Here is a 70,920-nt window from a genome sequence, read left to right on the forward strand (position 1 = left end):
GCTGTTAGAAGTGGCAACTGTTAACACTTAAAGCTTCCTTACCTTTGGGGACTGTAAAAGCTGGCATCTTCAGAAGGGTTAAAATTTCAAATACTTCACAGGGTTGAAGTTGTTGTGAAATAGCCATTTTTGCTATAGAGATTAAATTTAAATTTTGATAGGACAGAAATTAGGAAAAAAAATCCTGCACATGAGCACTCTAGTTCAGTCTCATCTAATGAATGATATCTGAGTTCAGCTTAACTTACTGGAAAGGTTTAGGTTTTTAACCCCCTTTCTATAAATACTCTCCTAAAATGAGAACATGTATTGATTTTCCACACTGTCACCGTACTCCATTTGCTTTGAAGGCAAATTTACTCGTAAATTTTTTTTAATGACTATGTCATTGTTAGATATATTTTAAAAGACCGGAAGGTTTGTGTTTTTAAATAGTCCAGCTCTGTTGTAAAGGAAATCACTGCACAAGAGAAGGAACAGAAAGTGAGGACTTGTCTGCACTTCATCCAGAGTGCACTATTTTACAAGCCATGCCCCTGTTGCTTTAGCAATGAAGCTGTTATTGCCCTGCAAGTTGTGTGTGTGTGTGTGTGTGTGTGTGTGTGTGTGTAGCTGCAATGAGAGTGAGATTTGGACAGGCAGAAATCTCTGGAGCCGAAGTATCCACTTACTCTTTCCTCCGGTATCCTGGCAGTTTCCTGCTATGCAAGTGACTGCTTCAAAGAAGGCTCAGATCCTGCCTCCCCAGCACCACCCCCTCCCAGGAGGGCAAAGCCAGAGGCTGCCTTGGTGCAGTCTCACCTCTATTAACAACTTTTAAAGCCATTTCAGTCAGTACTAATTCAAAACACTCCTCTATCCTCTGTATCAGGAACCAGAACTTCTTCCCTCCCATTTGATTCCCAGTCTTCGCTCTTAGCCTGAGCAGGAGCTGTTCCTGACACCTCCAGCTGGAGGTAACTGGCTGGGTAAGACACTCTGGCCTTGGCTACATTATTATACTGTTACTCTTTAAGAAGCAACACAGAGAAAGGTCTGAGTATTTCTTAAGGAACACAGCTGCTCTTTAGAGTAGTTAAGGCTTAAGGGTCTCCATTGTTACCTTTCAGTGACATAAAGCTGCACAATGAGAGCAGCAACCAAAAAAAAAAGCAATAAAATGTCCAAAACCCACCCCCAGCTCAAAAAGGCCACTTGAGATGTAGAGTTGTGCACAAGGAAAAGTGCTCCAGCACCCCTCTGTGGCTTACAGGAAAAAGCAGGGATGCCTTCCCTGCAGGAATCCATTGCAGTGGGAGCACTCCAGTGCTGCTGCTGGAATTCCATCAGGCAGGTGAACTTTGGAAACTGCTTCCCCTAACTCCAGGTGCACACCAGAATGAATTGACGCTCCCTGTTTTAAAGCAGTTTTTCCTCACTTCTGTACCTTTCCTCCACACTCTTAAGCAATAGGAAGACCAAAGAAATACACAGAAAGTTTGAAACATGTTGTTTATTCAGTTCTTTTTTTTTGAAGTTCTCAGTTTTAAGTATATTAAATGTAAACATTTTACTCACTTCATAGAAAGCTCTTTATAGTACAATTTGTTTTTACTGTATAATTAAATATTTTCAAAGTTCTGTTTTCCTTTGTAAATGAGTTGGTTTGGTAATTAAAAAAAAACTGGTTATACCAAGTGCTTAGCTTCTGCACCCTCCTTGGCTGTCTGGCATCCCTCACCATAGGAAAAGGGACAAGGTAGGTTGTTGGTTGCTTATCCTGGCTTTTCTGGGGGGGATTTTCTGCTCCCTGTTGCTGGTGACCACTAAAAATACCCTCAGGCATGTGAGGGTTCATCTGCCTCAGCAGATGTGGCAGAGCTGTTGGATTTTTAGGCAGAGAGGACAAGGGTACAGATGCTTTTGGCTGAGCTGTGCTGCTAGTACAGCTTTCTCTGGACCTAGCTGAGCTGATGCAATACCAAAATGGAGCGGGGAACACAAGATGAAATCTGGCTCTCACAAAACACCCAGTTTGAGCACTCACCAAAATACTCCTAAAATCAGTTGAAGGTCCAAGTACAACATTAATATTATTGCTGCAGTATTCATTACATGATGAAACTGGACTGGAAGGTTTAGACCCCCAGATTACATTTTGCAGTTTCATATTTGCACGTGATTGGTGCCCAGGAACTGCCTCAAGAGCTCAGGGATGTTTGCATATCAGCTTCCACCCCCCTCCTCCCCTTTGGATATTTCAAATTTACTGTAAAAACAAACAGCCTGGGATTTTTGGGAGGAGCTCTCTCCTTGCCCAAGGAGCTCAGACTCAGCAAACTGAGGGGTCATGATTATGGCCTTGTTTATCCTGGATTCTGCCTGGGATCCCCACATGCAGCAGGAGCTGCAGAGAGAAGAGCCTTGTGTGTCCTTGGCATTACTGCAACAGCCCTTTCCCTCTTCCCCTTTTGGCTCCATTTCCCCTTGGAACAGCTCTTCCCATGCCTGTTGTATCCAGAGAGCGCAGTCTTGTTTACATTTTTATTCCCCCTTGTAGCTTATGGAATTTATAAATTACGTTTTAGTTCACTTAGAGTTTTAAGAAATCATACAGAGATTAAATCCAGTTTTGTTTTCTGACTTCAGATTCTTTGGTTTTCCATTATTAATGAAATTTCCTTCCTAGCTGCAGATTATTATCTGAGAACTACTCATGGAATCTGTTGCACATAAGATCTTTAATATTAAAACCAGAAATAATATTGCTGTCTGAATCAAATTTTTGTGTTAGAAAAACAGGAATTTCTGAATTACTTGCATTACAGACACAAGTTTTAATAGCCCAGCACAGGCAGAGCCTTAAAAGGAGCTCCTTTAAAAATTATTTATTTATTAACACTTTTAAAGCCTCCATCTCAAGTTCTCATGGAGCTGTTCTAGCATCACTGAATTCAAGAGAAGACATCCCAGACATCCTCCCTGTCCCCAGACAGTGGCTTGTCTTGGCAAATGTTACCCGCTTTATTCCCAAAATGTTAACAAAGAGCTCTGAAATTCCAAACTTTAATTTCTTGTTGATAGTTTAACTCTCTTCTGTACTTCAGGGAAGCACCTCCCTAATGGATTAACATGATACAGGTATAAAAAAATTACTTGCTAAGAATGTAGGTGGTGCTTAGTAAGAAACATTTAAAATAACCAAGGAAAACCTCAGATATTCCCTATTCCAGGCAAGTTCCTAGGCTGTGTTCAACTCTTCCAGGCATCCATCCAAGGTGAGGTACAAGAAAAAAATGTATTACACTGCTGAATCACAGCTTATTATATCTCTCTCTCTACCAAGCATTCTTTGGGACCTTTTGTTTCTGCCTGCACTTTGACATTCTTGGTATTCCTGTTTTTCTTTAGATTCCCATCATGCACCACTGCCAGGAGTTCCCAGTCTTTCTGTACATTGTGACTCACTGGGGAATTCCTAGTCCTCAAGAGGGCTGATGAGGCCTCAACTCTTGTTTCTAAGAAGCATCCCCGATGTTTTTAAATGAGAAAAACTTGGTTTTAAGTGCAAACTTAAAACCTTTGAAAACCTTTTTTCCCCTTTGAAAAGCACTCTGAGAGACAAATTTGCTCATCTCCACTGCCACTGGACCAAAAACAAGTCAGTGTCTCAGGGAAACTTGCTGCAGGCACTCCCAGACTTTTGGGATTTCCTGCATGAACTGCTCAGAAAAAGTTGGGAGTGGGTTTCAGATAACTCAGTGTTACCTGTATCCACACAAGGAAAGCTGTATTATCCAATATAAAAAGAGTTTAAAATAAAATCTGGCTTGATGGAGGGTTATATACACTGGCTCCCTGAAATCTTTTTATGTGCAGAAGAAATAAAAGTAAGGGTAGAGACTGAACCAATACTACCTGGTCCAGAGTGTGTGAAGTAGAGCCTAAGGGTATCCTTTGGCAGATCAACATGATCCAAATGTTCCAGGGACACCCTTGACACCCAGGCTGTAACATTGCACAGTGTCTGGTCACCAGCTGCTGCCAAGGAGCTGCTGCTTCCTCATCCCAGCTCCAGAAGTTAATCAGCCAGGGTTGGAGGCCAGTCAACATCAACAGACTAGAAAAGCAGAGGGAGGAAAAAAAAGGCAGCAATGTTGGTATTTTACAGACACCAAAAGAATCACAACTCCTTTTGCTACTACTTGGCAGCATTACTGTGTTGGGCTGCATTTACAAAGGAGAGTAGCAGCAGGAAATGTATCCTGTGCTTTAGGAATGTTGATCCATTTAGAGCAATTCCATGGAAAGCATCTCACAAGGGCAACTCCCTTAGTAATTTCCAGGAAAGACAAACAGAAACCAACTTACTTCTACATCCAGCTCCAGAATGTCAGCAGTTCTGTTCAGAAGGGACCCAATGTTGGGCTTTGTTCTCCCAAAGTCTCCATGCACAAACTCTTTAATGTAGCTGGAAAACACTGGCTAAGGAGAGGTGGATTCCACACCAAAGAAATCAAAAGGGGGAGGGGAAATAAAAAAGTGGGTTTTTTTTCTACTCCTAAGTAATTTCTTAGTTAATATCCTGTTAGGCCCATACCTATATTTAGGAGAGCACCTAATAATTCCTGGCTTCTGACTCTTGTGCCAAAACCCACATTACTGACCTTTATTTCATTTCACCCCCACACTGAGTAGTGACTTCAGGACAAAACTGTAACTTGTAAGTAGCAGCGATCTCCAGTCTGCACTGAATTCCATTAAATATTGTGGAAAACGTCATTTTTGGAGGTGAAAAGTTTTCAGTTAAATTAGAAAAAACTGAAGTGCATTTAACCAGCACATTTTTATGTCTGTCACACACTTAATGAAAACTCCAATGTGAAACTGGGACCTAAAAGCAAATACTGTGCAGCAACATCATAGCAGGAGGGCAGGGATTTCAAAACACCGCACCTGCCCAAGCAGGGAACTTCCCATTATCCCAACCACTCCCACCAGGCGGCTGCTGGCGACACCTGCCTGGTGCCAGGGCACCCAAGGATACGTTCCTGCCTGAGTCTTGAGGTGCAGGCGGAAGTGGTGCTCATCAATGTACTCGGATTTCATGGTGTGGATGAGCCGGCAGCGCACAGCCAGAGGCCGCCGGTGCAGCACCCGCAGAGGCGTCTTCTGGTCCAGCTTCAACTCCTGCCACAAGAAGTGACCAAAAAACATGAAGAGGGAAATGTGCAAATGATGCGTAGATTGTAGGAACTGCGTGTGTTGTTAACCAGTCCCATCTTTTTTATCTTGTGTTCTGGTAGTTGAGTAATCTCAAGGCAAGAATGGTTTCTTCCAAGTTTATCAAAGAAAAACGTACAGCCCTCTCAGAGGCCAAAGGAGGCCTCACATGAACACAAACTAATGGAATCACAAATACAGAGGAATAACCTTGAAGTCTCCATAGCCCTTTGCTGGAATGACTCCAGGATTTAGCAGCTCACTCAGAGCCTCAGGGCAATTAAAAAAAAATAAAAATAAAACCCACCCACAAAATGCTTTGTCTAAACTACAGCCAACCCCCTAGAAATAAAAGTAAGGGGAAAAAAACCTTAAATGAGATTAGATCTCAGAACAGCCTTTTCAAAAATTCATTCCCAACTCCCTTTTCCCAAGGAGAGGCAGTTTGAAAGGCAACTTCTCAGCAGCAAGGGAAGCTAAAGGAAGAAATTCCTAACACATGTCTCCCTGAGCTGTAATGACTTGGAGAATGAGCTCACGAGCATGTAAGATATGGTGCAACACCAAAAACTGAACCCACTTCTCCATCAGGCGAACATCTGGAGAAAGTTCTCATTCCTGCACATACTGAGCCTTCCTAAGACCTCTTTGCACTCTGACATAGGCATTTCCACCTCCAAACTGTTGCAGCTGTGGGAGAATGGCTTTAGAGCAGAACAAAAGTGCTTTTCTGCTCCTTTCACTTACACAGGACACTATCTAAGGTAAAAAAGGGGTGCAGGTGCCAGACTCCCTCCTCTCCCAGGATTTGGTCTCCTGGAAGGTGAACAATGCACAAGGATTTGTTGTCTCTGCTAACAGCCGACCTCCCTGTCCTGCTGGAGTGACTGGTGAAGGAAGGAAGAGTACTATGGAAGTCCCTATATCAAGTGAAACCCTGATTTATAAAAAAAACCCAAAACCAAGCACAGAGCAAGAGACAGGTCCATGGATGGCCTGTATTTAACTCCTCCCTAGGGCACCAGGACAGGTACTATTTAAATGAGCAACAAGAGCTCCTGCTACCTTGATATCATCCAGAAACGCAATATCTTCTCTCTGTATTGCTTTGTCTGTCCATATCAAGGCACTGTAGGTCTTTGTCTTCTCCTCTTCACCTTCCTTCATACGACCAATTGCCTCTCTAAACAAAAGAAATTGATTACTCACTTAACATAAGCATAATTATAGAAGGCTGTGAGCAAGAACACTTCCCAACTCCCCGAGTGTCGCTCTGAAATCCCTCGCTGGTGACGCCAGTGACGATAAATACTGACCTGGTGACAAGCTGCAAATCTCGAACCTGTATTTTGTCTGAAGAGTCATTAATTGCCTGTGATATTTAAAAAAGCAATCAGTTAGCAAAGCTGCTGGGCTGGAGAGGCAGTGCTTTATGAGTTGTGTGAAGTGCCCGTGATTTACCTGCTGCAGCTTCCTCATCTCCTCGGCGGTGAAATGTATCCTGCGAGGATTCACCAGCTCGATCGCAAAGGGCCTTCCTGGCAACAAGCATGGGCATAAAACATAAAAACATGTTGTTCTAAATTAATGCAGCATTTACACAGGAAGGCTGGAAGGTGTGAAGACTGTCTGCTGTTACACAAACAGGGAGAGGACTGGCAGGCTGAGGGATGGAGCATCAGATGCAAGGGAAGAAACAAGGGACTTTTTTTGGCTACTAAACCCCAGTATCAGCAATAAGTGCAAATTATGACTTCCCAGAAGGCATCTTGTACAACTCTGTGCTAATTAAAAAATAAAATAAGAAAAAAAGCTAATTAGCTTATTTTCTGTCACCTACAGCAATGCCCAGGTGCACGGCAATGTTAAATCCCACTCCCTTAGCTCAACATCTGTTGCCAGAGTTGTAACTCTGTGCTCAGGGCCAGGACAATCCCCAGCACAAGCCATGCCAAGAATCACACTACAAATGAGACAGCTACTGAAACACAGAACTGTTCATTTTTACTTTTTCTTTCCCTCCTCCCTTGGCTACAGCAGCTTCAGCACATTGGAAAGCAGCTGACCTTTATAAGGGACTCAAATTCAAAAAGAAAACAAAGCTCCCTCACTCTGCAGTCACAGGACCCAGCAGAAAACAAGAGAGGAATCAGTCTGACATAAATGGCTTAAAAGTAGGGAGTGAATAAAATAAACTAGTTTTAGCTAAACAAACTATGCCTTTCCATCCAATTAAGGCCACTGAAAAAGGGCTCCTGTTTCAAGCTGGTTTTATGAAGCTGTTTGGTCTTTGGGAATAAATATATAAACTTCACTAAAATACTTCTGAGATAAGATTCCAAAGCATGCCGAGTCACACACTTGGCATTCAGCAGGCTCTGTTAGAGGAGCTCCATGCAACTATTTAATCTTTGTGTTTCACAAGGGGTCTTCCAAGCCTTACCATTGCCTAGTGTCCTTACATCCACATCTTCTCTTCCAGAGGAACTAAAATTAAAGCCTGTAACAGATTTGAACAAGGCAGGTGAGCTTTTATTTTACACTTGTAATACTCTCTACAGCTTTTAAGAGGTAAAATATTTTCTTTCTAAACTTGTTTGCAAAATCTACATCAAATCTGCTTTGTAAACTGGAGGCTGCACTTCACAAACTGTGGGGATTCCCATTTATTCCCAAATTTCTTGAAGAACACTCCTAATTCCCTGGCCTGCTGCAACCAGACTAACATGTCCCCTAGGAGGAGAGGAAGGGGAAGTAGCAGGGTTTTTTTTTTCCAAACTAATATTTAATGCAGTTTTTCCTTGGGCCTTCTATGTCTCTAATTCCACATCTGTTAGATGACAAATGATGGGCAGTGATTATTTCATCTGGATAATCCCTGGATAAGCATTTAGCTTGTGGAACTCTATGCACTGAGGAAAATAAATGAATCAAGGTGAGCAACATGAGGGGGTCAAAAGCCAGGCAGATCCTATGAAATATCTGTGGCAAAAACCTTCCTGGTACAAGTCGTTTTATGAATTAGCAAGTTTGGTTAAGCAAAAACACTACCACATGAAACCAACATATTTGCATTATCAGATCCTCTGAGGAGCTACTTTACCAGGATAAAAGGATCTAATTACTCCCAGATCACAGCTAAATAAAATATAAAAGCCTTAACTTGGAAGGAAACAAGAGAGATAAAGAAACATCTTTTTTTTTCCATTATACTCCCATATTAAGGGTGTAGCTACCAAGAAAAAATCTTCTAGTAGTGATGGAAGGTATGTATGGTAGGAGATCTCCTAAATACTTACTGTCTGCCTTGAATTCTGCCATGAGGTGCTCTGAAATTAATTCTTCCACTGAGGATTCCAGCTTCCTCTCCCCATCAATAATCCAGGGAGTCTGAGGTAAATTCCTGGAATATTTGTTGTATCTTCCTGTAAAAGACAACCACGGTACTTCTAATAATTCTACAACCATGAGTGAAAGCTGCAGTCTTGCACAGCACATTGAACTTCCATGGGAGCTTTGTGAAAATAAATTGACAGGCTCCAGCTTGTTTTATGGCAGGAACATTGCACCAGCACTGTGGACCACACGTGGCTACATCCAGGACAGCGGCAGTAGCCAGGATGGCCACTTTGGCTGGACTTGGAGAGCCTGTGGCTGCAGTCCTGCCTCCAGGAATAACCCTCCTGTGTGAAATAATCCAGGTTCCAAGCCAGTTCTGCCATTGCCTGAAGTCTTAAGGAAAGAAACCCGAACTACAATGCTTTGGCTCACTACAAGGAACACCATGCAAGGAGTAAAAAGTCCCAATAATAAATTAGGAGGAATGGCAGGAATCTTGAGAAGGTGCCATGTAAAGAGACTGGCATCTTTGGATGGTCCCAATGGTGTTTCCATGGCACCTCCATGACAGGCTATAACCAAAGAACATCCATTGGACATGAATGACCAATAGCAGCTTTTTTATGGACAGGTTTGATAATAACTGAAAATATTCCCAAAGCAAGGAAATAATTAATAAAGGCCAAGGAGCAACCCTCTGCTTAAACTGCTTTCAACCTGAAACCTTGCAAATAGAAAATAAAAATAGTTCGGAGTAGCTCTGTGCATTACTTTGAGCCTCTGACATCTGAGGGGTTTGGGGTTTTGTATCATATTTTCCTATCTTGAACAATGTTTCCTTTTTGCAGTTTGAGCAGCAGAAAAAGCTACACAAACAAATGGGGAAACTGAGTAACACAGTCTCACTGGGGCAAATAATGAAAGTAGGATGACTCATCATTTAGATACAGCCTCACACTGCTAAATTCTCTTTCCATAAAATGGAAAAAGAAGAATTAAGTTTGCTTTTTTATTGTTTTTTTTTCCTCTCTGCTCCTCATTCTAATAATTTTAACTTTTGATCTGAACAAGAGCAGGTTTAAAGAAACAGAAGGTGTTTCTGGTTTGGCAGTTCCTGAATCCTTAAAAAAGGCTGAGGTGGGAAGTGATCGCTAAACACCAAAGGTAAGGTCAAGAGGACAATGTTGTGCTTACAAATTAAGATTCCATCTAACTTATTAAAAGTACTCAACAAATTCTATTCTGGATTTAGTTATTAAAAAATTAAACACCTATCTGGATTATTTTTTTTTGTTGGAGCAAGTTATAAACTATAAATGCTAAGACCAGTATTACACGACAGGCAGAAAGCAAACCCTGTTTTGTTATTCATACTATTGAATTCTGATAAAAATATCCAATAAAACATCTTAAAACAAAACTGGGTTTGGAAAAGCCTAAAAGGAAGTGGATATCTTGGATTCACAAAAATGTACATCAAAGTGTCTAATCAGTAATTAAAAATAAGGAATGGTGATATGTAGAACATCGACTACCCTGCCATTCACTTTTGTACTTTTTCATTTTTCATTTCTTTATATTCAGGATTTTTATCATCAGAGTATGTTGGATTTAAATTACAGGTTGTGTTCTTTTTAATAACAATCAGTTTGCATGTATTTAAATAAGTTGTTCATACAAAGGACTAGAAGAATGGCAAATATTCTGGCAAGCAGATGATATAAAAGTGTTGCTGCACTACCTGTGTCACCCAAACCTTTATAAATCCCATTAATATTTGCAGTTTTGGATGCGACAATATGCAGAGAAATCCAGATGGCGAAAACTTCTGAATCCAAATCAAAACCAAAGTAAGTGAACAGGACTGGAGCAGGACAGGACAGTGAACAGGACAACAGGAGCTTGTTGGTGTGGAGGTACCTTTCCCAAACCATTATTCTGAGGGAATTGTTAATTTCTAACTTTTGAGAAAATAATATCTTCAGCAAAGGTCAAATATAATTTCTTCCCCTCTCAAACCACTCTTGGATAGAGCTAGATTTTTTTCTTTGCTCCTTACACATCATTATAGGAATTAACAAACAGCAAGAAGCCTCTGGGTCTCAGGGCAGTGTTACAAAGTTCTCTTGAAGACAACACAGCAGCAAAGAAATGGATCGCTTTACCAGCCACAAAAATTGCACCATTATTGCACTGAATTTCCAGAGCATCACAGAGGTTCTTTGGTGAACTTGGGGGACATGGAAAATGCCTGCATTAAAAGTAAAAACAGAGTAAAAGATATTATCACTACCAGAATATGCTGGAGCATCATCAGAGCAGTAAAAAGTGTCCATTTTTGGTTTCCCCATATTAACAGCACTTGGTGTTTTCTTAAAGCTCAACTCCTATTTCCTTATAAATTCTAAAGTTCAAATTAAGCATTTTCATTAAAAGATCAGGAGTGATTTTCTATTGCCAGAAAGAAAAAGTGTTTTAGCCAGTAAACAACAGAATTTAAACAATCAGAAATTCTTTTAAGGCCATTCTACTACTACCTACCCACTGAATATTTTCCTTTCCTCCCTAATTCTATACAAATGCATAATACTAAGAAATAGTTTCAGTATATACTTACTTGAGAAAATCCACTTCTTTTATCTTCTCCAGGGCTTTTATAACTGCCATTCTGGTGAAAACAGACTGCAGAGTAAAATTAAAATATGAGTCAAGAACAAAGAAAAGCAAAATAAGTATATACCTGAGGAAGAAAGAAGCACTGAAACTTACATTGTACAGTTCTGTCACTGCTCACTTGGGAGCTCAGGTCCAAATTTGCAAAACAGTTTAAAACCAGATTTCCAAATCCATGAACAGAAACATAAACCACCTTCATTTTCAGGAGTTAAATATGCCAAAGCCTAACTTTTATGTCAGTGACAGCAGGCAGTTAGTTCTGCTGAAAATAAGCCTGTTGAATAGGAATCTGAAGTTCAAAAGTTGATTGATTCTGAGAACTAAGGGCTCTGAATGGTGGGGCTGGGCAGTTCTTCCTGTGGGAAGTAGGCAGCTTCCCTCTCCCAAGCTGCAGCTAAAGCAGCAACACCAGCACAGCAGGAGCAAAGGGCCAAGCTCTGTGCACAGCTAGCTGCTGCTGGGGTGACTCCAGTGAGAATTTACGTTGCTGGGACAGGAGGAACAAGTGTTGTAACAGCTGAGGTGAAATCCTGCTCTAGGAAGGCTGAGGACAGGAGAAGGTCTCTAAATAAACCTTGTAAACAAGGTTCAGGTGATCGAAATCCACCTATTATGGAGCCTGAACTGCCTCTCTCCATAGTCTGCTCCACTCCCAGTTTCCTTAAGGTAAAGTGTTTTTTCTTGTGTCTCCTCTGACTTCTCATTTTAACATATCCCTGCTGTGTCTCATCCTTCTACCATGCTCTGTGCAGACCAGCCTGGCTCCCTGCTCTCAATAATTTCTTTGGGCACTTGGAGGAGATTCAGCTGGATCCTCCCCAAAGCCTTCACCAAGAACCTTGAAGAAGTCCAGGTTCCTCAGCCTCTTCTCCCAAGCATATGCTCCAGCCTTGGGACTGCCCTGATGGCTGCGTGCTGAATTTCCAATCTAATGGCGTCTTTTTTGTAAACTGGACTGGGGATTTGAAGGAAAAAAAAACCAAAACAACAAAACAAAACAATTAGGTCACTGTTTGGGACAATTCAAGTCTTGACTCAAAAGAGTTCCTGGGTGTCTTCAGGAAAGCTGCTCTTTCTCCTTCTAAGCTTAAATTAGAGATAATAGCACTTCCCTTCCTCATAGAACAGATGAGCAGGAAAGCCCTGAAAGCAGCAGCAGGTTTAAATAACAATCTACAGAGAGAGCACAGGAATTTTCTCTCAGAAGCCAGTTTTTACACCACTTCTCTGATTAATACAGCCCTTGAAGCCCAGCTTCTTTGTGAGGACAAACCTCTGACAGCCCTTCAGAGCTGGTATTTTTCTTGAGATTCCTCTACATTTTGCTGCCTGTGTAGATTTAACAGCCAGGCCCTGCTGGTTTAGCTCCTTATGTGGGATTTCCCCCCTTTTAAAAGCCAGCAATGCAGCAAGCAGTGAGTTTACAACAATACAACCCTGCTAAAAAAAGTGGCCTTTATTGATTGGTCAGGTGGAGTAGAGTCAGCAGAATTCCTGGGCCAGACTCTGCCTCTGCCAAACGTTGGCAGATTCTTCATCAGAAAGAATAAAAGGCCTTGCAATGGCTCCTGACAGGAGTTACTTGTTCTCCCTCTGATCACATCAACAGTCCCACTTGTATCAGTTTCCCTCCAACTGGTTTTTTGTACTCACGTGTCCCCTTTTCCATCAGTGGTTGTGTGTGCGCTCAGGGTCTGCAACAAGTGGTAGGGTCCCTTTTCTTTCCCCTCTCCTTCAGAGGCAGACAGGACAAAACTATCCTGCATGTATCCTGGCTTTCATTCAGATCAGAGCACATGAAAACTGCAGTGTGATCATTTCCCTTTTGGCTGCCGAGTCTCATCTTCACAATGTGACTTATCTGAACTGCTTCACCCACAGAGAGCTTGAGGATCATCTTTTATGCTACTTCTAATGCATGACAATCAAATTCCTAGATCTTAAGGGAGGTATTTACAGAGAACCTTCCTAAAATTATGGCCTTTAGACAGGCTGGAAAATGAATGACCTAAAGAAAAGCACCAAGCTCTTGGGTTTCCTAAGCTGAGAATTGTGAAGTGAATAAAGGAGACAACTCTATTTTCAGACAATTGAAAACTAGAGAGCTTTTTGAAGAAGGAAAAGCAGACATTAAGCACTGACTGAATACCCAGGTAAGTTGTAGCTACTGCTGTGAAATTCTGAATGTCAGAGCAGAAATACATTGATGAGACCTTACCTGTTTGTTCTTCGCTGGTTTGAAACAGTCTGGGCACGCTGTGGCTCTTAACACAGAAATGAAAATTAGCTGCTTCTCTTACAGAGAAAGAAACAAACAGACTCACAAGCACAGCATGTAAACGGTTTTTGTACCCACACATCCAGTGTCTCACTTCCACAGCTTAGCTCAGAGCAGATTTTCCAATTCCTTTATTCTAAACCATGAATGGTGCAAGATGTGCATTGCTTGATCCAGAGAAATCATGGACGAAGCTCTGCCCTTCTCTGACCAATGCCATGTCTCAGATTTGAGATGGCATAGAAAAGCACAGAAGTTTATCTTTCAGTCCTTTCCAATCTTTCTCAATAAAGCTCATAATTAATATTTTAAGATCTAGGCAAGATTTGCTGACACCTTGAAATCTGTACTTGCCCCTCTTAGACAACGCCCACTACAAACCTGAAATTCAAATTGTCCCTTCTGGAAAGGAAAATTCAATTTCCCACCAAAAATGTAACCCCAGGTGTTCATCATCCCTTGTGCTTTGCCTGTTCAAAAGGAAACTATTGGCTGTTTCACAAAATTGAAAGCCAAGTCAGTGAAACACTTCTTCTGAGTAGTGTAGAGGAAGTTGCTGTTCCAATTAGTGCATTTCTATGTAAGCGGTCAGAGATGATTTCTGGATTTCTGTGTATGCAGTCAGATATATTTCTGACCTCCAACCCAATTTATCATTTCTTGCAGGTGCTTTTCAACACCTCTGTAACTCTTTCAGACTCTGAGGAAGCAGGTTTTGCTGTTTCTATACAAACAACTTCCCTGGCCCGTCTGTGACCCAAAGCAATGCAAACTCCCACTTCCAAAATTTCAGTATCACCTTACCCTTAAATATGAATTGACAAGAGCCAATTCAATCTTCATGTCAAGCCATGGGTCATTTCAGCACACCCACCTCCACACAACTGTGTAAGAACAGGTGAGAATATGCAGATGCCATGCTTGGAAATCCAATCTAAAAGCACACCTGGAGTTCTCCAAGTTGAGACAAAATCCTACTTTGCTTCCACAGAAACCATGACTGTCACTACTACTGTGATAATTCACAAATTTACCATATTTACATGAAAACCAAAGCAGTGCCTTAGAATCTGCCCAGAGCCAGCCACTCACACAAGCCTTGGCACCTTAGGAACTACTGTGTAATTTAAAATTAGGTGATGTGCTGTTACTTCACGAAGTGTCTCAAACCTTAACTGCTGTTTAAGTGTGCTACAAAGAGAAGGCAAATAAAGGGATACTGTCAGGTCACACAGAATAAACCACTGGAATGTGGAATAGAACTGCTTTTCAGCTTTCACCTCTAGAACTGCTCTGCTTGGAGCACTAACACTGGCACCATAACATGTTCAACAGCAATATTCCTGAAATGCCAGAAAAAGGATTGAAGGATGAGAGGAAAATACCAGTGAAGAGGTTCCAGAGGAAGGAAGTAAAATTAAATAAATTAGAACAAAAGGGTGCAGAAGGCAGAAGCACTTCAGTTCTTTACGGGATTGCAGGAAACATTATCTAGAACTGTAGTTTGGCCCTACAATTTTCTCCCTCTTTTGCCCAGTCTTGAAGAAGCTGGAGAGATGTTCAGCCAACACTGGTACTAATTGCTTCTAATATTGGTTCCTTCCCAAGCTTCCATTCCCTCATCCCCCACCTCAAGAGAAACAAAAGATGCACTTGTGTAAAACGAAGAAGGTGGTGGATTGAGCACTCAAAGATCACAAATTGCCAGAAGAGAAATCAGGAAATAAATAAGGACTGCAAGAGAAATCTTCAGTCTCAAGAAGTGAATTCACATCTCAACAGAAACATCACTGCTGAGCCTCCCTCTATGCTAAGATTTAACTTGCAGTAGGTGCAAATTAACTGAGTGAAACTTTAGGTTTTCCAGGAAACATCAACAAACAGGAAGAGTGACCCTAATTTTCCAGAATACAGTACAGTTAGATTTTGAGAAATCAGATTAAATGGCAGTTATTTTACTATTTTACTTCCTTGTGTACAGCAGGTGCCCTACTGGGCCAGGGCAGAGGCTGTGTGTAGTGGCCAGGGAATTTCTGTTTGTTTTTATCAATCAGCTACGTTGGATTAACTCACTTCAAAGCCTTTCCTCCTGTCCATGTGTCCTATAGAAGCAGGAAAACATAGGTATGACATCAAAAGATTCCCTGCAATTACATGTTTCAGACCTTTAAAAATGACACAGGGATTGACTTTGGGGACTGAAATCAAAGAACTTATCTGAATGCTCTCCTTCTAGTTCAAACCAGAATTCTGGATGATTGTTTTATTGGCATTAAAGAGCAGAATTAACCAGAGATGGTATAACTTCAAGCTCTGCAACTTCATGTGGATGTGAGGAAATCTACATGCAGGTCACATTCTAGTTTATAAACACTGCCTATTGTGCTCTGTAACAAATCCAAACCAACGATGTTGCACAACATTTAGATAAAGATATTTTGTTACTTGTAGATAAACTTACAGGAAATGGCACTCCTCATCTGTTTCTGGGTGAGCAAAGACCACGCTAACTTCAAACAGACTCTAAATTAAAAAAAAAAAAAGAGAGAGAAAAGAGCAAGGAGATGGTAATAGTTTTTTTTTTTTAAATAACCAGGGAGGATATTCTCAGTCACCCATATTGTAGTTTTAGGAAAACAGTAGAGCCGTAAGAGAGAATAACCCATTTATTTATGTTTAAAGACATTAAAAGATATGCCAGAGCAGCATTTGCTTTTCTGAAGTCACCAAAGATGATGTGAGAGCACTTCAGAGCCATGAGCGACCTGCACTGGCCCCATCCTGTGAAGGGCTGAGGCAGAGGCAGCCAATGCTCAAAGTCTATTAGGGTCACTAAACCCCAGAGCCCTCCCAGGAGTGCAATAAAGATAAAACCCCTGCAGTAGTCACCACTGCAAGATTTTGTCAGGGGCTTCCTTTGCAATGCCTGCATGGCCTTGGGGCAGAGAAAGGCAACAGTCCTGGTGGATTAGCAGCTAGCCCAGGAACTTCAGTGTAATCTCAATTCTTCCCCCAATTCCCTCTCTGGCCTTGGGCAAACAACGCTCATTACTAATGATACTCAGATACCAGATACCTCAGGAGGGCTATTGAAAAGACTGGCTAATATTCAAGTGCCTTGTAGATAAAGGCCACTAGAAAAACAACTTCTGTGGTACAGGGATGTCTGGAGTGGCACCTGTGCCTAAGTGGTATGGAGCTTTTGCTAACTTAGTGTGTAAGAAGTTTGTTTCTTCCGGGATCATCTTCAGAGTAACTGAGTGGGTTTTTTCTTCACTAAGACAAAAGGGATGCTTTCAATTAGCACTCCTGGGAAAACACAGCCTGTAATTATTATGGAAGCTGACAAATCAACATAAAGACTATGTGAATCTAGTTCTGGGGTCAGTGCTATGGCTGGTGACAAGTAAAACCTACAGACTGCAGAAAATTTACATTTAAGACAATTCAAGGCTTTTCTGAATTTGAATACCTGATTGCCATGTTCAGTCAATGCCTTTCAGAAAGATCTTAAGGATATTAATCAGAATCTGCAAGTTGAAAATAGTTTGAAAAAAACACTTCTATTGCCTACTTAGGGATATTGCAGGTCCAAACAAGCTAATTTCTAGTGTTCATTAAAGTGAACCAGAAAGGACCAGTGTTTTCTCTTTCAGTACATTTCAGAAATTTATCCGCAGAACCTGAACAGCTGATCTCCCAGAGCAGTTGCAAGTGTTGGAAGTGACAGGAGAGCAGAGAAGGAATGTGAGCATTCCTCAGCCTCTGCAAAACAGCGATCCTGGAACAGGAGACAATTGGCAAAGTCTCATTAACAAAAGGAGGATGGCAGCACAAGAGATTTAGCACAAGCCTGTGGTGGTTTCAGAAGATGCAATAATCTGTGTGCACAAAAATGAACCTTGTGCCCCTCAGGACTCTCACTTGGAGATCTCTTGTTAAAAGAACCTCCCCCCTGCTCTTCCCTACAGTGAATTTAGGAGCCACTCAACTTGTTTCTCTCTTAATAAGGAAAAAAGGACCAATTTTTATTTTCCCACCATGTGTATAAGTGTATAAATACACATTTACAAACATGTATGAAAAAAGAATGAAGAAACAAAGAAAAAAAGTTCTGTTATTTATACAAGACCTTTCCATCAGCAGGAACACCCAACTCTTCTGACAACTGGGGATGAATAATCCACTTATAAGCTTCTTTCAGCTGAATGATGTCATCCTTTGCCAAGGGAAGGCCCAGATTTCTGAATCACAAAGAAATAATAACTTGCACAGGGGGTCCATCAAAAATAGATACATGACACACAATATTTTAAGGGGAACTTAAGTAACTACTGCCAAGTAAAACAGATTATTTTTTTTTTTCTGTGCACTGAGGAAACTGATGACAGAGCTTCTTGGGAGATCAAAAGTTGCAAGAGTCTTTCCAGAGCCCGCCCAGAGAAAAGCTGAGGAAGAGAGATGCATTTCAAACCACTTGTTCGGGAACTTAGAGAGCAAAAGGGATACAAAATCCCAAGGAAGGTCAAACCAGGTAAAAAAGAAAAAACAAAACACACAAGACCCAGCTACCACCTTATTCTTTGTAAGCATCAGGTAAACTGGACTATAAAATCAACATTTATATAGAGAAATGGTGTCTGTATGAAGAATTCTTGTCAGACAGACAAACAGACAGCAAAAGCAATGGCTCACCTCATCTGCTGCTTCACCCCCAGCCAAGCAGCACGCTGCAGGTCACCAGCCATGCCCAAGGGAAAGAGGAAAAAACAAAAGCAAGTGAAATTAAGGCTCAGAACTCCCAACAATCTGAGAGACTCTTTGCAAAAGAAGAAGTGTTTTTAAAACTCATGACAAGAAGGCAGTATCAGGAATTTAGCTTTTGCTTCAGAAGTGGAAAGATGGAATTGCTGTGAGTTTTTATTCCTAACACACTTTGCTCTTCGCATCAAATCCTATCTGGTTTAAAATAAAAAAAAGAGACATCATTAAAGACTTTGAAACTTGCTATTAATACTCTAACTGCAAAAATACTCTGTCATCAGTTATCTTCCATGTAGAAATTAAAAAAAAAAAGTGTCTGAATGAATGGTATATGAAAGCTGATTGACATAAAATAATAAAACCTCAAATTCAGTTATCATCCATTATTAAAAATTGAAATTAAAAATATACTTGGTCTTATGGTAATCACAGGATTGCCCCCTTATTTAAACACACCACTGAGTTTAGGTGAATAGGCTAAATACGGAAAAGGCAAGGAACAGAAGGTATAATTCTAGAAATCAGAGGGAGCTTTTAGTACAAATACACGAGTTCACTAACAATTAGTAAAAAGAGAAAAGCTCCCCTCAAAACTTCCTACATTGAAGCACAACAACAGTTTCAGTTGTCCTCTACTAACAACTACAAAATACATCAGGACTGATAGGAAACCACTTAACTAATTCAGCCTGTGTCACCATCCTCACTGAAGATGAATTCCAAAAATCAAGTTTGATTTGAATACACCACAGTGGAACAGTTTTCAGTTTGTAGGCTGAAGACTTTTATTTTTCATACACTTAAAGAAGAACCTCCCCCAAACTCCGCTGAAAGAATCACTGTGCATTGACAAAAAAATAATTCTAAGGAGGAGGTTTGAAAATAGGTCTCAAACTCCAGGAAGCAGGGCCAGGATCACACGGATATCAGAAGGAACCACATTATGGATCCCTTTTCCATGCTGATAAGGAACCAAATCAACAAATTAAGTCTATTATCCTTCATTTGGTACATCTAAATAATGAGAGAACACTAAAAACAGTGCTAGAGATTAAGAGGGAAGAGGGATGGTGGACAGAGGCCACAAACTTTTTTAGGTCCATGATACACAAACCCACACACTGGTGAAGAAAACAAATGCAGTTGTAGTGATGAAATCCTGTTTGCTCAAATCCACTGTGATTCATTATCCTGCATTTGAAGACAGTATGAGTAAGGCTGCTTCACTTGAAGTATATTGTAATCCTGTTTGCATAATAACCCAGATAAAATCACGAATAAAAATAGCTTCAGTTGAAATTCCTTGAGCGTACCTCTGAACTAGAGGATATGACAACCACAGAACTGGGCCTAGGAAGCTGCATTTGACAAATGCCAATTTACAAAGAAACCTCTCTCATGCCTTGATTTAGAGCACATGCAGGTTTGGGATGTTTGGGACTCAGGAGGAGGCTAATCTCACTCTTCTCCCCCATTTTCTTGGAATAAAACTACAAAATAGACAAAACTTCTGCATGGGAGCAGCCATGCTAAAATGAGACCTCAGGTCAAATTTCATCTCCCCTCTCTCTCTTGACTTCCAAGTTAAAAGAGAATTAAAGAAATTACTTTTCCCCTTCAGTTAAGGGGAAACAATAGATGAGGGTACTTCAAGCACAGAAGCCAAAAGATCCCAAATTCCAAATTGTATTCAACCACCAAGCCAGCCAAACCCCTCCACTCTCTCCCAGATGAACGTGGAGCAGGGGATCAGATCCCTCTACTTGGTAATTACTTCATGTTTGTGAAGTGGTTTGAAAATGAAAAATGCTCATTATAGAGCTGAAGCCTGCAGGGCAATGCTCAGCAGCAAACATATCTCTGGAACACACCAGCCCAGGCACTGTATTGATTAGGAGCTGCAGGATATTATTCTGGTGCTATCTGAGGGAGCACAGTGGCAACAGTTGAAATACCATGTGCAATCCCAGCCACAGCATTGCTCCAGTGCATCAGAAAAGAGCTTGGAGATGAGGAATTCCAGGATGAGGCACAGGCAGCCCTACAGGGAGTAATGACTACAGATGTTATTTGCATCAATGTCCTTGCAGCAAGCACTGGGATGATGGATCACGACTGAGACCACAGGCAGAGCTGGCAGTCACCCTTCTGAAGGGCACGACTCACTTCATATTCTAACAGAGCTGTCTGACATAAACTTGGGACTCCTGGATTTAGGATTTATGATTTATTTCAATCAAATCTCCTACTTGTGGAAGGAGGCAATTGCTTCCTTGCATCACAGATACAAATATTATGCAAATGTAGATTTTATGTCCCACTCTTCTCCAGCTCCCCTTGTACATTTTAGACTTGGCAGGATGACAACTGTCATAATTAAATGAGATGAAGGTAATACTGAAAGGCAGTTTCTGATTTTTTTTTTTTTTTGTTAAAAAAGTTGATGGAGAAAATCTGTGTGTCACACCAGAGGGCAGTGGGAGAGAGGCTGCCTTTGGGTGTTCTTTGATGATAGGATTCCACATGTTCTTGTACACAGCAGGTCAAAGAATTAAAAGCAGAATTTAACAAACTACCTCTTTTCAGCACAAAGCATGTTGAGATATTCTGATATCTCATTTTGATATTTGCAGACATTTTTACACACTGTATTGCTGCTTTTCTGTGGCTGTAAAAAAAACGTAGGTGAAGACCTGTTTTAAGTGATAAACGGATAGGAGGTAAATAAAGCCCCGTGATTTTTAAAGTTCTTCCTCCACCATGACCCCTTTTCACCCCTGCAGCTGGAGCAAACAGCTGCTTTAGCATTTCACAAGACTGGAGGGATGGAACAAAAGGGACAGCAGAAACTCCTTAATCCAAATCTTCTCCCAGTCGAACCAAAAGTGCTTCCAAAGGGAAAGAGATCCAGTTTTGGAGCTTCCTACTCACTCATTTCACTCCATCTGTTGATCTGTGGGCCCACAGAACAGCTCTGACTCCCTTGGCTGTCCCCAGTACCGCTGTTTTGCTGGAACACGAGCCCGAGGCAGTGAGGACATCCCTCCCCTGAACTGCAATGCAACACCACCCTCTACCGAGGCTTCCTGCAAACATCAGCTGCTCTGGGAACACCTCAGCTTATACCAGGCTTAAAGCTGGAGTAAAACTCGGTAAAGTCTAACTTACATTTGGGGCTTGCCAGGACATCACAGGCATCCCAATACCCACGTAGCCTGAAAGTGCTTTTTGACAGACCTCATTTTTTGGAGGCATCAAAACCCAAAATGGGAATCAGGGCCGTTCACCCAGCCAGAAAGGACAAAGCAAACACACCAACTATGATCAATTTAAGATGGGAAGTAGAGAATCTTAAGTTCCAGAAGACTTAGGAGTAGAATATTTGTCAGCTATCGCAGTGGCACTTGCCCAGGCTGCCACAACTAAGAGCACAAATCACCACTACAGGTGCAGTAGATTATTTACCAAACTGTGTGGCAGCAGAAGAGACCTCACCACAGCTTTACATACAAATCCAACACCATCTACACTTCTTTCTGACATGTTCACTGAAGCCACCACCACATCTTAACCACAGCAGCCATCTCTTGTACAGATTTACATGTTGCTCTTTAAAACAACGCTTTTGCACCACTTTTACAACAGTACTTTTGCATCACCTTATATCAGAATGCAGAGGAAGATTGCGAAATGCCTCACAACTAAGTGTACCTTCCCATCATTTAAAATGCTGAACAATTCAAGAGTTCATCCTCAAATTCCTTCATTTGCATCCTGCACTACCAATTATCATTTGTCCCTGGAAAGGCACGAGCTGTGTTGTTCTGTCTCTGAGAAGATCCAAAAAAGCAGGGCTGGCATCTGCACCAAAGGGAACAATTCACTGAGGGTTTCAATAAACTCCTCTTAGGTCTTCAGATGGCAAATAACTCTTGGGCTAACAGAAAACTGAAGTGACTCAGGCCCTGTATTAATTACAATAATACTGACTTACAAGGAAGGGGAGAGCAGACTTCACTTCCAGCATGGGCTTTTCGGCTTTTTTAAACAATAACAATTAAAAATTAAACCACCTCCAGTTCATACTTTTCATAGTTACTTTCTTAAATATGCATTTAATTATGTAAGTTATTATTTAAGTTACTTACCTCCCTGACAGATAGCTGTGGGGGTAGTGACACAGAAAATACAAAACTGGTGAACTGGTAGTCAGCAGAATTAACTTTTTGGCACACCTGTAAGAGAGGGAGCTTACTATGAAACCACAGTAATAGGACTGAGCTGGTAATTTTTGTTCTAGAATGATCACTATGAATTCATGTTAACACACACTCAGAGACATGCCCGGCATACAAACCGGAGTGATCGCTAACAATTTCTTGAAATATAAGCTTTTCTGTCCTGTTATAAAAGTTACTAATCAACAGTATCCTTGGTGGTATGAAACAACCAAACTCACTATTTTAAGGCCAAGAACAACTGTATATTGAAATTTTAGGTGAAATCAGCATCTCAGATAAGGAGTTTTTTGTATCAAATAATTAGGTTTTGTCAACAGGTGCTGTCAGATTTTTCATTGCTGCTGAAGAGAGAAACTCTGCAACAAATCTTAGCAGTGGATTCTTTAAAAATATATATATTCTGCCTATGAAACCAAAAAGAAACAATTATGTTCTGCAACAACAGAAACTACATACTATACTTTCTGTCTAGTCCCATTTTTGATACAGTTGTGCTATTAGATCAAATCCTTTTCTATTAAAACTCTGTTAAATATCTCAAATGCCAGTATAAGTTTTCCAGCTGGTATTTCAGTTTGTCACATGAGCAATACAACTGCCCAGAGATGGTATTTGTAACACTGTGTGCCCACATTCTCTCCTAACTCCCATTTTTTCTATTATCCATAATCTGTTGCATCACCAAAACATTTTCCTCCCTTGTGGTACTTCATAAAGACAGGTTCATGCTGTGTTAGAAACATGTAGTTCAGAGAACATCACTCATTTTCCTGTCACATAAAAAACACGAAGAGAGGTCACCAGCTCCACTGAGGTTTTCCTTGAAAGCAGCTGAACCTCAGGTCAACTCCTAAATTCATGCAACCACATATCTTTTAGTCCTTTCCTTAGGAAAGTGTGCTCCCTGCAGTCATTCCATTGCACCTGCACTGCTATTTTTTTAAAAAAGTGCCACTGTGACAAAGCCTGGGCAAAATTTGGTCCAACCACAGATGCAACAAAAAAACTGCACAATGTTTTCAGTCACCAGCTCTATCCTATAGGCCCCAACATACACAAGCTCCAAAAAAGTACCCTGAAAGGCTAAAAATGTACCTTTTTAACAAAGTCAGCCTCGCAGAACTCCTGCAGAATTCCCAAACACACATTGCAAACCTTCAAAGCTGGGCTCTCTGTTGCAGAATTCCCATCACCAGCTGAGGGAAGCTGTGGGATAGCTCCGTTGTAGTTCAGTTCATCAGCTCCTTCTTCCCCATGTTCAAGTCTGATTCTCTTACAAGGTGGGTCAGCCACATCCAAACAGACTGTGTCTTCCTTTTCCTGACTGCTCTTCAGAAATTCCTGCAAATCCTTCATCAAATCCTAACACAAACAGAGTAATCACACCCTGGTTGTTTGTTCCTCTTTAACAAACACAATTCCATAAGGCAGTACTATTCCAGTTGAGGTTTAGTAATTAACTACATGGAATTTATGCCCAAAGACCTCTTTAAGACACTATTGAACAGCTCCAAGCTTCATTTTTCTCAAAATAGAAATTCCCAGAGAAAATATTGCTAAGTAGACTTGTTTATCATCCAAGAAGGGAAACATTTTCCAGACCTGGCTTGAAGAAACACATTTATCTTTGCCTCATCACTATTCCATGAAAAGAGACATTTAGTGCTTTCTTGTCATTTAGATTATGTTAGAATTTAATTCCTTCAACTCCCCTAGCCCAGGAAGAGAGTTGGCCACTATAAAAAAAGAGAGCAGACACAGGTGGGTGGTGAAATTAAACACACAGAGTAAGAACTTTGTTCAGGAGAGAAGCCTTCAAAAATTAAGAATTACTTGCATGTCTCTAATTCCTGGAAGGATGAGAGACAAGACATAATTCAGGAAGAAGGATTCACTACAAGGTTTTCAGTAAAGAAGACAGCAGTTACTGTGTTGCAGCTCAGAGGAAAATCAGGTAGAGATGCAAAAGGATAAAAAACGGCACAGTGAATGAACACTCTTCAAATAATTGATAAAAAATTGAAAAGGATAGGGAAGAAAAATGTTCAAAATTATTTGAGGAGAGTCTAAACTTGCGCAAAGGTAAAACAATCAAGACCAGCAGACTCAAGCACAAAGACAGGGGATTAGAGCAAGCTAAGTAGGATGTCTAATAACATTGTGCTTCTCTGCTTTATCCTTAACCTTTGCTCTGCAATTCTTCAGTTGCATCCCTCTACCAATTCTGCAATTTCATATAAATTTCCTTTACATTAAAGGAAAAAGCAAAGCTTTACATAACTCCTTTTCCTTTCAGGCTAAGAGCCCAAGAACACCGCAAAGAACAAACCTCGTGTGGATGTCTGTAAAGCATCTGTGATCCCACGCGGCAGAACCTCAAAATGCATCGTGGGCAAGTGCCAGTGCTGAGCAAGAGCTGAACAATTGGTCTGTCCTTCTCTGTCAGTGAAGACATGCTGGGCAAATCTGAAATTCAACACAGAGAAGTAAAAAGAAAAGCTGAGAACAAACACAGTTCAGCAATTCAATAATAAAAATGCTCAGCTGAGACTTAACTGCACTGTATTGAAATTAACTGGGATTTTTTTTTGTGCTCTAGAGGAAACTTGGAGTACACATTTGTTTTAAATCACAAGAGAAGCAGCACAAGAGAAGTGGAAGACCAAGCCAAAAAGACTACTGACTGGAGGAAAAGCTTTTGTATTTCTTAGGTTTTGTTGCAGAAAACCTGAACTCGAGTTCTGGCAAGGGAATGCTGATTTTTTGCCCAGTTTTCTCGTGGATAAAGTACATGACATGCTAATTTTTACTGAATGAAGGAGGGTGGAGTTAAGACATATTAAGGCATATTTAAAATGGGAATTCCTCCTAAAATTGCAGTGACTAAAGAATCAATGTGTTAAAATCACAGGGAAAAAAATAAGAGCCTCCAGCCATCCCCTTTTGTCACACAAAGCTCCTCCAATTTCTTTTTAAGATTTATTTCCCTTCTCAATACAGGACTCATGTTTTTGTGAGAAATCTCACAACGCTTTTTTTCACCCCTAAAATATCATGGCTAATTTGCTTTCCTGTTGTTCTGTTTGCCCGGAACTTTAGAAAAGACTGGTTGGGATTTGTTGTTGTTGTTGTTTTTCCCAAAATTTTGTGATGGGATAGAACTCAGCACTTTTTTTTTGAAGAATAGAGATTCCCAGTGAGCTGCTCACCCTTACTGGACACCTAGGAAATAGGAGGCACATAAGGATAACCACAATTATTCAGACCAAAGGTTTAATGAATCCATTGTCACCCAAAGTAGGAATAAATTCAGCAAGGAATTCCACAGATTCTGAGTATGCTTTGGCCTTAGCTCCTGCAAGCAACATTTGATACTCTCCTAGTTCTGGTGTCCCAAGGAATGGAATATATCCACGTTCTCCATGGCAATCACAGACTCTTACACCTGCAATATCCAATCCTGTTCAGAAGCACCTTGCACAGAAATATTGCAGCCATGGAAAATCTCGTAATTAATTCAATGAATTTCGTTAGCCCTGGGTTTGGATGCTTTACGGTAAGCTCTAAAAAAACAAGGGCTACTTGGAAAACTTCAAAGCCGCTGTTGAAGAGAAAAAGCAAACACGAATGAACACGCTCAATTCACCTCCATGAGACTTAAATACTGGGATTGTGTGACACATAAGGGCAAACGTGGCAATATTCCTGACATTTGATGGCAATGTGGGGGAGGAATCGGGGCTCCCGCTCCGGCCCAGCACCTCAGGGCGGAGCTCAGAGCCTCTCATATGCGAGGGGAGGAGGGGCACAGGACCCCCGTTCGGCACCGTTCCCGCTCTCACGCCCTCTCGCATTCCCATTCACGTACCCATTCACGCTCCCATTCCCGATCCCGCTCACCTCTCGCTCGGCGGCCCGCGGAGCCGGCACAGGCCCGCTCAGCAGAGCGGCAGAGCGCATCGCTCGGCCGGGCCGGCGGGGCGCCGCGCCCGCAGGGCGGCCGGGGGAAGAGCTCGGCGCTCCCGCGTGGTGCCTGCCAGCGGGCGGGGCCGAGCGAGGCCGAGCCCGAACCGAGCGAGGCCGAAGCGGAGCCGAGTGAGGCTGAAGCGAGGCCGAGGGGGCGCGATGGCGGCGACGCCGCCGCCCAAGCCCTGGGAGTCCCGGCGGCTGCCGGGCACCGCGCCCGCCTTCCAGTGAGTGCGGACGTCCCTTCCCGGGTGTCCCCGCCGTGGCGGCCGTGGGTGTTCGCTCCCTCGGGCCGGCGGGGCCCGCTCTCCTGGGGCGGGCTGAAAGGTCGGGCCCGCCCGGGGCTGCGCGCGGCTCCGGGGGTCGGGCGGGGTGGGCGGCCGGGGCTGCGCCGCGCCGTGAGGGGCTTGTACCGGGCGAGGATGGGGGAGCTCGGCGTGCGGGGCTTCGAGCTCAAACCCCGCCGGAGTCAGAGGGCGGCTGCGTGTGCAGTGCGGGGAAGGGAAAGCTGTGTTGTCGTCGATGGGTAGAGTGAGTTCACGGTCCATTCCTGGGAATATTAAAAGTCCGTCCCTGGGGGCATTCACAGTCCTTGCCTGGGGGCTATGCAGCTCTGGGAGTCCCCGAGCCTCCGCAGGGCTGGTGGAGCTGCCTGTCTTGGAAAAGATTGGGACTTCGAAGAGATTTCTGTGCGTTGTCAGCCTCGTGTTGTGTTCCCGTCTGCTGGGACCTCTCCCAGAAAACCCAGCCTGCTAGTGAAGGATGCACAAAGAGTGTTCGTAAACTCCTTCTTTTTTATGGGAAGTCAAGGAAGGTTCGCTCGGTGGCTGGATACTCATCTTGTTTTTCACTTGGTGCTGATGATTGCGCTTGGAGGGAGCTGAAACTGGGCAAAAGGTTGGCCCAACACTAAACACTGAGCAGAAACTTCGCTCAGCGTTCTCTGTAGCGTGCTGAGCCAGCACTTTGGTGTTGGTTTTTCATTCTGGCTTATTTACCCCATTTTAAATGGCTTCGGGTAGCTTGGAAGTAGGGTGTCCCAAGTTGGTCACTGGAGAGAGGACTGTAGTGTGACTTACTGAATTACAGTAGCTCCGTTTGCTGGGGTAATAACTAATTTTTCCTCCTGTTTTCAACTGCTGAGAGAGTTACAGTCTGTGATGAAAGAAGCAGCAGTGTAAAGATACAAGTACTATTCTTTGCTGTGGAAACCTGTGAGTTTTGCTGAGGACAAGTTGTTCCTTACCTTTTATAGAAATAGTACAGCAAGCAGCTGCTCCATAGCAATTCCAGTTTGACTTCCTTCTTTTTTTTTCTGGACTGCAGAAGTGGGAAGTCATGGGATGAGGCAGAAAGCATGGGAAATAAAAGTTTGACTTTAGGGTGATAATGGGTGAATGAAACATATATATTTTTATTGAACTGGCAGAAGTTAGACAAAAAGCCGCTTGACAGGATTCAAATGCCAGTCAAATACTTTCAGAGTTTTATTACGAAGGGCAGTAATAAAATAATTTAAACTGATGGACATGCAAAGGAAAAGAAAAATTACTAAATTAAGACCTCTCTCTGCCAACACTTCTCAGCAGTAGATTCAACCCCTTGACAATCTCCACACAGGTAATCAGGTAGTTTGGGTAGAGGGGGAAACCAGGGACCCCAAAGCCCTTGCACATATTGTTGCATAATTACTTAGATTCTCAATTAGGTCGTGCCACCCATTAAGAGTAGATTCACAGGAGCTCTCAAGCTTTCTTCCTGCTGTATTATTGGCTCATTGTGTAGAAGAGCTGGGAACAAGGGTTGGAAGTAAAGCTTTTAGATTGGAAGGTTCAGAAAAAATTGTGTTAGGGCCTATGAGAGGCTTTCATGTGCAGAAGAATGACCTGGGTGTTGGAGCAGCTGGTTTGAGGGCCCTGGGTTGTGTATTTTGTGTGTTGATACATTACATACACAAAAAATTACAGAATTAATAGAGAAAGCTTTCCCGTGTTTTCATTCCAGCTCCATGTTTACATAGAATATCTGATTAAGGGGGTTCTGTTCCCCTGAAGGATCTGTGTTTTTCCTGTCCAGATTTTTTTGCTTCTAGCAAATGCTGTGCAACATACTGAGCGTTGGGTTTCCAGTTTCCCTATCCCTGCCCTGCTGGAACTCTCTGTGGTATTTATGTAGCTAGCCAAGGACTCTGTGCAAAGCAAAACTTAAGCTTTGGGAGCTGATCTTGATTATCTGAATTCGTTTAGGTCTGCTGACTTGGGTGACAACCTGCTGACCAGGCCCGGCCAACCCACGGTGGCACGAATCCCTCCACCCATTTTGCCAAGACCATCCCAGCAGACAGCAAGCAGCAGCCTGAGTGCTTTCAGGCCAGCCTATAGCAGTTCTTTCTCTCCAGGCTATGGCTCATATGGCACCTCTTTCTATGGAAGCTACAGTCCCTACAGCTATGGCTACGGAGGGCTGGGCTATAACCGCTTCTGTGCCGATGGCATTCCCCCCAGCAGGTTTGTGCAGCAGGCTGAGGAGAGCAGCAGAGGTGCCTTCCAGTCCATCGAGAGCATTGTGCACGCCTTCGCCTCCGTCAGCATGATGATGGATGCCACCTTCTCAGCTGTCTACAACAGTTTCAGAGCAGTGCTGGATGTGGCCAACCACTTCTCCCGCCTCAAAATCCACTTCACCAAGGTGTTTTCAGCTTTTGCTGTAGTGAGAACTATAAAGTACCTCTACCAACGCCTGCAGCGCCTGCTGGGTCTGCGGCAGAGCTGTGAGAACGAGGATTTGTGGGCTGAGAGTGAAGGCAAAGTAGCTCGTGCTGGCCTTGAAGGCAAGGTGGCTAACTCTGCAAAATCCTGGCCCATTTTCTTGTTCTTTGCTGTTATACTGGGAGGCCCCTACCTGATTTGGAAGCTGCTTTCTACATACAGTGACGAAGAAACAGGTAAAGATGACCTGCAGCACCAGAGAAGTGCAGCATGTATTGTTCCTTTTGTTGTTGCCTGTATAGAGATTAATCTCACACTACAGCCATAGTAATTAATAGATAATGGGGCACAGTACTGAATTTTAGGCATGTGATGCAAGTGACAGCCTGCTTAAATAACCTGTTACCAAGATGTGGTTTCCTGCTGAAGCTTTCTATGATTCCAGAATCATGGTTCTTCTCAACTTCTGGTTCCTTCCTATTAGATGTGGCAGTTTGGGTTGGGTGGGACAAGTGTTGGCTTGGTTTACACAGCAAATCTTGCTTTTCATGTTACTTCTGTCACTTCCATATTGCAAAAGTGTTGGCAGGAAAGTTTGTTTTTTTTTCATTTTCCCATGAAAAACACACCAAACTTTGTAACTCAAAGCAGATAAACTTGTGATTTATGTTTGAAAACAGTGTCTAGTAACTGGGCAAGTGGAGAAGATGACCATGTAGTTGGAAGAGCAGAATATGATTTCAATGCTCTCTCAGAAGAAGAAATTTCTTTCCATGCTGGTGACATGCTGAGATTAGCACCCAAAGGTAAACTTTTGATTTTCTCTTTATTTTCCCATCACATGTGAAGTAAGTTACACTGTAAGAGTCTGAAAATTGAAACAAAAAAAGCCCCCAAATCACCTAATTTGACCAAATTCCTCATCCACACTGATTTTTACTCCCCATTAAGTGATTACTTGCATTCTAATAAAACTTACAGAGTAGTTTTGTTCAGTTTTGTTGAATTGTCTTGTTACTTGACACGTTTGCATTCTCTTTTTCAGAACAACAACCCAAGATCCGTGGTTGGCTTCTGGCTAGTTATGATGGCCAAACAACAGGACTTGTGCCAGCTAATTACATCAAAATCCTGGGCAAAAGAAGAGGTAGGAGAACAGTGGACCTGGAAAGGATTCCAGAGCAGCAGCCAGCCTTTCCCAGTACAGCTGTCAGAGGGGCCCCTGCTGCTGTGACTACAGAGGAGCAGGAGGCTGCTTTTGAAACTGTTTTTGCTGGAAGCAGCAAAGTTCCCGTTGCATCGGACTCCGCTGTGGCTGGTGGAGGGAAGCAGGAACTCTGATCAACAAAGCAGCTGAACTGAACTTTATTGATACTGCTTAGGGTTTGTTGAAAGTCTGGTTTGGAATGGAGCACTGGTGGGTCTGTACCAGTTATTGCTGCTACTGGCTGGTGACAGGATGGAGAAGTGATTGCTCAGATTTGTGGTATTTATTTTTGACTCACCTAAGGCTGTATGTCAGTGATTCTGTCCACCCACTTGGCAGCAACTCTGAGATCTTGAGACAGGAGAAGTGAGGCATTTATAAAAAAGCAAAGGAAAAAAATAGGGACTGCCATTCTTGTTTAGGAGACAAATTAACACCCAGTCTTTGTAGGAGTATCAAGTCTTTTCAAAAGATGTGCAAAGGGAAGATTTATTTCTGTAAGATGTCCTCCAAAACTTCATGCCCACAATCATAAAGCAGTAATAGCACATTGTCTCCCTCTGAAAGGACGGAGAGTTGCAGGAGATACACACAACTGAACACTTAGAAGGTTTGAGTTGCTTCTCATAAGAAGTAGGGTTCTGTCATAAGGAACTTAGCTCTTAAAACAAAAGGGACTTGGGAGGAGAAATAGAATTTATAAAGGGAGAGCAGTGAGGCATCAGCAGTAGTTCAAAGCAGTTCTGTTTTGTTTATTAAAAGGACATTAGAATAAAGGGTATTCTGCTGTCAGGCACTCATCAGTTGTTACTCCCTTAACTAACTTTGCATCACTCTTTGCCATTTCGTGTTGTAGCCTGTTAGCTGCCTCTCTGTCAGCTACTACTTGCATCCCAACTTATTTCTGTCCTTTGTTGATTTTATATGAGTGTCAAAATATCTATCCTGTGTTTTTGAGCAGTAGGAAAGCCTTGAGTTGCGGGAATCTGAAAGTAATTGGAGCATCAAAAAGTAACATTTCTTGCTTAATCGTCTCAGAGAATGTCTTGGGAGTTGGACAGACTTTTTATGCTGCCTTTCAGGTGATAAATTGTGCATCTGCCCATAAAATTTGAGGGCTCCAGTTTATCAAAAGCCATAAAAATATTAAGACTGTTCAGAGTATTTTCTTCATATGGGTGTTTGAGAATTCTGTCTTGAAATACTGTTTTGGTTTTTTGTTAAAGGAAGCAAAGATAATTAAAACTTTTTTTTTTCTTGTAGTACATATGCATAACATGTTGAACTTCTGAAGGTTACATCAGTGAAGATTAACTAAGTTTGTCTTAATCATTAAAATAACTTTTATTTTAAAGTTTCTTGAAAATATAAGTAGGGAACAGGCCTTTGCTTAATTGATAGAGTAATTTCAGTTTGACCATTCCTACAGGGATCTTCAACACCTATTATGTGTTAACAAAGCTTTCAGTATTTATATTTTAATTGCATTTGCTGGCCTTGGGTTCTTAGAAGTCTGTTCAACACAACAAAACCCTAAAAAAACCTGAAATGAGCACAATTTTATTGAGGTAGAGTGGCTGAAAAGACAAATATTATCCTGGAACCTTGATTTGAAAGTAATCTCTGAATGCCTGTTGTTAATAAATAGAACGTGAATTTAAGTGGTTATGCTTAGATATTGGGAGATGGTGATTAAAATAATTTATAGTAAATTGTTAGATTTTCAAGTGCAGATGTAAAGGAAAAAGTAGTTAAAGGGCAAATGAAAACCTTGAGGTTTAAAACAAGACATGTTCCTGAGATACTGCCCTGTGTACAAGGGCATAGAAGAAAATTATCTGTATTTGAAAATTGTATCTGTTGTTGATATGAAAATAGCAAAAAAAATCTGAAATCTAAAATACAGAGAGGCAAAAGGGGGGAGGAGTGTATCAAGTGTACAGTTCCATGTGCAGAGTGTGTCCCTGGAGGGAATTAATTTACTGTTCTGAGATGTAATTAATGGACTCTCAGCCTCTCTTGTCAGTGAAAGATTTCAATCAGAGGAAGGGTCCTTAAATGAGTGAATAAATAAACCCCAAACTTTTTTTTTTTTTTAAATAAATATCCATTCAGGTAGATTTTTTGTTTTTCTGTCTGGTTCGGGTTTTTTTTTTTCTGTTTTCTCTTCTGTCTTCTGGCTCAGAACAAGTTGAGAAGACAATGCCATGATGCTTGTTGGAATGTTTTAAGTCTTCTTTTTAGAAAGACGAGTTTAATTTCACTTCTGGGTCATACTATTTTGACAATTCTTTTAGTAGGAAGATATGTGAATCTTACCCGAGTTGTCTTTATATTTGTTTGACTTAGCCTACAAACTGTCATCATTGTGTATATTAAATCTCAACAAAAACTTTTGATCCTTTGAATCTTGCAATTACCTTAATTGGAAAAGAAGGCTCTGAGGAAATGAAGTCAGTTATTTAACCCACAGTTAATTGTACTGATTGCAGAAGGGTATTAAAGTTCATTGAAGTAAAATATACACTACAATTTACTGTTTGTTTCTGTCCACGTGTCAGGCTACAGAAAAAAGACCTAAATGAACACTGGGTAGAAAGGAAGGCTGGTGGACAGGCTGCTCAAGACTTGCACAACTTTAGGAAGGGGAGACCAAAAGGAGGAGGTGTGGCTGCACCAGGAGAGTGTAGAAGAGGAGATTAGAAGAGAGGTTGAAATATTGCTTGACCTAAGCATTAGGCAAGCAGCTATTTTGAGGTCTGTAAATACTAAGTTACCTTTATGTTATTCTTTGGGAATATTTATATACCTGTAGCAGAGCTAGAAGTCTGTAACAGAAATTTGACATCTGTTTATATAAGATCTTAGTGATACTGTTTAATACATCAACTATTTTTTGCTTGAATATGTGAGCTACTGACAAATGCCATTGCTGAGTGATTCTTGGGGTACAGACAGAACATGAACATGCACAGGGTCAAGGCTTTGTTCAGCTTTCTGAATAATAAATTTAAAATCCTCTTTCTAGTAGAAATAAATTGGCCACTTTGCACTGGTTGAAAAACTCTTCCTTGTGTAGAATTAGACTCCATCTGGGATATTAAGGTTGTTCTCACTCACTCGGTGGTCTCAGTGAAATTTGTTACTGAGGTAAATACAAGAGTTTCTTACAAATCTCATCTGTTGGCAATGAAAACCTTCCGAGGTGCAAACTTGGAAACCAACCCAGGGGTTTCTTGATAAGCCAGTGTAGAAATACTCTTGTGTGCAATCATAGCAGAGCTGTACTTGTTTTACAAAACGTAACACAAGAAGTTAGGTTCTTATGTAACTCCTTCAGATTTTTATCCGTGCAGGCATGGCCCAAGTGTTGAGATGGGTGAACAATTCTGGGCTGTAAAGGCAAATAGTCATTGTGTATGTCCACAGGTGGTGAGACACATCCTTTTCTCTTCTCCTACTGTCTTGGACTGGTTCCTTTGCAGAGCAGTTTGAAGCAACTTCGGGCTGATAAATCTGTCCCCTGGGTTCTGTGGCCTCATGGAGCTCAGCCTTTAAGCAGCTGGATAGTCCCTTCTTGGAGCAATGTACTGGTTTAGCTGGTTTGACTGGTAACAGAGGCATGATGTCAGTCCATGGCACCCCTGGATCTTTCTTACCTGCTTTGAGCAATTCCCTGAGTTTCACAATAGTCACAAAACTATCAGACTGGAGCAAATGACAGGAATTATTTATGCTGTCAGAGTATAAATACAGTCTTGTGGTTTTAGAAATGAAAAACACAAAGAGACAGTTCTACTACCTTTGAATTATTGTAACTGTAACTACAGCACAGTCTCTGGAACTGCAATTGAGTAAAATTTAAGGTACTAATTTTTTTGTTTGTTCTCAAATACCGATAATTTTTTTTCTTATTTAAAAAAATAAACGTGGGACTGAACTTCTGCCTAACAGCAGAGATTAATTAAGAAACCATGTTCCAGTTCTCTGACATACCATCAAGTTTCCATTCATGGTGAAATAACTGGATGTCATCATAAATGCACCAACATTCCAGCATTAGCTTGCTTTGTGAGTGGCTGTGGGGTCGTATGAAATCAGTTGGTGTTGCTTTCACTGAGACCTAAGGGAAGCTTTCAGACTCACTTAGAGAATTTAGACTTGAGATACTTCTCTAGACAAGTGGAATATTTTTTTTTCTGAATTTCTGTGGTGTTTTTGTTTTGTTTTGTGTGTGGTTTTCTTGTTGTTGTTTTGTTTTGTTTGTTTGTTTTTTTCATTCTATGTCCTCATTGTACTAATCCAGAGTTTACAAGTGGGGTTTTTTGGAAAGAAAATTACTAACATGCCTGATTTTTGCTGAATTACCACAAAAGAGCAGAAGTTTCGTGGCAGGATTGGGAAGGATTGTTAGGTGGGAAATGGGGACAGGTGGCTTCCCTCAGGAAGTAATTTCAAAATGTTTGGGAATACTTGATATTGTAGTAAACATGCAGAAGGAATCAAACTGTGCGAGTGAAATAACAGGATTGGAACTGTCTGAGCCTTTGCAGAGTGAACCACTCCCAGTGCTTGGGCTGTTCTGTGTAATTAGCTGTAATTTCGATGTTCTGCTACTGGTTTTTATGGTTAACAGTGTATCAAGTGTTTACGTCAGCTGAAATTCTGGGAAAAGTTTACTGGGGCTCCTCGTTGGTAGGAGCATGGATTGCATTAACAGATTGCTGCTTAATTAATTCCCTGTGCTAACGTCACGAGCCTAATTCTAGTCTCTGATGCGTTATTTTGGCGGGGGGTAAGAACTTCTGGTGGTCGGGCTCTTCCGTCCCTGCCGCGTTCTGGCAGGCGGGAGTGCCGCGGTGCATTTTGCCAGTGGAAAGCGGAGCCACTGCCGTGGGGTGTGCTCGGAAAGCAGAGCTGGGCGCCGTGGGGATGCGGCAGCGGAGGGAGAGGGGCGGCGTGACGTCACGCGTGCACTGGGCAGCGCGTCCCGAGCCGGGCCGCGTCACTTGTGCTAGGCGCGCCGTGACGTCACCGTGACGCGGCGCGTTGCCGGGGCGACCGGACGCCGCGCGCGGAGCGGGAGGGGGCTCCGCCGCTGCCGCTGCACTGCGGCAAGGCGGGGCCGCCGCGTGCCCGGGGCGGGAGCGGTCCGCGCCGCCCCATTGGCTGTGCCCGGCGCGAGGGGAGGGGCCTCGTCACCCGCCTGGCGCCCATTGGCGGGGGCCGCCCCTCCCCTCACGGCGTTCCCGCCCCTCCCCTGAGGGCGGGCCCAGGCGGTGCCGGCAGATGCGGGCGCGGCGGGTGCGGCCGGGGTGGCCGCCGGTCTCGCCCGTCCCTCGGTGGAACCGAGCCCCCGTTCCACTGCTGCCCCCGCGCGTCCCGAGGAGGAGCCCCTGCCCGTCCCGTCCCGTCCCGCTGTTCCATCGCCTGGGAACCGCCAGGTAAACCCGGGAGAGCGCCCGGGAGGAGTCCCGCTGGAGACCGCCCCGGGGGGGCCGTCGGGATCCCGCTTTGAGGCTGCTGCACTTGTAGGGCGTCTGAGACCGGATTGTTTTTTTTTTTAAATTTAAGCGCTTTATAATTTTTAATGTTTGCCGGTACGTGGGCAAGGTACAAAGTCGCTGATGTTCGTCTCCCCCGCCTTGTTCTGCACCATCACTTCCTTGCGTTTCGGGGCTGTGGACGGGAATCTCGTGCCCATCCCACCATCTTCACCTTCCCTCAGGTTGTGCGCGTGCAGGGGGCAGTAATTCTTCACTTCTACATTAACGGCTCGCTTTAAATAATAAAAAGAGTCAAATCAGATTGTGTTTTTCCGTAGTGAATTAACTCTTAGGAATCCTTTGCACCACTTGATTTGGAATTTTGAGTATTAATAGGAATTTTTGTGCTCACGTGTCTTTCTATGTTGTGCATCTCAAATGAGTTGGTTGCAGCTAAATAATTTTGGAAACTTTTTTTTTTCTCCAGTTTTCATGGTTGCGGAAGGGGTTAACCTGACCTTTCTTTGCAGTAACCGAGTGGAGAGAATTTGTAGAAGTTGCTTATTCTCTTAAGAATGATTTATTGCAGGATTTATATTGTTGCTTTTAGAGAGTTCTCGCATGTGTCTATACTTCCAGCAGGGTTTCCTAAAGCACAAAAAGGCAAATATTGAATGTCGTATATAAAGCTGCAAAGAGGAGTCCCATGTTCTTTCTAGAATATAAATAAAAATACTTCCGTATGCCTATAATTAAATCTCTTCCTTCATTTGTCTTTGCGGAGGTAAGCATATGGAGAACTGTTATTTTAACGTGCAGAATAAGCAACTAAAGAAACCTGTATGAGAGACAAAGACTTGATTCTTTCTCAATGTGTCATCACGTTTTAGAGCACCTGTCATCCCTTCATGCTCGGGCTGCTTCATGATGGTCCACAGGGTTGCTGTGTAGTAAACTTGTTACCACTGAAGCACTCAGAATTTTTCCCTGTCAATAACAGACGCCTGGTTTTGTTTGTTTGTTTGTTTGTTTGGTTGTTTCTTTTTTTGCAAAAAAACCCCAAGTTTTCCTCTCCCTTTCTTTCTCTAACTGCCCAGTGTACTTATCCCACAGCACTAACCCTCAAAACGGTGATTTATGGAATATTGATATTGCTGGTGATTTTACTTGCATTAAGCCTATTTGATGGTGGGAAAACAGGGGATTATAAGACTCTATAATTTGCTTATCTCATCCAAACATATTTTTAAACCAGCTGCTCCATGTGTATGAGCTAGCCTAGCACAACTGTGTTTCATAATCCCTGGGGTTTGCCACTGGTGCTGACCTGTCCCGGCCCGGTTATTTTTCCTTCTAAGAGCAGAAACAGGAGATGTTCAGGGGCTGAAATGTAATTGCTACTGACATCTGTCTGCACACTGGCAGGGAGAAGTCTCCACCACAGAATCACCACTGTGACACTGCTTCAAAGTGCTCTCAGGGTGAGGGATAAGGACACACTGACTTTAGGGAGTGATCCACTTTTACCTTTTAGTGGCATCTATTTCACTCAGAATTTTGGGCTCCTATAACCTGTGGGGACACTTCTCTTTTAAAACTGGTTATTTGGCATATTTTACAGCAGATATCATTTAGATAGAATTGCTAAAATGTTATGAAATTTTCTAGAGGATTTGTCTTCTGTTTTGTTGCTTTTTTCCCCTGCTTTTTAAGTCTCATGACTGTGGGAAACCAAAGAATTCTCTCAGTGGGTTCTGTTTTTTTTTTTCCCTTCTGATTTAATTCAGTTGCTTTTTTGAGAGGATGAAAGCTTACAGTTACTTGCTGCTGTGATTTCTGTTTCTATCAACAAAACAAGCAGGAAAAAAGGGCTGGAACAGCTGCTAGAGGAAGAAGAAAATCAGGGCTATTTTGTGTATTTTAAGCATATTTTCTTCTACAAAGAGGCTGGTGCAAAAGAAACATCTATGTGTAGTATGCTTTTAGGAACAAGTTAACAGGTGTTATCTCAAGTGTATTTTCTCTCAATTTCCCTATAATTCTTGCTTTGTAAGTCAAAAACTTGTGTGTGGCTTTTAAGTTTTGTTATTAGGTACTTCTATCCCTCCTGAGCTCTTTGGGTGTGAGGTACTTGAACATGAAACTCTTAATTAATGCTTGCAGTTCTTTCCCAGCAAAAACTAAATCAGTACTTTGAAATTTTACTCTGTTCCCTGGCGTTATACATAAAATCCATTTGGAAAAAGAAAAACTATATATAATCCTGTTTTATGAAGTGTTTTCTGCTGTCCTTATATGCTTTGTTCTGGTGCTCAGCTTGAAGCTGAGGAGTAAGAGGTTTTTGTTAGTGCTCATCCTCAATAATGAGTTGGGAATGTCAGGTGTTTGGGCTAAGTTGAACAAGATTCAGGTGTTGTCTCCTGGCTCGGAGGTGTTAATGGCCCTTAAATTGGCATCCTGGCTTGGTTTCTAAATAATGGCACCCAGGTGTGCTGAGCACACATGGGCAGAGCAAGAGGAGAGCAAAGCTGAGAGTAGGAAGTTTGTGGGAACAGGCAACTGTACTTGAATGTAAATTTACTTTAAAATGCCCTTTTGTAACTTAGGCTGTTTTTTTCTGATATTTCTGGAAGGCTTTCTCTTGTATTGGTGTCCTCAGAGGTGTGATTTCCCCTCTGGAAAGAGACAGCTCAGATGAATGGTGGCTAATACCTGCTGCTCTTGGGTTAGGTTTGATGTGCTTTGTGCATCTGCTTCTCCCTCAGGGTTTTGAGAACATGTAAATTTTGTCAAAAACCCCTCAGTCCTTGACTTTAATGCTGTGGTAAACACTCCCTCTAGCAATTTATGGAGAGCTGAAGGTAAAGCTTTAGCAAACCATGCAGTGAGACTTGCTAAAAACTGTTTCTCTTCTAGGCTTAAGTAGCCAAAGATGAGTCGTGGATTCTCAGAAAACAATAACTTCCCCTATGACAACAACCAAATGGTTTTGGATATGATCCTGTGTTCCCTAGTTGGTGTTCCTCAGCCTATCAACTGGGACAGTGTGGCAAGGCTGGTTCCAGGATATACATCCAAAGAAGTGAGTGCACTAATAAAATATTTTGTATTCTCTAAGCAATACTTTATGGAGAAAGGAACATTTCTGGGGGGAGGGAGAGGGAGGAAAATTGAAGGTAAGGGTTTTGTTTTGATTTTTTTTTTTCCAAAGTAATTTGCACCTAATTGAAAACGTTGAATGTGCAGTAGATTGGGGGGGGGTGCTTATTTTATTTTGTTTCTGTAGAACCTGAGCACTGAAATTGCATTCTGCATTGTATTTCCTTAGAACTCATACAGAGTAAGAATAAAAATTACTGGAAAGGAAAAATTAAAATGTGGAATTAACAAAAGGTAGCTGTGCTACTGCATTCCAAACTCCATAGCTAAGACTTGGATGAAAAGGATGCCAGTACCCACTAACCCTGTGCAGGTTGTAGTATCCTTACTAGGAAACATAATAACTCTCTATGTTTGTTGTTAACAACTCTAAATGAGAAGGGGTTACAGATCTGTATTAGGTAAAGGGTGCAGTTGCTTCTTTTTTTGATCCTACAAGATGTGGATTTTCTTTTTCTTTGGTGGGAGTAGAGATGGAACAACCTCTGTATACTTCTCTTTCTGGATTGCTGAATTTCTAGGTGAAATAGTCTTCTTTTTATTATAATAATAATTCTGACTTTTTAATTTCTGAGAGGTTATAAGCTAAGAAAAGAAAATGTCTTTTGCCCTTGTGATTCAGCAAAGCTGAGAGAAAAGAAGCCAGTGGTCTTTACTTTCTTGCAAACCTAATCCAGTGTGTCAGCTCACATTTATAGCAGTGCTATTGAGCATTGCTGTAACCTTGTATTTCGAACATAAAAGTGAAGGATTGGGTGTAGAAGCTTCTGTGGAATGTTACTGCCTTTCAAGTGCTTGGCAGCATGCTTGGGGACATCTCTGCTGTTCAGCTTTCAATGTGTGGACAGCATTGCACATTAAGCAAATACAATAACAATATCCATGAGCCTTCTCATATTAATTCATATGTTTGATTAGTACATGTCTGATTACTCTGTTTGTAAAGAACTAAATATGTGGAGTCCCTGTTTAAGGCAGTTACATGAAAGCACAGATATTCCTTTATTTATCTCTTGTATGTATGTCATTAACATCACAAATTTGAGACACCATGACTATCAGAAGGGCATCCCTGTATGCCCCTGGCCCAAAGGGCCACTGGCATAAAGTAATGTCTGTTAACCCAAAATAAATAAATAAAACCAGCTGCTAATGGAGCCCAACACCTATGTCACAGGAGGAGCATCTGTAGAATTAAGTTGATTTATTTGTATGTGCAAGTTACCTCTGTGCAGGACTTTGCTGAACCAAACCTATAATTGTGATTGTGTTGGTACAAATTAACAGAATGGAAATACTTTCTAGTTAATTAAAAACAGGGTATGGGAAGCTTATAGAATTGCAGTGGAAATCAGCAGTCCCTTTTGTCCCCATTGGAATGGAGGTCATGAAGTAAAAGAATAATAGTTGTGACTCAGTTTCTATAGCCACTCTTAACAACATTTGACCATGTTTATGGTAAAAGAACTACTTAAAAAATGTGAATTCAAACTCCCTGTAATTTTCTCTTTGAAAACTGGACTTAAAAAATAACAGGGTTGAAGGAAATGGAAGTTGAAACAGGTTCTACTTATTTTTTTTCTGTTATAGGATTCAATTACAGTAGCTATTATTTTACTGTGCTTTTATATACTGATGCCACTAACTACATGAAAGCATTTATGAGTTTGATATCAGTAACTGTTCACATACAAAACTGTGCAATACAGCATCCATCTCAAATCATAGTTACTAAATATGTGCTGAAAGCTACTGCTTCATTGTCCTATCATTTAATCTTGTGACAGTGTGCAAAAAGGTTTGATGAACTAAAAGGCAGTGGAAGTTCACCTGTTGACAACCAATATAATCCCCTGATGGCTGCTGGTGGGAGTCCTGTGGAAACTTTAGCTACGTACATCAAATCCTCCTTGCTCGATACACAGACAGAGTTTGAGGAGCCTGCTATTGGGCAGGATTCCATTACTATAACTGGTATGTTTTTAGTCATTCTGAACTATATTGGCTTTGATAATCAGTATGTGCATGCTTCTGTCCTGAGTGGTTATGTCCACACAAGAATAATAGTCATTCATCTTTGGGGAGTTAAGTATGAATAGAATGCATACAACAAAGCATTCGCCATTAGTTTAGTTTACGAATCAATGTTTGCTGGGGTATTTTTGGTAACTTGTCCTTCCAAGAGGCATAAATTCTGCTGAATTCTGTTTAGGATTTTTTGTGGTATGCTTTTAACCCTACAGCCATTTTAACTCATGTTAAGCAGCATTATTGAAATAACTGGAGAATATTGTGAAGAAAAGCTGCAGGAAGCTGAGGAGTTGATCCCTTTAGGGCTTCCTCTCCCAGCTACAAGCCCTGTGTTTGCCATGGATACATGGGTACTGAGGAGGTGAGCAAAATGTAGCTAATTTTTGCTTCAAGACAATCTTGAGATGACATAAAATGTGTCTTAGTCAATTATGTGTCCAGTAATTATTGAGCAGAAGAGGACCAAACCCAATCGTTGTAAATTCAATCATAGCACAATTAAATATTGCTAACAATTCCTTTAGTACCACTTTCTGTCAGAAATTGTAATTAATTGTGTGAGTGTTATTCTCTGATTTTCAGTACAGAGATGTTCCAGTGACTTTAGAACTTGGTAAACATATTTGCATGAGAAATTTTCTTCAGTGATGAATAAATAATTCCTGTGTTAAAAATTAAGACAACAGTGAAGCGTTTAAACTACGTGTTCTCTGTTAAAATCCTTCACTGCAGCTTTCACTGTCTTCTTTGCAGCAGAAAAACAGCTGTTTGAACTTTGAATAAAGTGTTTTTAATAACTCTAATCAAGGGATAACAATACTGGAAAACTGTATATGGAGTGTCAAGACTGAAAGTGCTTCCCATCAGCTTTCAATTTTGTGGTTCCATGCCTGATGTGGGATAAATGTTGCTGGCACCCACAGATCCTTGTTTACAGGATTAGCTGCATCCCAGTAGGCAGTTAACAAGCTAACTTTGCTTTGGAACTTCTTAGACAATTAATGCATGTTTTCTTTTTAACAGTGGAATACATGTAATGAGTATTAATGTAGCTAAGTCCACTACTGTAGTGTTTCCTTCAAGAAGATGCTAGCCTGAGATTATTCTGTTTTCTTTGTGACTTTGGGTAAATCTTTTTCCATGTTTGGTTGTAATTTTTTGATATGAAATTATGGTAATTAATCTTTTTTCTGTCGCAGGCTCAGGTGAATTCACCTTCTTAGTATTTATGAGGTACTTCTACATTTCAGAATTGGGGATTTGAGACAATCCTATTTGTAAATTATTTTTTTAATTAATTGCTTCCTAGTAGATTTATTCACATTAGCTTATTGCTAGAATCAAGAATTTTGGGTCTGATTGCATTTGTTTGTAGTCATGAGTAACAGCAAGAAAAACCAAATCAGACCATACTCGTTCTGAGCTGGTTTCTGGGTTTGGCTGAGTTTTAAAAGCTCACTTAATACTTGCTAGTTATAAGGCAAACTGCTGGTTAAGTCCCTCTGACTGCATGTCATAACAGTAAACAAGCACGGAGGATAGCCTTTTACCAAGTATTTGTTGCAAAGTTTCGAAAGTTAATCTGTAAGCTTTGGAGGGGAGGAAAAAGAGATAGGAAGAAATGCACGGTGAAAGTTCAGGCGTCGCCATTAATTTGGCTGTGCTGCATATTCTTGTCAGCCTTATTGCCTTCAATAAATCACTTCACCGTGTTCACAGTGAACTTGTTAATATATGTGTAGACCGAACTCTCATACCATGTATTTCCACAGTCCCTTCTTTTAAAACTCACACCTTTCATTCCAACTCAGCAATCACCTTTGATTCTCACCTGCAGTGAGGATGGCTGCCCAGAAAGCTGTGGCTGGAGCAAACCTTTCCAAGGTTTCACTGGGAGTGAATCTGTTGAGTGAATCTTCCCCTTCTGCTAATTATGCTCCCTCTACTAAAGCCCTGTTAAGACTTAGCTTTAGCTGCACGTTTGGAGAAAGTTGTTTCTTCTGCCTCTGGTGCAGTAATTTTGCTTTCCTGAAAGGCACAAGTGCTGTGTTCTGAGCCATGTAACTTTTGCTGTCAGTCTGCTATAGTTATTCTGCCATTAGGTGAAGAGGTCTGGCTCTGTAAACTTCTTCAGCCTCTTGCATTACTCAAGAAGGAGATGATGTTTCTGGAACTCTCAGAAATAAGAGAGAACGGCATAATCATGGAAAGTCACCACCTTAAGGGTTTTCAGTGGAAGACGGATATATGCCCTTCCATCATTAAAAAAAGATAATGATCTTTCTGACTTTAAGCGGATCATTGAAGTTTCACATTGCAGTAATCCATTCAGAGCTGGAAAACACATTCATTGTTTTAACCCTTGATCCAGAACTCAGTGGATTTGGTGACTGAACTCCTGAACTTCACTAGGCTGTTGTGTGCACTTCCACTGTTTGTAGCACCTTTGTGAAGATGAGCTGTTTGAAGTGCATCTGTCCTTTGTTCCTGGAACAACCTCAGTGATGAAGCTCTGGGACCGGGCAGATTTCCTGGTCTGTTCTCTTTGAGCATTGTTTGATATGATCAGCTGGTTTAAGCCACATGTGGGAGAACTTTAGCAAAAACAAACACATCCTAAGAGTCTTCTGTGCTTCTGTTTGGAAGCTGCTTATTTCCAAAGCAGGCACACATGATGAGTAAGGAGTGGGACTGGTCTCCCAAGTTATGTCCTGGCAGAAGCTTTGATGCACCAGGGACTTAGGAGCCAAAGCAGACCAGAAGAGCTAAATGAATGGGTCACATTCCCAGAAGGAAGTGCCGAAGGCTGTTCAGTGTTGAGCCAGGAGTGATCTGGATTTGTAGCCAAGTGTCTGGGCAACTCAGCAATGGTGCTGCTGTGAGTTCCCATGCATGGCACTCAGAGCAGGAGTCTGGATTGTTTAGCAGCCCTTGTGGAAGCAGATTTGTTGCTAGCTGTGCCATTGCTCCACCATGACAGTCGTACTTCAGCCGCATTTCCAAGATGCTGAAGAGCAAAAGATGAGGAGGTTTTGTTCTAATGCAGCCTTTTTCCCTTACATTGAAGGAAGGCCCAGTGCAGCCTCCACCAGGAGTTGTTCTTCAGAATCTGAGAAAGGTCCTGTACATAACAATGGAGAAAGTACTGATGAAACCCAGGGGTAAGAAGAGTTTCGTGTGTTTGTTATCTCGGGGGTTTGTTGAATTGAAACAAGAACAGAACAGAAAGATGTGTAAATTGCTGAAATTTATCTACTACCAGAAGGAAAACAGCTGGAAACGGCCTAATAAATGCTGTAAGAAATTTGGAAACCATCCATTGCTACAGAAATTCAAAGAGTTGGTTTGGGAATGTGTTGTGTGCAGTAAGATGTTTATAAATCTTTGCATGCTGTTCCTCTGGGTGGTTGATCACTGCTGGCAGTGGCAGGAATGAGAAGCATACGTGGTTTTATAAAGGAATGAAACAAGACTGATACTCAATTACACTTGAAAAAATAGTCTTGAACATAGATTCGTCCTATGCAAAAGCAGGAAAAGAAAGCTGTAAATGAAAAATTTTCCTGTGAATTCCAATAGCCATCCAGGTCACTTTATTCCCTCACATATCACTGTTTTCCACACTGTATAGTTTCACATAGAATAATGGTTTTTTGAAACCTAAGCATCTCTTTATAGAGACAGCATTTATTAATTCTAGCTTGGAGCATTTCTTAAGAAATAGAGATTTTTTTAATATGCAATAAACCAAATCTTAATTTCCACTGATGAAGATTGCTGTTATTGTCTTTGGTGTCTTAGTGATTTAGGCATCTATATATAGTTATTCTTTGAAGAAAACTAAGAAGGGAGAACAAATATCTTTCAGGTAGTATCCTATAACAAACAGGTGACAAAACTGGGGAATGGAGCTAGAAATTTTCTGTTTCTGCTCCCTTAATTAAATCACTCTGATTATGTCTAGAGGATATGCATCTGTCTTCTTCACCTATCCAAAAATAGTTTCTGTTAATGGTTAATAACTGCCATTTGTTTTCCCTCTGTTAATAAAACCCTGTTGGTGACATCAGTGTTGCGATGCATGACTCAGAGTTGGAGATGGGATTGTTGGGATTTGATGTCCTAATTGGCATAGGCTGCTAATTTGCTTTGTGGATTTTTTCCTGTGGAGGCCAAATATGGTGATCCATGTGTGTGATGAAGCCAAAAACCTCAAAGAAGATTTTGTGTGTCCTCGAGACCTTTTGATTTCAGAGATGAAATACTTTGCTGAGTATCTGTCAGTGGATGCCCAACGCTGGGAGGAGGTGGACATTTCCGTGCACTGCGATGTTCACATCTTTGACTGGCTGATAAGATATGTCAAAAGGAACTCCAAAGAGTCTGAGGCTAATGAAATGCCCACTTTAGGTAAAAGCAGATAATTTCCTTTAAGTTCATTATGTTCTATACTAATTGAAGATTAATGGTTTTGATGCAGTTCAGCCCCAGTCTGTTTCTAACTGTTGTTAGAAGAGTGTCACAACAGAGATCCTCTGGTCATTTCAGCAGATGACTCTGCTTTGCCAGCACTGACAGCTTTGAGGAGACAAAGGAGCTGAAAGTTGAAGCAATAAAAAAGCCCTAATATATTTTGAGATCTGATGTTTTTTCTTAAGACTCTTCAGACCTCTTCTGATCAAGGACATTTTTAAATGCTGGTGATTGATTTATTTTTCCTCTGCTCCCTATTGGTACAACTGCAATGTTTTCTACAATTTCAATGTAATCCAATACAATGGTAGAAGAGTCTTTGTGGATTTTGAGGCAAGTTTTTAATTTTTTAATGAGCCTTTTCTACCACACTTTAAAATATAACTCTATTCTCTTGGTTTTAATTTATAACTTCCATTGTGAAGATTATGTTGAAGAAATCTCAGATGGGTGTGATGGCTACAGGAGGAAGTTAATCTTGTGTAATTGTTTAGTCACTGTATCCATGTGAAGCCTCCTTTTCTAATTTTAATAAGGTTTCCAATTTCAATAATTTTTCCAGGTTATAGTTGTACTCTGGCCACTCGAATGGTCAACCAAAAGTTTGTTTCTTAAGATGGTTAAAAGATTCTCTATACTAGAAGATGGAATGGCAAGCTGATTGCTAAAATAATAGGTAACTTGGGTGCTAAATATGAAGAGGGAAGGATGTGATATAAAATTACAAAAAAAAAAAATCCATGTGAAGAACCCTGCCTTTGTTCTGTTGCCTTCTAGAACCATCAAATGTCATCTCAATCCTTATTTCTTCTGAGTTTTTGAAGATGGATTCATTAGTAAGTATTAACAAAGACCGATTTTTCTGGCATGAGGGCACAGTTAATTACCGGGTGTCTTAACAGCTTGTTTGTTGTGCTTTGGCTGTTACATAAACAGGTGCTGCTATGAGAACATTTTGAGGTTTTTTAACACTTTTTCAGTCCAGTAATCCAATATTTGCAGAATCTCAATGCAGTAAACCTTAGAGTAAGTTATTTCTAAATGTGATAGTGTGATCTAGAGTGCTTGTTTTCTTTCTTTTTTTACATCAATGATTTGTCTGCAATTTAGAGTCTTATTTTCCAGCTTTGTAATAAGGAATAGCTGCTAACTTTGTTGAAATGTTTGTCAGAAGTTCTGTCATTGGGGCAACCCAGAGTAAAGCACAGCTAGTAAAGCTGAGATCTGTGTGTTTTGTGTTTCTATTTTAACAAGCAATTGGCAGATTACTGAAATTTTTGGAGGAGAACATAAACTAAGTCCTGTTAATTCAGCATCTCCTTTAGGCAAATCTGAGGCTTGTTTTTTATTTTTAGGTAAAACTGAAATAGTTTTCCAAAACGCCATGCTTAAAGTCTTGAAGCAATTAGTATGGAGGTTTTTTGTCTAGAATTCCTTAACATTCATATTTCTATTTTTCCTAGGTAGAGAAATGTATTCATTATTGCCACAAAAATATGAATGCTATTGTAGCCACGCCATGTAACATGAACTGTATCAATGCTAATCTTGTTACACACATTGCTGATCTCTTCAGGCACAATGAGGTGGAAGAGCTAAAGGACAAAAGAGACAAATTTAAGAGGTAACTTTTTTGCCCTGTAATACACTTCTGGAGTCCTGTTGAGCTTTGTGATCTTATTTCATAACAGCTAAGACTGTGCATTTAGGAGTTATATAATATATGTATTTTCATGGAATGTATTTTTAATGCAGAGTATCATGGTGTGATTTCAGAATTTTATATTAAAATTATGAGCAAAAGGAAAGCTTTTATAGGAAATGAGCAAAAGGAAAAGCTACACGAGTAGCATATCTTGGGGGAATTATTCATGAATTCTCATATGGGAGCAAGGATTAGGGGGAGAAACCTTTTGTGGGATGACATGCTCTTAATTGGTAGAGAATGGCTTGGCTTCAGCATCCTGTGAACTTGGATGTTTGGACTTAGAATTCAGGATGGCTGGGAGGCTGAATAGTTGTGATGGAATGTTTTTTCATACATCAGGACCCAGTTTACTATCCAGATAAAGGCAAATTATTGGAGTGCAGACCGACACACAAGCAAGGTGAAAGTAAGGGAGAATTTTAGTCTGTAGGAATGAAGCCTTTATTTTAGAATGAAGTGCAATTTTACAGCAATATTCACTAATGTAAGGTCTTTTAGTCAAGGCAGAAGCTCGTAGTTAGTACTAGCAAGCATTTTAATAAAGGGAAAAAAAAAATCAAAGTATCACTTCTGTCACACTTGTGTAAAAATTAGATGAACAAGGTAATTGAAAGGAAAATTATATTAGAAGCTAGATTCTGTGGGTGACTTTGCTTATCAGAATATGATTGTTAATCTCAGTATACATAAAGTAATTTTCAGTATTTTTTCTAATGGGTGACTTGTGTTGCTGTCATTAATAGTAAACTTTTCTGCAAGAAGATTGAGAGACTGTTTGATCCCGAGTATGAAAATCCAGATTCTAGAGGAAATGCAGCAACTTTATACAGGTATGGTCCTTTTATATGGCTGCTTCAATAACAAGAACAGACCCCAGAAGTCCTGCTCTTATTCCAGTGCTTTCTTTTCCCCTCTCTCTCTCTCTCTTTTTTTTTTTTTTTTTTTTTTTTTAAATCTAGGTGTTGTTTATGTAAAAAGCTGCTAACCAAAGAAACTGAAAGGAGAATTCCTTGTGTACCAGGAAAAATCAACATAGACCAACACGGGAATATTGTCTATGTTCATATAAGGTAGTGGATATGTACATATCTGTTTCTTCAACTCTGATTTTGGGTGATTTTTAGAAGTACTGCATACTCAGATACATTACAAAATTAAGTCACAGATATGTAAAGAGTGTATGAAGCATCTCAACTTCTTGTATTACCTAGCAATACATGAAACAGTGTGATTATGATGATGTACTACTGAAATTCATTCAGCAGTGCTGCTGCTGAAAGGAAATGGGAAAACTGCAGCCATGATTACTGGGAGGGCTATTTTTGGGTTGCACTGCTTTAAATAGAAAATGCTTAGCTAATTCTTTCATCAGATGGCTTTAAGATGTGTGCAGTTGATGACAGATTGAATTAAATGCTGCATTTCTGCAAGGCTTTTTAGTGAAGAATAGACCCCACCATGCCAGCAAAGAAAGGCTAAAGAGTGTTTCCTAGTCTGACTTTATACAGTCAAATCAAATGCCCAACCTGCTTGAAGATTGCTGTAAATAAACTTTTCCAGTTGTTTTTCTGTTCCTGAAGTCTGTCAGAGGAGCTTGAAGGACCTGTTCAGTGTGTAAATCTGATTCATTTGGGACAGATGTTTAACTGAATTCTGTCTGTCTGATCCATGGCTGTGAACAGCTGGGTTCTCCTATTAATGAAGACCAGTCCATGTTCAGCTGCAGTTCCCTCCCTCCCCACATGCCCCTTTTAAGGAGGATGGTGGGAGATTAATGACAGGACACCTTTCTCATGAGATCTATTTTGTTCAGAACAACCAAAACAGTTCCATGTCAGGTCCCACCAGTTATTCCAAGGCGTGGAACTAATTTCTGCCTAATGTCTACATAGAAATGAATCTTGTGCCCCTGTGCTGACCTATTTAAGATAATTGGTGATTAGTCACATAAAATTCATTAATTGTATTACTTCACTTAAGGTGAGTGTATGTGGCTGCTCTGCAATTCCCAGCAGATAAATGTGCAGGGCTTTAAAGTTACTCAGAGGATTACCTAGATTCTAATTATTTGCCTTGTGCTACTTGTGGTGCTTTCCTACACAGAATGTTTCCTGAGAAGTGCTGGCCACTAATGAATTCAGGCTCTGAAGCAAATACAGTTCTATCTTTAATGATTTTAAAATAGATTTCTATTTATTGGTCCTCTAGCGGTGCCTAGAACTAACTTCCAACTGGAAGGACTGTTTGCTTAAGCCTAGGTTAGGCAAACATTTAACAAATTGTTCAGACCAGGACTTAAAATCGGGAGAAAACTTTATCTGCTCTTTCTGAAGAGAACATGCCCCACTGCAAGTTGCATATTCTGTTTAGAATTCTGAAGAGGTGTGTCTCACTTGATCACAAGGAAGGAACAAAGTCCTGTATTTTTAACACTAGAACTGCCAGGTATGTACTTTCATCAAAAGGGGATGAGTTTGTGTCTTCAAACTGTATTTCCTAGCTAAGTAATTACTGTTGTGTTGCAGATAGATAGAAGATGTTTATCTTAGCTTGTAAATTTGCAGTATATGGATCTTGAGATGAATCAAGCTCTAATTCTTGGTTAGGCATGAGTTAAGGATGTTCTGAAAAAAACAAAGACTCTTCAATCATGCTATCGATTTAGTAATCATTGTCTTACATTTTATCCCTCCTGTTGTAACTACCGGAGGCTTTTTACCAGTGTTTTCTGCCCTTTCTCCACCTTGTGGGTCTGGTGGCAGAATCAAAACAGAATCAAGACTCTGATATTTTGCTTTTTCAGAGACAAAACATGGGAAGTGCATGAGTATTTAATTGGCCTTCACGAGGAATTGAAATCCTGGCGGGATGTTTATTGGCGTCTTTGGGGGACTGTTAACTGGTTGACCTGCTCAAGATGTAACCAGGTTAGGTAATTTCACCTTGACTTGTGGTGGGTGACTTTTGGGGAGTGAAGCAGGTATTAAAGCACTTTGGAAAATACGTGGTAATCAAGTTCTGTACACATTCTTTACAGTGCACAGTTTTTACCTTCATAGGTCATCTCACCTCTCACTCTCTTTTTGCTAATGTAGACTTTCCTGTGCACTGAATTCTCCCACTGCCAGTACCATTCGCAGCCAGTTCTTTATCCAGGTGTAGCAAGTGCTCTGGGCTCAACTGGCACAGGAGTGTATCCCTGCTGTAACCAAAAAGTTCTTCGGTTTGACCCTACAATCCTCCCAAAGGTACTCCAGCTCTCCTTTGAAAGAGCAAAACACATGTTGGGGTGGGCAGCTGTATGTTAGGAAAATGGATCTTTTTCCAAAATAAGGATTGTAATTCAGAAGTTGAACTTTTGTTGTTATACTGACTAGAATCAGCTCTTCCCATTAAGTCCAGTATTTGCTATTCTCTGTATTGCAGGGCTGCAAAGTGAGGGATCATATGGTGGAGTTACCTCCAGCAAGTGAAGATGGGGATGCTTTGCCATCTCAGAGTGAAGAGGGGGATGCTTTGCCATCTCAAACTGCTCAGATTTTGAATGATCTGCTACATCATAGAGATGTCATTGTTGTTCCTTTCACTAAGGATGAGAACAGGTAAGAATAGTGCATTGTGTTACTGAAATAACTTAGCCTTCAACAGTGAGCACATGTGCTTGTTGTATTTGAGTTCTCTCCCATTTCAAAATGAGTCATAGGACTTTCTAAGGGTAACTTATTTTTAATTGTTTATGTGGAAATTGGGAAGTGAAGTACTTTTGACTTTTCAAGCAGGCTTTTAGTCACTGAACCTCCATAAGCATTCACTGCTATCTTTATATTTTAATGTATTACAATCAAAATGTTATGTGGATGACTTGGAGGTCTGTCTGCTGTCTTGATATGTGTTGAGTAAATTGAGACTGATTCTGAAGTAGTGGAACAGAAATATTTATTTTTGGTTTATGTATTTCTCTCACAGTGATTCTGGTATTGGGCTTGGTGATGACAAAGGCCTTGAATGTGATGTGCTTGTAGAACCAAATACACCATGGGGCCCCAAAACTGGAGAAATCAATGCTGTGAGTATTGATGCTTTCTCTTCCTTTTTTTCTAATAATGAGGATACTTTGAAGAAGTTCTTGAAAAACTTTTAATAAAAAATAAACACTGGCTGAGCGCTGTAGGATAGGAGAGGTACAAATAGCTGGTTGGTGATAAGGCAAAACTTTTCCCATATGTGCTGGGTATTTTTCAGTACATAACCTTCCCTCTTGTCTGGACTAATGCTTCATCAAAAAATTGGTTGTAAATATTTTTATTGCTACGCTTACTTTCACTAAAACATGAATTGACTGCATTCAATTGGTCAGTGGTTTTCAATCTACTTGGGTTTAGTCATTCCACCAAAATTTAGGATTCAAGATTGGAGGAGGCCTGGGAGTTACCAGTGCAGAGTACTGTACTGTAACATACCACTCCAATTTTTTAGAATTCCTCTCACTTTTTAATTTTAATTATTATGAGTTCTTTAACTTAAATGCCTTTTTCTGTCTTTGTGGTTACAGTTTTTGTCTCTGAAGAACTGGACTTTGCAGCTGGTTAGTGAAATATTTCATTAATTTTAAATATTTGATCTTCTGTACTAGCAGAGAACTAGCTTTGTTTTGTCTTATTTTCTAATAAATGAGACAAAAAAATGTATTTTTTGCTTTAATTTGGAGGTTGCAATAGTTTTATATATATGTAGCAATAGGGTTTTTATATAGCAATAGTTTTTACAAGAAAGTATGGTACGTGCGAAGTACTCCTTTAGAAATGAGAAATTCCTTTGAATGTTTTTATAAATGACAACAAGCCATGCTAGCACTGCATGCATCACTTATTCATAGTTTTTAGACAGAAACTTAAGTCAAAATCCAATGTTTTGAGTGTCTGTCTCTCTTGGCTGGTCTGAGATGCTTCATGTCTTCATTGTTGAGCTTCATCATTTCTCATTACTAGCCATCATTATCACTTAATTTAGATATATGTGTATATTCAAACAGTGTAAACATCAAATTACTGAACATTTCCATAATTCTGTACTGATCTGTTAGGAATTATTCACTCCTGCATCACTGAGATAGGGAACTATGCTGGATGTCAGCTCCTGCAAGACAGATTTAATGTATCATTTAATAGAAACCCAGCCTGACTTTTAATCTCTGGCTTCTCCTGGTGTTGGTTAGAAACAGCAATCACTGTTATCTGAAGAAGAGGAGTATACCACGGGCTCAGAGGTCACTGAGGATGAAGTGGGGGATGAAGAAGAAGTGTGCAAGAAACCAGGTACATCAAGTCTCTACAGTCCTCCTCTACGGAGTTATCAAATAGGGGTTTGAGGCCGCAGAAGTCTTCTGTAAGCCAATTTGGAATATTAGGTGATTCAAAAACAAAAGCCAAAGTTACTTGAACTTAATCCCTAGTTTTCCTTTGGTTAGAAAGAAATTACCCCAGTGCTCAGTGCCATCAGAAATCACTGGCAAACAAGAAAGGCTGCAACTATTAATGTCTGAGAAGTTCCTGGAATTATCAAGCACTTATTTTGCAGGAAACCCTCAAATTAATGAAATTTCTTGTAATAAATGTTGGAAGAAAATGCAGTGATTACATAACTGCTTTTCCATGCAAAAGAAAATTTGCAGATTAGTCTTTTGATTACAATTAGGAATGAATGGTTAATGTAGCTAAAATTGTCTGCATTGAAGACAAGCTTTATATGATCTAAAAAGACTTTTATTCATTTTTAATGTGATCATAAGTTTAGGAACATGGAAAGCCAAAAAAGCAACTTCTCCTTTTTCTCCCACTAATGATTCATAGGAAGAGATGCAGTTCTTTGTTCTTTTTGCCTTTACCCGAAGGGCGATTGGAATTGTATCAGTTTTTAAAAACATATAAATTTTGAAAGAAAATTTTTGTGATTTAAATTGAAAGCTGTTTGGTCTGATATTGCTCAGAATTTAGTCATTGAATTAATGTGTTAAAAAATATGGTTGGATGTGCACTTATTTTCAAATGTAAAACAATTCCGCTTTTATGTGTAATCACTCTGCATTTTAAATGCATACTTGAGTTTCTGTACATTTCTCATAGAAAAGCATTTGAATAATGTGTGTTAGCATGCCTGCAACATTAATAGAAGGAAAACAGCCTGTTAATTTCCACTATTTGTAAAGAAATAGAGGGGGAAAAATACTTTAGTAGCTCTGTAGTTGAAAAATTCCAACTACCTGAGGGTATGAATAGCCATTTCTTCCATTAGCAGGGAGAAAGGAGAAGTTAAAGAAATCCTACAGGCACCCAAAGAAAGTGGTTTCTTCACCTAGTGTTCAGAAAAGGGAGAAGCCATCTGATAAGGTAAAATCATAGCTGTGACTCCAGGCTCTCTGGCTGGCTTAAATAATGAGGACTTTTCTGTAAGTTTTGGACTCGACCTTAGAAAACAACATTAAATGTGGTTTTTTTTCTTCCAACAGTCAAGTTCCCGAGATGCTTCTCCGTTCGTGTAAGTCATTTCCAAAGCCCTTGAGAACACATTTTAGTATCTTTTAAGCCGTTCCTGATAACAGGGTTTGTACACCTTTCTCTTGCAGTGTGAGCGTGCAGCAAAACAAATGGGATGCCTCCAGGTCCCTGAGATTCAACCAAGATGCTCAAAGAGAAGATGGTCTGCTCCTGCATGAGTCTAGCTTGCATAAAGTTATTATGCAAAGAAAATGATCCAGCTAATTTTCTTAAAATTTAGTTTAGTTACACCCCTGTAGGGTGAATTGAATCTCAGATACAGCAGTGGGATTTGGGGTGTTTGTGTGATTTATGTGCTTTATTTGGAATGTCAGAGATTATAGTTGTCATCTCATGATTATAAAAGTATGCAGATATTTTTTCCTGCATCACTGTGGCATTTGTTGTCTGTGCAGATAAATAGAGAAACATCCACTTCCATCTCTTTCCCAGTCTCTCTGACTAAAAATATTCAGCATTAGACTAATTTGTTCTGCCTTTTTAATCTCTCCTGAGACTCTTGTGTGATTTTGCTGTTTTAAAAACCTCTGCCTCAAAACCATTTCGTGAGATTTTGATCTCAGTGTAAGTGCCTCAGGCTATTTCTGGTATCTGCCAAGGCTGCTGAGGCTACACCAGGATTTAGGATCTTGGTTGTACAAGGTATTTTTATGAACTAAAAAAATTACAAATTCAGTATCACTTAAGTCTGTGTTTGTATCTAATCCTCCTCAGTAGCAATGAAAACCTTTGTTCGAAATATCCCTTCTTATTTCTTACAGATCAGAGAAGAATGTCTGAGATCACAGGGCACTTAATAAAAATGAGACTAGGAGACCTTGATCGAGTCAAGTCCAAAGACAGCAAAGAAGTAAGATTTGTCCTGGCAAAATGTAGTGTTTGCAGAGTTGAAACGAGCCTTTCTTAACAAAAATATTAAACACAAATAAAATAACATCTGTTCAATACTTAAGCTAAAGAATTAATTTTATCAATTTTCATTTTGTTCCAAGCGTGATTTTTTGAGGATTAGAGCTTAAAATAATATTTAAAGTTCACTGCTTTTAAAAACTGCTCATAGAAAATAGAATGGGTTTAAAAAAATCAGTACTGGGTTATGATAATGGACAAAAGTATGCCATAGGTTGTGATGAATATTAGTGATTTTTATGGTGAGTCACTAATTACATTGAAATCATGTCAAAACTTGATTTTTTTTTTTTCCCTGGATTCCAGTATGCCGGAGGCATTTATTCTAGACTTGAAGCTCAGATAAAAGCCTCAGCACAGGTCAGTGCACGACAAACCAATGCTGAGAAGAATCCCAGGTAAGATTTTAAAATAGAAGCAAGAAAATATCATGGATTTTGGGAGTGTGGGGTGGTGGGTTTTAAAGAACTACTTGAAAGAAAAACACGCCTCATTTCACACACTTCTTATGGATCAGCTTCCACCAGGTAAAGCCATATGAGTTGTGAAAGCTTCCATTGTCCCCCAATAGAGCTGGGACAATGAAACTCTTGGAGCTGTGCTGGGGGAAGGTTCACTGCAGTTCCAACATAATTTTCTTTTTGTGAAATTACAGAAAACCAGAAAAGTTAGCCAATAGTTTTAGCCTGTTCTTTGTCTACCTTGTAGAGCAAAGCAAAAAAAAAAAAAAAAACAAACCATCAAAAACCTGCATTAATAATGTAAAAAACCCTATGCTAATAACATAAATGTATTTCCCATGTGTTTTTAACCCAGGTCAAAAGCCCGTTTTGGTCAAGGCCGTCCAACATAAGGAGTGATGGACACGCTTTAGCCAGAGTTCATTACTGCTTCTTGAAACTGCACTGCACTCTGACATATGGAGTATGCACATCTCTGAAAGCTTTCCAGTGACTTATTTATTACTTTAAGCCTTGTAAATTATTTTGTGCTATAAATGAATGCAAACCCAATAAGGTCTGTACTTATTTTAATTGTAAATATGCTGTTTCTTAAAGTTAAATTTAATTGCTTTTTTTAGGCTATTGCGTTAAGTTGCATAGAAAAAAATTTATAAATCTACAAAATTAAATTATCAGAACAACTTTATTTATTGGGGAAGACACAAACATGCCTTTTAGTATGCTAGAAATACTGAAAAGGAAAAAAGCAAGACTACTGAATTCTGAATGCAGTCAGCAGCATTAACCCAAGTCTCCTCGTGTATTTATATTTCGTTGTATTTGATGGTACATTTTTGGTCAGTTTTCTGGGGATTTGCATTTGAAGTCCGTGATAATACCTGTGACTTAGACTAGTTTAAGCAAAATTTTCATGCCTCTCTGAGGCTTCTTTATGTACATCACTCAACTCCCACTCCTCTGAAGGTGGGTAGCAGGTAGGGACTAGACCTCCAAAGATGCTCTCAGTGCCATGATGGTGCAGCATTGCATCTTGCATGTGAACCACTTGCTTTTCTTGTAGATGAAATCTATACCCATCCCTGTTCCTGACCTCTTCTGCACAGGACAGTGCTTTGTTGCCTTCTAAAACCCAAACCTTGTGATGCAAAGTAGTTCTATCTCTAACTGATGCTATGCCACTAAATATCTGAGCAGATCTGTTTTTAATTCTGCATCTTTCAACAGAGATGTATCATTACAAAGGCTTGTGCATGTAGATCTTTTGGGTCTAGTTACTTCCTGAAACCTGCCTGATTAATACTGTTTAGAAGTCAGATGCACTTTCAAGTTCTGTATTTGGAGCAATAGAATACAAATCCAGGGCTACCAAAATGAAATAATTTGCCTAGAAAATATGTTGCATATTAGCTAAGAAAATGGCAATAATAATAATAATAATAATGATGGCTGAATTCAAGGAAACATGTTCTGACTTTTAGAAACAGGTAGGAAGAGAGCTCAGGGAAAGCTTATTCCAACTCCTGGCTGTACAATAAATTGTGAGTATGGAATTAAGTCAGCAAGTTCCTGGGTGGGAGGGTGGGGTGGGGTAAGGAGATGGAGATTGATTTAAATGCTCTGTTCTCCATTTGGGCTTTTTTTGTTTATGTTGTTTCTTGATGATTTTCAGTAGGTGTTAGAAGACTAGGATAGCAATACTTGAAAATACTGCTGTCAAGGTGCAAGATTTTTACGGAAATGATTAAAAATCAGTGTTACTTGTGTGTTTTGTCCAATGCTGTTGCAAACTGGGAGCCCAGTGAAACCAACAAGCAAAGTTGGATTTCAGTGGCTTTGATTTCAGGCAGGAGTGCTGTAGCTTTGCAAGGAGTGCTTTAATCTGTATCATAAAAGATTTTGTGAATGCCTCAGGCCTGTTTACAAGTACTAATACAGTTTGAAGCACTTGTAGTCAATGTTGGAAAACTGATTGTTGTTTGTTGAAAGTATTATAAAGCCTATCAGGTATGAAAAATGCAGTAGAAAACGTGTTTTGCTACAATTTTGTGATTTCTGATAGAGGGTTGTTCCAAATTCCCATGATAAAACTGGCTATGAAAGTTGCAGGCTGCATGTGCGTGTGTTTAGTTTTCATAGAACTACTGACTAGAAGAGAAAGGAAAATTCTGCTGGTTTTGTTCTGTAGGGAAGTGCCAGTTCTACATGCCAGTATTGTTCTACCCAAAATTATTTTTGAGCGTATACAAATAATATACATGATGTGCAGTCTTATCTATTTTCCCCCAATCGCTTTGAATTTTTATCTTGTATTAATTTTGAAAATTTGTCTTGGTTTAATGGAAATAAACACTATTAATTTAAGAAGCCTGTGAGTTTTTTTATAGATGCTTTTAAGAGGTAAGTTGTGCATAAATGTTGTTTGATGGTCCCAATCGTGCATGTGTATTTGTGATTAAATTGCAGCATCCTCACACAGGCTTTTTATCTGCCAAGAGCAGGATATCATTAAATGCAAAGATACTCTAAATCTACAAGAACTTAAAACTTGATCCAGATAAAAATTCTTTTGAAGCTGGATTTAAAATTCCTCAGTGAGCTGCACTACAACTGACCCAAGTATGCAAAATGTCAGACTAAGATATGTTTTAAAAAACATTTCATGTTGCTTTGCACTACCACAGTGCAGATTGTGCCATTTAAACAATCTGTTAAATCTCTAAATACAATTGGTTTCCAAGATTCTGTTTCTAGGAGTAGCTATATGAATGTCTTGGATGTCCTGTATTTATGCAGTTGGGATATTGGGAAGGCTACAGGGTACATCCTGCTGTCACACATGGGTATAAATGAACTTACTGCACTCTGGAGCTGTGCCTGTTTCCTGGATGCCTAGAAATCTTAGAGAAAGGAACAGAATTTTAAATTCAGTCATGGCTCCAAGGAAAAAGATGTTTGTTAGGAGAAGTGTGGACATATGGTTGCCCCAGTCTATGAATAGTGTGGGCATGTTTGATGTGACTGAATAACACCTTTCTCTTGGCCAGAAGGGAATAATATTTAAAAAATCATTATTTCCTGTTGTTGAGTGCTCAGACATATGGGATTTTGTTGGGAAACTGCTCCTGTGCATCCGATGCTTACTTGAGCCACTATATAAAATTTCTGCTTCCATTTAGGCACCTCCCTCACCATTCCAGGCCAGTGTAACACCTTGAGTTATTCCTGATGTCCAAGGGAGCAGCACACACAGACCCTGCAGCCATTCCTCCTGCAGCTCAGTGAAAACTAACCTTCATGAACTGTGTTCTGAGCTTTTTTTTCCTATTTCTTAATAATTAGAGAATCACAGAATCATTTAGGTTGGAAAAGATCTGCACAATTAAGTCCCATTTGTGAGGCAGTAAAGAAGACTTGACTCCTGCTAAATTTATCTTATCATAGGAATAGATTCACTGCTGCTTCCCCTCCTGGCTGTGTCTATAAATAAAATATAAACAAAAGCCACAGGCTTTTCTAGGCTTGAGGTCAAGTGACAGCACAGAGTGGCCATGTCCCTGAGGTCAGGGTCTCACCCTGTTTTTGAGTAGTGCTATGGTGGAGGCTGAAGGATCCAGCGGAAAGGTTCAGCAGCTGGCAAAGTTTAACAGGACTATGAGCTCCTCTACTTTGGGAGTCATAGGGGCATTGAATGCTAAGTTTTGGGAGGTGCTGCTGGTGTTTTGGACCAAGAGACTCATAGCAACACCACTATTCCAGCTTCCAAAGAGCGAATTAACAGAGTTGTGCTGCATCTCAGCAGCAGTTTTCATCCTACACCTGCCTGTAGGGGTTTGTGTATACTAGGAGCCTTCTTCCTTCAGCTTTTGGGCTGCTTCCCCATGCATAATGTGGGATGTCTTGCTGGAGTTTGATCTTCTATGGTCTCATGCCGCCTCTCATGGCTGAGCTCCCAGAGAACACTGAGGCTGCATTGCCTTCCCTCTGGTTTGGGATAAGAAAAAGTAGGTCTTCAGTAGTGGATTAAGGCATCCAGCACATGAATATTTCCACTGCTCAAGAGGATTTGTAGCTAGGACTTTTTGGTACAAATACCAGGCTCTGGCCTGGTTGTGATAGCCTGAAGGTGTTTGGTGAATTAGGTACGAGAACTTATTTTCCTTTTTCTTCTTCACAGAAGGTATTTTGTGCACAGCCCTGCTTTCCTGCTTTGCCTATGAACTTGCTTAGGCTTGGCCATCATAGACATGGGGAAAAAATCAGCCCAAGGAGGAAAATTACCTAGCTGATATTGGCACCAGCAATAAATAACACTACTGAAGGCACAATCACTGTTGCCTGTGTTCAAAAAACACGGTGCCTGTGGTTGAACTTCTTTTAATATTTAATTGCTTCTTCTTGAGTTTCTCCCATGTTTAATTTATTCAAGGTTAGGATAGCATAATGACAATTTTATTTTTAGTAGTTTTATGCATTCTTAGTGTATTTTGTGTTCTCATTCTGCCTACAGTAATTACTTTAGTGTCCACGGTGACTAAACATGCTGGCACAATCACAAAAAGACCTTGGGTTGGCAACAGTTTCCTTGCTGTGTGATCTGCACACAACTAATGGTGTATTTACCTATAACTCATACGTTCAATCATGTAGTTTGTTTCCATCATTTGTAGTCTTTGAAGTTCTCTACAAGCTTAAAATATTGGTGGTTTGGGTTGGGTTTTTTTTTTTTAGGCAACTTCATTGAAGTGCCTGCTGAATTTATTTTCAGTGTGTAGTATCTGTAAAATACTAGACATGCTTCAGAAGCGTCTGCTTTCATCATATCAAGCACCAACTAGTTTTCAAATAGGAATTGTGGATTTATTCCTTGGGGAACAGAGTTATGTGAAGATACTCCACAATCACTATAAGAGCAAAAGGGGCAGTGCTGATCTCTTTGTCTTTTGACACGCCCCATTAATTTTCTTTCCTAGGGAACACGTACGTTTCTCTCACATTGGCCAGGACATCTTGCCAATTTATTCTCAGTTGGAATGCTGAAATAAAAATGCACTTGTCAGATTTTGTGTTACAGCACAAATGTGGATTTCCTTGTTGGTTTACCTTTTATTGCCCAAAGGGACTTTGATCTCACAAGCTGAAAATGATAAGCACGTTACATAATTAGTGGGTTGCTCTCAAGGCTTATTCCAGTCTTTTGCCTTGTTCTTGGTGAAGCATTTGTCAGGATAGTAGCTAACCTATGATATGGCAAATCAAATGATTCTTTGCAAGTAGTCTATATGCGAAACGACCATCTGGTTTTTCCTTGAGGTGGATATTTTTCCTGCAGTGCTCATGGCTCTCTCCAGAGCTCTGGTTTTCACTTTGGTCGGCTGGGTGACGTTCCTCCGTGTCGATGCACAAAGTGAGTATTGTGTTTATAAATGCCCGAGTATTTTACTGCTTTTATTGAATCAGAACAAAATTCAATTTATTAAATTCAAATGAATCACACATCTAGAAGTTTCAAATGCTTTGATTTATTGGTAAAATAATGTCTAAACAAGCAATCTTGGTGCCCTTGAAAGTGTTGTGCAGGCTTTTAGGACTGAGTGATGGATAGGTGAAAACCATGCTCTTGTATTATATAAGGGTTTTTGCAAGTTTTCTTTAGATTTGGGGTTTGAATATTTTATATCTGCAGCAGTCTATAAATTAAATACCTAGGCTGAAGCTGAGTCTGAGGATGGATAATTTTCAAGTTGGAATCAGCTGAATTCCTTGCTGCTGCTGCTCAGCTAAATTAGATTGGAGCAGTTACCATTGTTACTTCTGCTATTCACTAAAAGTTCTGTTTGATATATTGAGGGTCCCAGAAAGTGAAAACTGCCAATTTTTTATCTTTTTCACTGGTCCAGAGCCTAGGCTTTAGCATACTCAGAGATGGAAGTGGTGAATTAAATCTGTAACCAGCAGCCACTAACTAGAAATAATCATTAGGATTTTATTCAGTGACTTGTGTAGAAATCTGCCCACCGCTCACTTATAAGCGAGATCATATAAAGTGATGCAGACATGAAGGCATCTACCTAGCAAGGGAAAAGTAGCCCACTACTTATTTATACCAAGTGTTCCTTTGAATATCCATAGGGATGGCAAGGATAGGGAGTGGGGACATTCTTAGCATTGGTGCAAACCCATGGAAGACCACAAGTGTTGCACAGGTAGCCATAAGAGCATGGATTGCGCTCTGGAAGCTTTGCTGCTGAATTCTAGTCAGGGAAAGTGGAAAAGTTTTGATGGACTTCTGGATTTTTGTGTGCATAGTTTGCAGATTTTAATGGTTAAAAAAAAAGTTTGTCACTTTTGTTACATACAGAAAATGTGGAGAGGTGACTGAGGTACAAGAAACCACTGAGGAAAGCCACTTCTCATAAAAAAAAATGTTCTCCAAAGGGGTGTTTTTCTAAAAGTTTAAGGAGAGTGAATTTTAGGTAAATGTGCCAATTTTCCTTCACCTTAAGCTCTGGGATTCTTGCTAACGTTTCTGTGGGGAATAGCTTTGTGTTCATGGTTGTCTTGGGAACAGAAAGCAATCTCAGGGCCAGGGTACAAGAGTAGTTTTGGTTATGATAACTACTAATGGTTCATCAGGACACTGCTGAGCAGTGACTCACTCTTATCAGGCAGTAAAGCCCTAGATTGGCTCCAGGACACCAACATTTGCCTACTCCCTGTCATGTATTGCTTTAAGCCCTTCGAGGTGCCACCATGATAAATGTCTTGGAGCTTAATTTGAGCCCCTGTGTGCACCTAGGTTTACATAGAGTCATCTTATGTGCCTTTTACTGTTTCTGGACACAGACCTTTTGTGTTCTTTGTACATGACGTTTCTGTTTCTTTTTAGAAATCACAACTATCAGCTGTGATGTACCTCCCAGGCCACTGGTGATCTCAAGCTTTTTGGATGGATATACAGGTAAAATCAGGATTCTAACCTAGAATTGTCTGATCTCCCAAATATACCTTATTGCCTCACATAATCAGTGTATTTTATGATGAGTCTGTATTATTAATTGATTTGCAATAGTCTTCATGCCTGGATGCAGCAGCTGCTTCCATGAAATACTACTTAGTGGAATAAATAAATATAACCGCCCCTAGTTCCCTGATCCAAGGATCTCATTGTCTGATTAGACACATCAGGCAATGGGAAAGAAAGCAAGTACAGAAACTGTTCTTGTTTCACCTTGTCCAGCCAGTATTTTATGTCCCTAATGGATATCCAGCAGTTTAAATGGCAAAGTGTAAAGTTGTGGCCAAAACCTTCCCTTTGGGATATGTCATAATCCTTAGGATCTCATGCTGACTGTCTAGAGGCAAGCATCACTGCTTCTGGTGTTCAACAACATACAAAAAACAAATATGATCCAGAGCAGTGATTTATTTTTTTTTACAAGCACTGTTGAACCACTTCTTTTTGAGTTGTGGAAGCTTAACTGCTGTGTCTGACTCTTGCATGGAGTTGGAAAATAACAGCATTTCACTCTGATTCCATTTGATTTTTAATCAGCTAGCCAGGACTCTGGCCTTCTGTGTGCATTATATGTGTGAATGAACCTGCTGACATATCTGATGAATAAGTAAGAGGGACAACCAGCTTAATTTTTTCCTCATTACTTCTTTCTATTGGGCTTTCTCCTCTGGAAGGTATGCTGTTTCCTAGGCAGCTGCTTGATACTTCTTGGCTGAATTTGTCCAGTTCTGCACAGAGGACTGGACAGCCTATGGCAGCAGGAAAAGCTGGATTTTTTTTTTTCCTGGAGGGTTTTCAGCACTGCACACAGCAGCATGGTACCACACAAAGTTGTGCCCCTTAGACCCAGCCCTGAGGTTTTGTGCAGGCTGTCAGCTCACTGGACTTTGTCCTCATGCACAAATAAACCCAGTGTCTTTGGGCTGGTAGCTGGCAGCATTCCAGACACTCCCTGCTGCGGGAAGAAGATGAGGTTATATTCCTGAAACTCTTGGACGACAATAAAACACAAGAGCACAAGGCTGTGCATGGAGCTTAGAGATGGGGCTGTTACAGAAAGCATTTACTAACCTAAACTAGTTAGTGACAGAGTACAAAACTAGTGGGTAGGGAAGAAATACAGTTTGGAAGTTTCCTGAAGATCACAGAAAATGTTTGGGCTGTTCAGGAAAGACCTTGGAAAAGAGAGAAATTATGGGTTTGCAATCCAGATAATGTGTTCAATGAGAAGATAATCATTACATAAGTACAAGTGTCTTGATGATGTGAGTAAGGGAACTTTCTTTAATAAAATTGCCAGTAACATCATGGTGAGGGGTTTAAAAAGATAAATTTCCAATGCAATTTCAAACAGATTTGGTTTTTAACCAAGCAAGTAGTACAGAGTAAGTCTAACAGGAGTCCTGATCATTACAAGCAACAAGTCATTGTATTTTTAGAATAGTTTCTAAATGCATGGTGGTAGAAAACTGCATAAGAATTGATCTGAAGGTTGCAGCGTTTTCTGTTTGTGTCCTCTAGAAACAGGAGCACATTAAGGGAAAGGCCACACATTTTCCATCTGAATCCAGACTGGATTCTACTGCCTGAGAGATACAGCTAAAACATATAAAAGTCCCATGTGTTTGGAAAACACTGTAACTACCCCCATGTAGCCTTTCGATGATTTTAGTTACATTGGCTGACTTTGATTACATTTTCATAGTAAAAGTGGGGGAAAAAAGTTTTGCACCATAAGCCTATTTTCAAAAATAAGGTGAATATTTAGGAAATTTATACAAAGCTTTTTCATTCTGGTTATATTGTGTGAATATATTGGAAATATTTGGTTTGTGTGGTTGTAAAAATGCATCAATACACTTGTTCAGGGTACTTAAGGGGACTTTAAGAGATCTTACAGTTTAGCTTGAAATTGCCAAAATGATACAAAATGTAACCAAAAGTCACCAGCAATCAAGTTGTCTATATATATGAAATGAACCTATGGATTTCTTTTCCATAAAGCAGTCTAATTTTGTTCCATTTTCTCTTACAGGTGTTATTGAATGGATTACAGATATCCCACCCAATGTGCATCTGGAATTACGAGCGCCTGTATTCCCTGAGCACAAGGATTATGTAAATCTGACACATTATTCTGGATCTAGAAATGCAACTGTGATGACTAATATGCCACTGGATGTTGATGCTCTTGAGGTATTATTTTTACTGCATATAAAGCCTAGAGAGAGGTTTTCTTGACAAGTCAAAAAGAAATAGAATTAAGATAATGCATTTTAATTGTTCATTCTCTTACAATGCAGGCTGGCATTTCAAAAAAGTGATTATTCTGAATAGAATTCAGTATCTACCTCTCACTAATGTCAGTTAAATATCTTCAGTTTCCTATAACTAAACTTTCCTGTCATCTGACAGCCAGTCAGGTTCTTTCCTAGTTGTGTACTGTACTTAGAGCTGTAAACATGCATGATGACAGGTGCCAGTTGCCTTACAACTCACCCCTCAGGAGCATGAATTATTTCATCAAAGTGAGATTGAGCAGGTATAACTTGGTAGAAGGTCGTCCTTAATCATAAGCACTTCACACACTAATGGATTAATGGGCCTCTGTTGCTTGATGCACAGAAGGATTGATCCCTCTTTCTGGGTGGTTCTTGCTCTGGAGGACTATCAGGAATTTTGAAAGCAATATCAGTGTTTTTCCTGGCTGAAATTGGCTCTTAATATGGAAATGGTATAATACTGCAGAGTAAATAAACACAATTTATTGTACAATAATTGTGTGATATAGTATGAACAGTGCTATTTCAGAGTAACACTGGGTTTGTGTTTTGGACACTACCACTTCAGACAACCACTGTACCTGACAGACCTGGACCAAGGATATTGTATAAAGCACTGTTATAATCAGTGTTTGTAATGGACGAAAATGTACTTGTAATTTGTTTGTGTGGGGGTTTTTTGTTTGTTTTGTTTTGTACTTTTGCATTTATCATTTGGATACTTCCCAAATGAATTAAAACACTGTTTATGCTTCTTGCACATGTTCTCGTTCTTCTCTATTCTCTGTCAACTTTTTTTGGGGGAGAGCAGTCAGGTATAGGGGGATGGTGGGATCTGGGTAGGTGGGTATCAGTAGTAGAGGAATGGCAGTCAAATAAACTTTGCAATATAGAGCAAAGTAATTACAATGTTCATTTAATGAACATTTACTGTTCATTTTAAGCAGAGTGTTTTGGTACAGCACACCTGAGGATTCAAGTACTAGAAGTAATTTTGCATAACTTTTTTGGCAAAAAATATCTTTGCTAATCATATTATTAGTTCATTGATTCTATTATTTATTGGCTTGTTTGTTCAATTTTAGAGTGATATGATCTGGTATACTATTGTTTGCCAAAGGATTGGAACAGTGAGTACAAACCATGCTTTATCAACTGTATTTATTGTCTAATTTAATGCAAATTATTATTTTCTATTTAATACTATTTAATTGAAAGCTATGATGCAGGGAGTTCAGAGTACTTTGTAGAAGATAATCTGTTGAAATCTGCTAATTGAAAGGAGTGTTTTTGTTCATAGAAAATAGGTAAATTATAAAAAGATAATTTTAGGAATGGTAGTCTAATTCCCTCTGTTCTCTAATTCTAAATTGCAGTTTAATGAAAGGGTGTCTCTTTGAGTATCTCACTTTAGATGAAATTAAATGTTATCAGAATTCTGCCATCTCACTATTGTCATTTTTTCCTCTACAAAGACTGATGAGGTAGAGAACGAACGGAACATAGAATTGATAGATGTAAATGACAATGCTCCAGAATTTCAACAGGCCAGTTATAACGCTTCAGTATCAGAGGTGGGTTATGGCAAATGCTGCTATTTTTTTCCTGGGATACTTTTAAATTACTCTTTGGGGAGGTTCTAATGTGACCACACTGAGATTAGTTCATTATGTGCACCCTTATGGGATTTATCTGCTGCTTCCTGTGGGTGTGGAAAAGAAAGGCTGGGCTGCACATACAGTTGGGGGAGTTGGGTGATGGAAAAACATTCCCAGCCAAAAATGGCAATGGAAAGTGACTTGCTAAGCAGGTGTCACCACTTTCCTGCCCAAGTTAGGGAGGGCTTCTCCCAAGGGGCTTTTGGCAGAGTATTTGATGATCTTTGTTTCCTCTTAGGTAGCTGAAATGGATTCTGTGGTTGTAAAAGTGGAAGCTGAGGATAAGGACTTTACACCACAATTCAGTGTCCTTACTTACAGTCTTTGGGTGAGTGGCCTGTTTTAGTTGGGAGCTGTGAACACCAGTTTGAATTTCATAGATCCATAGACTGGGACCTGATCCCAGCATGCCGCCTTGCACTGTGAAGATATAAAAATGCACAAAACATCCAAAAGACCTTTCAAATTATACCGCAGGATCAGCCTGGCATGCAGTGAGGCCTGAATCTTGTTTCTTAACATTTATGGAATGATTTATGGCACTCTTCAGCTGCAGCTAAGGAACTCAGTGGTCCTTTGCAGTAGCAGGAGAGCTGTTTCCCCTCATTTTAAAGTTTGTGTTTGATTTGCTGTCGGTCTCCAGTCCTCAAACCAACTGAAGTAAGATCATATCAACTAAATTTAGATATCTGCAGTGGAAATCTTCACATCTGACCTTGTCTCTGCTCCTTTTATAGCTGGTGAAGGGAAGCTGATGCATTTCCCTGTGTGCCATAGGGTATGAAAAGTCAGATAGAAATTCTCTTGGCACTGACAGGGGAGGCAATAGAATGTGTGGAGGAGAATCAGCCTTTTTATTTCCATTCGTGGTGGTTGAGACATTCCTGCACCTTTATGAAAATAGTCCAATAATAAAGGTGGAAAAAAAGAGAAAAGATAATGTATTTTATCATACATCATATAAAATATTTGATTTATTCATTTAATAGGGCCCAAACTCTGATTACTTTTCTATAAGGGAAGGAGATGGAACTGTCATGGTGAAAAAAACACTGGATTACAACGAGGTCAACTTATTCAATTTAACGGTTCAAGCAAAGGTATGATGCAAATTAAAAGAAGAATGAGACCTACAATAGTCCTACAATGATAGTTCCTTTGTTTTATAGCACCCCAGTTTCTACAAACTTACAGCTTTGGGAGTTCCCAACCCAAAAGTTGCATACTGGAGACAAAGTAGCACATTGATAATATTTCAGTCATCGTTTGCTTCCTCTCAAATATCAGCCCAAGTTTCTTTCTTTATTTCTCTAAGTATACATATTGAACATATTCATTCTCTGCTATTGTAACACATATTCACCTATTAATTCTGGCAGATCTCTTATATTTTTGCTGCATTTTACCAGTTTATTTGTTTGTCCTTTTTGAGATTTGTGTATGTATTTGCCTTCATTTCCTCTTAGAAATAAAAAGAAACAGTTTTGCTAGATTTATTGTGGTATCTAGCAAATAGTGCAGCTGTAACAAATATTCTATTACTATGTTCTACATGCCTCATAGAAAATGAGCAACTAAAGAAAGATTACCTGTTGATAGTTTTGTTCCTAGAACTAGATTCCAGAAATGAAAAATCTGACAGGATGAGAGTTCTCAGGTTAAAAATGCAACAAAATAGATGTAAAAATATTCTGCTGTATTTTTTCCACTGAGGTGCAGGTTTTTTCACTGCAGTGGTACTTACTTTCTTCTTTCCCTTGGAATACAGGAAAAATTTGGAAACCAGAATGCCACTGCATCATTAATAATTTATGTGCAAGATTATGATACATTGAACCCCTATTTCAGTCAATCCATGTACAATGGGAATATAAGTGAAAACCAGGTAAAAGCTCTTCCCTCAATGCTGCTGTAAATAGCTTATCCTTATCAATACAGCTTTTCTTCCAAGGATTCTTCCTCCCTGAGTATCTTAAGATAGATGGAGCTGCTTTCCTCTGTGGTGACCAGTGATAAAGGTATCAGCTCTAGACCTCCAACTAGCAGATAAACAGGCCATGTATTATATGAAGCATATAATTTTCTGCAAGAGAAACACATCATTTTGTATTTTGGGGGGAAAAAATTAAAAGAAGAAAGAAAAGGATAAAATCCCCAAATTCTTGTTTTAACAGGACTTTTAATGTAAAATTCAGAGGGCAATTGGCTATCCATCAGACCTGAAATTAGTTTTAATTAGTGCAATTCCTTTATACAGTATTACAAGCAGGTAAGCAAAAATAAGGATCTGAATGTAAATCCATGGTCTATATTACTTTTGATCATTTCTTTTTCTATATAGAGTGGGGATTTCTTGGTGGAATGTATTTGTTTCACTCAGGATTCTGTATGTAGTAAGAAAAAAAATAACAGTATAGAATTATCAGAGTAAGCCACTAAAATTAAAAAGGTTCATTATTATCTCTAGTTCTGTCATTATCTTCATGTTAATGTATTTTAAATCACATTTACTTTTAGAGTTACATCTCCAGTGTCCCTTTTGTTGTTAGAAGTTCATCTGTAATTCTCTGAAAGGAATAATTTTAGCCCTTCTTGTCCTGGTTTGAAAGACAGGTGTTTGCTAAGGAAAGCAGAAGCTTCCCTTTGGACTGAAAAATGTGATCATTCCGATTATTATGATTTTGAAATTAAGGGAGCTCTCAGGCAAAGATATGGGGGTAGGAATAACAGTTCTTTACTAGTATATCTAACAAGACAAACAAGAACAACAACAGCTATGAAATTATCCACAAACAGAACAGTAACTCAGTCCCAGTGTTTTTTGGCTGCAGGCACCTTTTCCCTGAGCTGCAGTTCCCGGTGCTGGGGGCGGGCAGGTCCCGCAGAGCCGCAGGAGGGCTGGGGGTGATGGCAGCGCTGTCCCAGGGGTAGAGAGAGATGGAGAGAGCTCTCCGCTCACGGTGTCGGTCCCGGTGCTCAGCAGAGTGCTGGATGGTGGCAGGTTACAGCGAGAAGACAGCAGGGCAGGGTCCGATAGCAGTGAGGATGGATCCCGACACTGGGATGGCAGGGATGGGACACAGACGGCGATCGTCCTTCTCGTCTGAACTCCGTGGGGGAAATGGACCGAGGCCCAGCCTTCTGCTTCCTCTTCTGGCTGTTTGAATCTCGAGGGGTTTCCCTCTTCCCTCCCCTCCCCTCCCCCTTGTCACCAGGGCCCAGTCAACAGGTATCTTAGCATGACAATGGGGAAAATTCCACAGAGGGAAAAGGGAAAGAACAAACCCCCAACACTTCTAAAATAGTTTTTATCTTTCCAATTACTGTTTTAATATGGGCTGCAGTATAGACTTGTGTGTTGTTTTCCAGGAGAGGAAAGGAACTGAAATAGCCAATGTTCTTAATATAAATTTCATCTGTGACTGCAGCTTCATAATCTGGTGTTTCTTAAACTTGGTGTATCCATCAAGTGTCTTGCTCATAATTTTCCTCTGTAAAGCACATATGGCTGAGAAAAAATATTTTTCTGGACTATGTATTGATTAATACATGTTTCTTGTTTCTTTAATCAAAACTGTGACTTATCTAATGAAAGATTTGAAGTTAATGTGTGGTTTTTCCCAAGATATTCAGGCTAATGTATGTTTTCTAGGTGGGTCCTCTATCTGTTCTCCCAGAGAAGGTCTTGGCTAAAGATGGAGACAAAGGTATAAATGAAAAAATAATTTACAGCATCAAACTAGGTAAGAGCCTTTATATTCTTCTAGAAATTGACACAGTAATTCAGGATGATTAATTTACCTGTTACTGGAGGGAATGCATAAAGTGCAGGGTCCATTCAGATGTCTTGAAGTGCCCACAGCTTCACTGCAGTCCTGCTCCACAGGCTAAATCAGCCTAATCTCAGTCATTAATGCGGTGTCCAGCTACTTCTAAAATGTTTAGATGTTCTTACCCTCCTTCCAAGGATCAAAAATCAGCCCCTGATTTCAAATGTAAGCCACTCTGGGGACTTCAGTTTGGTCAAAGAATTTCCATTCAGGACCATCTAGAGAGAGAATTCCATCAGGAGCTGCTTCTCCTCCTGAAAAAATTGCAAATAGTCTGTGGAATGCTTAATTTGAGACCCTCGAAGTGTGAGTGAATTTCCTAGGAATTATTTTGAGGGCAGAGTGTTTGAAAAACATCCTTTCATGTTCCTTTTTGTTGTGGCTGAGAAGTTAACACTGATACAAAGGACAGATCAGACTTCCAGTTCTGGTTCATTCTCATTAACCCTTCCCAATTCATTGCTTTTCAGTGGATCCCCCAGCCTATAACAACAGCTTTTCAATCAATGATGCTGGAGTGTTGGAAGTCAAGACCTCAATTGACAGAGAAATATGTCCAAATCTTGTCATGGTCATTCAGGTAGAGACTGTTTCAGTATTTTAGTCTTAATTTCAGAAAATAATACGTAAATCCAAGTTGCTGTTTATAGCATTTCTCATAGTTGTTGGTATCAAGGTTCCATCCTGCCATTTAAAAATCAGAATAAAGGAAAAATTAATTAATTGCAAATATGCAGTTGTCATGTCCTTGTGTTAAGCTTCTTGTTATCGGGGCATGGAATTGAAACCTGTAAACTCTGTTTTCTAGGCAGCTCAGCAAGACAAGACTTTCAAAACTGCTGATGCAGTAGTTCTGGTTACTATTGAAGATGAAAATGACAATCCTCCGGTACTGTCACAAGCAAGTTATAATGTCTTACTTCTAGAAAATTTCCCAAATGGGATGGAAGTTCTTCAAGTAGCAGCTACT

General features: G+C 40.2%; 3 protein-coding genes across 4 annotated transcripts; 2 read left to right on the top strand and 1 right to left on the bottom strand.

Moving 5' to 3' along the window:
• Positions 1-4,060: 4,060 nt before the first annotated feature.
• On the bottom strand, positions 4,061-24,955 carry PUS10 (pseudouridine synthase 10). Its single transcript, XM_062490611.1, has 17 exons — positions 24,830-24,955; positions 23,596-23,862; positions 22,408-22,494; positions 18,191-18,225; positions 17,628-17,739; positions 15,957-16,018; positions 13,436-13,481; positions 11,159-11,223; positions 10,707-10,792; positions 8,502-8,627; positions 7,646-7,702; positions 6,664-6,740; positions 6,519-6,574; positions 6,268-6,385; positions 5,027-5,169; positions 4,351-4,450; positions 4,061-4,099 (listed from the first exon to the last, which is right to left on the bottom strand). The coding sequence occupies exons 1-17, from the start codon at positions 24,953-24,955 to the stop codon at positions 4,061-4,063; spliced, it is 1,602 nt and encodes a 533-aa protein (XP_062346595.1).
• A 1,670-nt stretch (positions 24,956-26,625) lies between these two features.
• PEX13 (peroxisomal biogenesis factor 13) lies at positions 26,626-33,297 on the top strand. Its single transcript, XM_062490612.1, has 4 exons — positions 26,626-26,693; positions 28,713-29,410; positions 29,855-29,980; positions 30,220-33,297. The coding sequence occupies exons 1-4, from the start codon at positions 26,626-26,628 to the stop codon at positions 30,513-30,515; spliced, it is 1,188 nt and encodes a 395-aa protein (XP_062346596.1). The 3' UTR covers positions 30,516-33,297.
• A 5,502-nt stretch (positions 33,298-38,799) lies between these two features.
• On the top strand, positions 38,800-55,573 carry SANBR (SANT and BTB domain regulator of CSR). 2 transcript variants are annotated; one of them, XM_062489426.1, is made up of 20 exons: positions 38,800-38,949; positions 40,814-41,000; positions 44,125-44,218; positions 45,229-45,467; positions 46,308-46,366; positions 46,994-47,154; positions 47,982-48,068; positions 48,198-48,308; positions 50,042-50,165; positions 50,334-50,486; positions 50,665-50,840; positions 51,205-51,304; positions 51,791-51,823; positions 52,454-52,553; positions 53,533-53,624; positions 53,744-53,772; positions 53,861-53,934; positions 54,554-54,642; positions 55,008-55,099; positions 55,518-55,573. In XM_062489426.1, the coding sequence occupies exons 1-20, from the start codon at positions 38,800-38,802 to the stop codon at positions 55,552-55,554; spliced, it is 2,187 nt and encodes a 728-aa protein (XP_062345410.1). In that variant the 3' UTR covers positions 55,555-55,573. The 2 variants fall into 2 exon arrangements, with proteins under 2 accessions (XP_062345410.1, XP_062345411.1); XM_062489427.1 differs by lacking the exon at positions 50,334-50,486.
• Positions 55,574-70,920: the final 15,347 nt, after the last annotated feature.

The sequence above is a fragment of the Cinclus cinclus genome, chromosome 3, assembly GCF_963662255.1.
Source record: "Cinclus cinclus chromosome 3, bCinCin1.1, whole genome shotgun sequence".
Lineage (NCBI taxonomy): Eukaryota > Metazoa > Chordata > Aves > Passeriformes > Cinclidae > Cinclus > Cinclus cinclus.

Excerpts from the sequence above, each read along its gene's own strand:
- PEX13 (XM_062490612.1), top strand. The coding sequence starts at position 26,626 with ATGGCGGCGACGCCGCCGCCCAAGCCCTGGGAGTCCCGGCGGCTGCCG. Across the intron at positions 26,694-28,712 it reads GGCACCGCGCCCGCCTTCCA|GTCTGCTGACTTGGGTGACA; the intron begins GTGAGTGCGGAC and ends GAATTCGTTTAG. Across the intron at positions 29,981-30,219 it reads GCTGAGATTAGCACCCAAAG|AACAACAACCCAAGATCCGT; the intron begins GTAAACTTTTGA and ends TCTCTTTTTCAG.
- SANBR (XM_062489426.1), top strand. The coding sequence starts at position 38,800 with ATGAGTCGTGGATTCTCAGAAAACAATAACTTCCCCTATGACAACAAC. Across the intron at positions 38,950-40,813 it reads CAGGATATACATCCAAAGAA|TGTGCAAAAAGGTTTGATGA; the intron begins GTGAGTGCACTA and ends ATCTTGTGACAG. Across the intron at positions 44,219-45,228 it reads AGTACTGATGAAACCCAGGG|GCCAAATATGGTGATCCATG; the intron begins GTAAGAAGAGTT and ends TTTCCTGTGGAG.
- PUS10 (XM_062490611.1), bottom strand. The coding sequence starts at position 24,955 with ATGTCTTCACTGACAGAGAAGGACAGACCAATTGTTCAGCTCTTGCTC. Across the intron at positions 7,703-8,501 it reads GGCAGAATTCAAGGCAGACA|GCTTTAATTTTAGTTCCTCT; the intron begins GTAAGTATTTAG and ends AATCTGTTACAG. Across the intron at positions 4,451-5,026 it reads CTCAAGACTCAGGCAGGAAC|CTACATTAAAGAGTTTGTGC; the intron begins GTATCCTTGGGT and ends AGTGTTTTCCAG.